Genomic DNA, 72,089 nt, shown 5'->3' with positions numbered 1-72,089 from the left:
CTGGATGAACTAAAGATTCAAGAAAACGTGGCCAGATTGAAAGGAGGGAAAGCTGAAGCACAACAAGAAGTTCAAGCAGCGGGTATGGCCAGGATTTTGCCATGACATATGATGATGATTGGGAGCACAGCTGAAGAATAAGTAGGTTTTATTCATGCTTGCAAATAGAACTATTGCTTCATATTGCAGATTGTCACTTTGCATCCTGTTTGTGTTGAGTGCCTGCTAAACTATAGGTAGATATTGTGTCTTGCTAGGGGCAAGAATTAAGCGTTGCACTCTTACCTTCACTTATCACTGCACCAATTATTTTTTTCAGAGGGAATGAAATATTTACTTATGGCTGGCTGGAGCTCCTTGCTCGAGGACGCAGGATGGTTTGAAGTGACAGAAGGAGAGGATGTTCCACCTGATTCTGAGATAGGTAGTGTTTCATGTAAAAAGTGATAAACCTTGAATTTAATGTCTGACTTGAATCAATGTTCCTGGGTTTATTATTTGCAGAAAAAGGAATTATTCCAGGTAGAGCAGTGCCTTCAGAGTGTCGTGCAGAAGTCAATTCAGATTATGACGGGGCAGCTGTACGATGGGGGCTTACATTTCACGTGGAAAGTGCAGCTGATTGCTGCCAAGCGTGTCTAGATCAAGCCAAGTCCGCAAAGCCAAATCAGTTGAAATGCAATATATGGGTCTATTGCGCACACAAGGCTGGGTGTTATTCCCCTGACATTTATGAACATAAGCATCAAGAATGCTGGTTAAAACAGGTACTACAAGCTTCTCTCTTCTAGGGCTCTATGATGGTCGCTAGCTTCTAAGTTTTCTTGTCTTGCCATGGTTTGTGTCATGTTTCATTCTTTTCTCTTTTAGTGCTCTTCGATGGTTACTGGGTTATGGATACTGCCATGCCATGATTTGTTTTGTGTCTTTGTGGAGCAGTCCAATAAGCCTCGGTTGAATTTCAAGGGAAAATACTCCCCCGAGTACCGGAGGAGTCACCCAACAGCCCCTGTTGTGGTTCCTTGGGTGTCTGGAGTTACCAGCCCTTCATGATGGAGGTCTAATGTTATGGCACTGAAATTTTGACACCTGAGGATCGAAGTGGCATGCTTGTCAGCTTGATGTTGTGTTTCCAGCTTTTCATATACAGCAAGGCTGATTTTGTCAACAATGTGGCTGGGAATATCTATTATCCAGACTGCTGTTTATCGAACAACCAAGGTGATGCATGATCGACAACATTGTTCAGTTGTGCATGTGATAATGAACCCCTCGTTTCAACAAGGTGGGAGAGCTTGCTCCACTTTTCTGATACAGGATCGCATATGGTGGCCCTCTAATATTTTTTGCAAATTGGGGGTTTTCCACAGTTTAACCCCATTCATTGTATGACTGAAATTCTTGTTCTCTTGAATGCAGTAATATATTATTTTACAGGCGATGAAGTAAAGGTCTTTTTGTCCAAGCCTCGTGTCCATATGTCTGGTCTTCTTGGCTTCCTTATTTCATTTTTATGCTTTATGATTTGCTCTGCTGATTATTGCTAATTAGTACACGCAGTTTTTTGGGTGGGGGTGGGGGTGGGGGGTGCAAAGATCAATTTCTACTGTTTGGCACTGATGATGTTAGTGGGAGTGTTTTATTGAATTCTATGATGATGGAGCAGATGATTATAATGTCTTGTGCGATGGTGGTAAAGGTGAATCAGGGATCTTCCTGCTTTCACCTTGGATACTGCCCGGGGACTTGAGATATGGGACATCCATTTGCAGGGATCTGAGAGTATTTCAGTAAATACTATGGGGTGGATGGATGGTTGTATTGTCTTGTGGATGAGTAACATGAGTCTATAATTCTCACTACTTCAGAGGGGAATCTATGCTGCATCTTGTAGCTTCTGGCTTCAGTGGTGGGCACTGGGTCATTTATTTCATTCTGTGGATGAGATTCGTGAAAAAGACCTTAAAGATATGCATAAAAAGATGCACCCCGCAATATCTTATGGGGTGTCATCAAATTAGTAATATCCTAGTGGCGAGCTGTCAGACAACGTGGAAGGGGAGGGTTCAGACTGCGCATGGCAAGGGAATTGGGAGGGACGTGCCACATACATGGATGATGGCTCCCTGCTATTTGTTCAGCAGAGAGCCTTTCTCGTCGGACCCACCAACAAGACAGGCGGCAACCCCCCTCGAAAATCTGCAAGCTCCATTTACTTTTCATCACAGAAGGTGGAGAGACGCTCGACTCCTGACAGATCAAGAGAACTAGCGAATGGCAGCCGTTGGATTGTTAAGTCATCAGCTCTTGCCTGCGCTGGTTGTGCGCAGTGTGAATGGAGGAGGAAGGCAAAGCTTCGTGGCTCATTTTCTCTTCTGCGGCAGTCTGAACCTGACCGCAGCTACGTAAGTCAATGGTGATCCAGGCATCGGGCGGCAACACTGGCCTTGTCGCAATGCAGAGCATGGACAACTAGGCAGTGAAGGCAGCCTGTGAACAGTTGTGGCGATATGGAGTGATAGCCATACTCTATCGTGGTTAGAGTGTGCAGCTCTCTTTAATCGTCAACGCTTGCAGCAGAGGTTGCCATCAAAGCTCAAGGCTTTTCTCTACGTTTCTTGCCTTTTCGTTTGCAGTTATCTTCTTCGTGCTTTCACCTCTTAAGCTAGCAGCTCGAATGGCCTGCGATAGCATCAGATCAGAGGCTTCATCTCTCTTTTAAAGAGATTTAAATCGATTCGTAAGTATTTGTAAGATCTATGAACCTTTTTTTTAAAAGCCAAAAAAACTAGAGTGCTTCATCAGCATGTATAACCGGAAGTGGATAACAGACTGGTATACAGGTACATGCCTTCAGGGCGATTGCAATTAGAGAGAGCAAGCACTGAACAAGAGTATAGATCCGTAAAGAAGATTTTCGAAATGAAAGGTGAGAGAGAGAGAGAGAGAGAGAGAGAGAGAGAGAGAGCGCACATATTATTTGTTTTGCACAAATCTTCTTATGCCAAGTGAGTGTAAGTGATTGAAACGATTTGATGAAAATAGTATGCCAAATTATAAACGGAACATTGTATGTAGCATGCAATGATTTCTTTATAATGAAATGGACAAATCTTCTGTGGAGAAGAGGAGGACTATATTGGTAAAGATGCTTTTCAGAGTTGCGCGTGTGAGAAACTGGTTGACAGAAAAATAGCGCGAAACGAAGTGTTTAGCCGATTGAAGGTGGTTGGGGACCATGTTAGTGTAATTTAATTCTATAGTCTCGAGTAGGCCGAGCATGACCTTGGTCTCCCAGGAACTCAGAGCCTTTGAGTTGGGAATGTCGGACGTAAACTTCTTGTTTGTTCAACTCTTTCCTTTAAATATGAAGGATGGTTGGATTTATGGAAATGTTTATGTCCCGCAGAGGCAATTAGTGGATGAACGAGCAGACGTTTTAAGCGCGTTAGCTTCGAAGCTTCGTAGGTTGGGCAGAAAGGGCCTTTCTCTCCTGAACGGAGGGGATTGGAATCTTAGACGGCGCCCGATGAAGAGATGGCTGGGGAGTGAAGACCTTGATTTTAAGATTGTCCAAACGAGAGACTCTGGACTCTCGTATCACTCTTCCCGTGGTAAAGGGCGATCAGACATTGACTTCTTTTTGGCCAATGATCTGGCCCTTCAGTTCCTCGGCCATGCCAGTGTCCAGAGATCGGTGGATGTTTCGGATCACTGGCCTGTTAAGGTGAAGTTGGTGTGTGATGCGGTGTGTGCGGAGCCTTGCCCCACCACCCCCCCCCCCCTCCATTGATGCGACTAGAATTGAGCCAGCGGCTCAACTCTTTTTACACCACAACTTCTGGGATTCCCTACCAGAAGCAACGGATGAGAGGGAAATCACGCAGGCGGCGGTGAACCGTCAGTCGAAGAGCTTTGAGGAGGTAGCTGAAAGAGTCTCTCGAGATGTTGGTGCGTTCTCCGTAAGGCCCCCCAAGAGGCCTAATAGAGGCTTTAGGCTAGACCCGAGAGCCCGGAGATCCATCAACCGAAGACGGGAAGCTTGGAAGTCTCTGCGGGATGCAGAGAGTGATTCCTCTAGTGAAGATAGGGCGTGGAGGAAGTTTGTTGAGTGTTGAAAAGAGGCGCGAGCTGAAACGAAGAGAAGCGAGAGGGAGGCTCTCAAACGATTCATGCTCAAGAGCGTCGAATTGGCAAGACGCAAGGAGTGGTATGCTTGGTGGAAGCATATGAAAGCCGTTCTAGGGGGGAGCAGAAAAGGAGGGCCCGCTCAACCCCTAAGAGACCAGAACGGGGAGCTGCAAGCGGACGAAGAGAAGATCCGAGACATTTGGAAGGATCATGCTTCTCGCGTCTTCGCCGATCCCTCCGGGCACAGCAAGGACCCAGAACACTGGCAGAACCATGCTGTGCGAGTTTGGCATAGAATAGAGGGCATCAATGACTCTATTAGGTGGACTGAAGTTCGAGAGGTATGTCGCAAGATCAAGCGACATAAAGCAGCTGGGATAGATGGCATTCCCCGTGAATTTTTCAAGATCCTTATGCAAGACAAGGGAACTAGATCGGATCGATTTAAACCAAATACAGACATGGGAAGAGCAGTCTTCAAACTGCTATGTACTTGGTTTGATTCAGGGAAGTTGCCGGAGGCATCATCTACCTCGGTAGTGGTGTATATCCCGAAGAAGGGCGATCTTTCTAATCCGGACAACTACAGAGGGATTTCTCTTATTCCAATCTCTCTGAAGCTCTTGACCTCACTCGTGATCAATAGGATCTCAGTGAAACTTGAGGAAAGCAACTTCTTCTTGCGTGGTCAAGCCGGATTTCGGACTCAGGAGGAGTGTGTGGCACAAGTGATTGCCTTGAAAGAGATTGTGCTCAGACGAAAGGTTGTTAAGAAACCGACGTTTGCGGCATATATTGACTTTGAAAAGGCGTACGATACAGTGCCACACGAGGCGCTCTTTTTAAAGATGGAAGCCATAGGGATTGGAGGTCGTTGCTTGAATTTCTTTCAAGCCTTGTACCAATCTTCCAAGGTCAGAGTGCGGGTGGGAGCGAAGGTGAGTGAGGAGGTCCAAATCGCCCGTGGCGTGCGTCAAGGGTGTCCCGCGTCGCCTACTCTCTTTAATATATTCATTAATGACATCTTGGATGAGAGTGCGATTGACCTTGGGGTGGCTATTCCAGGCCTACTCCTGAAGATCCAGGGCCTGCTTTTTGCAGATGATTTAGTTTTATTTGCGGAGTCTAAGGAGGAGTTGCAGGCTAGTTTAGATAGATTGCATAGTTGGGCGGAGAAGTGGGGGATGAAGTTCGGCATAAAGAAATGCCAGGCGACCGTGCTCAACGGGGACCTTGAGGAACTTATTGCCTTCAAACCCCACATCGGACCTGAGGAGATTCAGGTAGCTTCGGAGTATAGGTACTTGGGCATCTTAATAGACAGCGAAGTCTCGATCGATACTATCCTTAAGGATAGGATTGAAAGTGCACGTAAGTCTTTGTATGCCCATAAACATCTTCTATGCTCTAAGAAAATTCCGATGTGGTCAAGGTTGGCCTTTCTCAAGGCGTGCGTCTTCCCAGTGGCGACTTATGGAGCGGAGATTATGGGCTCACATGACATGAGGAAGTTGAACCCATTAGAGACGCTTATAGCAACTGGAATGAGGTGGGTAGTCGGTAAGACCGCGAAGTCGAGTTCTGTGGTAGCAGCAACTCTTCACCGGGAGTTAGGCTCCCCCCCGTACCAGCTTACTGTGCAGGACAGAGGGTACGAGCTTTTACCAAATACGCAGGTCTAAAGACTTGGATTGCAGATTTGGTTAACAATATACCAGAATGGAACCAATTCAAGAAGTGGACTTGGTGTAAAAGGACAAAGTTTTGGGGGGAGAGGTATATCAATGACGCTTCTGTTGAAACCGCAAGACAGGAGAGCTGGAAGCGTTGGGAACACTCACATCAATGTGTCTCCCTTGATCCTTCTATCGAGAGGAAGTATGAGGACACGCGTGGATACCTCTTTAGGCAGAGCATTGGGAAGAACCCCGGTGGGATGGAGGAGAAAGTCTTGTTACTAGCAAGAGTGGATGGCTTAATGCTTAAGGATAAGATTGAACGGGCACATTCTGTAAGGTTTCCAGTTTCTGAAACCTTAAAGGTTGTATAAAGCTTAATCAAACTAATATGATTATTGAAAAAGCAATGTAGAATTGTCCGACCATGGCAAATATTGGTATTTTTGGAATCTTAAGCACAACAAACCCTGGGTTAGAAATTTTCAGAATTCAATTCCGATAAAAATTGGCATAGTTATGAACCCTGGAAGTTTACACTGTGAATTGAGTAAAATAGAAAAATTGAAGGGTTACGATAATCAATTAAGCATAGACTTTATTAAAAGTCTCCCAGATATTTACAAGATATTTACCAATTAAGCAAAAATAGGTCAAATTATAGCAAAATTGACATTTTAAAAGCTGGCAGGTAATGGGAGGGTCATCACTGACCTGCCAGGGACTCATTTAGCAGTAGGGGTCGTTTTTTGACTTGCTGGGGGCTGCTTGAACTTCAAGCAACTGCCTTTTTCAGTCGGTGAGAGCTTATGAGTGCCAGAAAACTATAAATAGGACCCCTAGCTTCACATTTTACAGACTCGGAGCCTTGCTACTCTCTCTCTCATCTAGAGAGAACACTACGCAGAAATCATTAGAGTTTAATCTCTAATTGATTAATCCTAACGGTAATTAACTTAATCCTTCTTAATTAGCAAGGTTAGATTAAGATAAATTGTTAATAAATCAAAGATTAGACCTATGCATGCTCCTTAAACCTCTTTAAATTAATTAATCTCTTTTGATTATTGTAATTAAGCTTAGTAATATTAAGCTAATTAATTATCCTATCATATTATGGCTGAAATTAGCCAAATTAACCATGAATTAATGATAAATATATTAATTAAGCTTAGATTAAGATGAGGTAATTATCAGAGTTGCATTAGACAGTCATTAAGCTAGGAAAATTATCCTATAATTTTCTGAGTAATTTTTTTAATTAATTATGCAGAATTACTCTGTTTTTTGAGCTATTTAAATAGGGGAAATTAGTAAATTGATATCAATTGCTATAATATATTTATCAGTGGTTAATTGGGTGTTAAGGAATCCGTGATAACTAGGAAAAGCTCAGATAATGAATTTAGCTAATTAATTATGCAGAATTACTCTGTTTTTTGAGCTATTTAAATAGGGGAAATTAGTAAATTGATTTCAATTGCTATAATATAATTATCAGTGGTTAATTGGGTGTTAAGGAACCCGTGATAACTAGAAAAAGCTTAGATAATGAATCTAGCTAATTAATTATGCAGAATTACTCTGTTTTTTGAGACTTTTAAATAGGGGAAATTAGTAAATTGATTTCAATTGCTATAATATATTTATCAGTGGTTAATTGGGTGTTAAGGAATCCGGGATAATTAGGAAAAGCTCAGATAATGAATCTAGCTAATTAATTATGCAGAATTACTCTGTTTTTTGAGCTATTTAAATAGGGGAAATTAGTAAATTGATTTTAATTGCTATAATATATTTATCAGTGGTTAATTGGGTTTTAAGGAACCCGTGATAATTAGGAAAAGCTCAGATAATGAATCTAGATAATTAATTAGGTAAAATTACTCTATTTTTTGACCAATTTAAATAGGGGAAATTAGTAAATTGAATTCAATTGTTGAGATACATTTATGAGTGGTTAATTAGGTGTTAAGGAACCTGTGATAATTAGGAGAATCTCAGAAAATTAGTTTAACTAAATATCTTAGTGGAATTACGTTGTTTTTAGGGGTAAATTAAATAGGGAAATTAGTAAATCATGTGCTATAATTACATGATATTTTTTAAAGTTTTATTATAAGGTAAAGAGGCCGTGATAATTATGCCAAGGTTAGAAAAGTAGTATAAATATTTATCTGAGTCAAAATATACTAATTTTGGTGGAAATTTCAAGGGGGAAATTAGTAAATCATGCTATATGATTATATGCTATTTATCAGAGCTGTATTATAGGGTCAAGAGGCCGTGATAATTATGCCAAGGTTAGAAATGTAGTATAGATATTTATTTAAGTCAAATTATACTGTTTCTAGCTAGAAAGTAAAAGCGGAAATTAGTAAATCATGTGCTATAATTACATGCTATTTTTTAGAGCTGTATTATAGGGTCAAGAGGCCGTGATAAATATGCCAAGGTTAGAAAAGTAGTATAGATATTTATCCAAGCCAAATTATACTGTTTTTAACTAAAAAGTAAAGGGGGAAATTAGCAAATCATGTGCTATAATTACATGCTATTTATCAGAGCTATATTATAGGGTAAAGAGGCCGTGATAATTATGCCAAGGTTAGAAAAGTAGTATAAATATTTATCTAAGTCAAATTACACTATCTTTAGTTGAAAATTGAAGATGAAAATTATATAATTAAATTAGAAAATAATAATATAATTACCAGAGGTCAAAAATATTCTTATCTACTTGTGGTAATTATACCATAGTTAATTAGTGAGGTTAGTAAATTATAATTGACCAAAAGTCCTATTTTTAGCGAATGATTAATTAAAATAAATAGACTTTGTGGTCAAAAGTTTTAGGAAAATTATGGTAAGTGTAAACCTATGATATCAAGTTAAGGAAATGAAATCTTTAAGAGAAATTAAATACAATAAATATTAAGCCCAAAATAAGTAAATTATTAGCTTGAAAGTTAATAGAAAAATTAGGAAAAAGGTATAGAAAATTATAAGAAAGTTCGGAGAGCTTAGAAAACCCTTAGGGAAGCGGTGGAAGAAGTTATCATGCTTATATAGACAAATAAGAAATTACTAGGTCAAGAATTTATCAAATAAGACTATAAATTTAACTTTGGATGGGTTACGGTTAAATACAAAGGTTAAGTTTAAATTTTGAACTATTTACCTAATAATTAGACGTCCTTTTTATAAAGATAAGAAGTTATGATACCAAAAAGGACCCGAGCAAATCCTACATCTGATGATGAGGACGTAGCTCCAAAACGAACTAGAGCATCGCATGACGACGAAGCCGGGCCTAGTAGTAGGCCTACGGAGGAGAGTCTTTAGGCGCCAGCACAACAACAGATGGCCAATCAATCCCAGGTGGGTTTCCCATTATTCAATTAAGTCTTTAATTAGTTTAAGTTCTTTTATAAGTTAGCATTGCATACGTAAGAAGGATAAATTGGCTGAAAACGCAAGGTAACTTCCAGCGTGCATTTGTTTAGAATGTAGGAAAGAATTGTTTGGGTTAAAACTAGTTGAATTAGAAAAGATATGTTTGATCATCCTTAAGACAGCTTGTCTCAAGACACCTCCGACTCCTTGATATAAATTGATGATAATGATTGGATTTCTAGCCACGGTTAAGTCGGTTACCCCCATGAACGATGAGTTTCTACTCCGTGTCATGTCTTGATGTTTCTACATAAGTTAGGATACCGTTTTTATCCTAGGGGAGCCGCCCGGTTGTATGGGCAACTGGTTTGGTGTATGGGCACCCGGAACCTTGGGTGGGGGTTTATCCACTCCGGATTTGAATAAGGAATGGGTGCCGTTTTTTTCACCCTTAGGTGGTCTTGAGACAAGACGAGTACTGGTCATGGTTATTATGGATAATGTTTGATTGACAGTACCCTGTCTTAAGTTTAAAGATGTCTGTTTTCTAAAGGAATGCTTTCAATACTGTCTTCAAGAAATTACTGTGATGAAACGTTAAAAGAAACCATTATTTTAAATGTTTAAAACAATGTGATAGTAAGATAAACGAATCATGAGTGAGTGCGGGGTGGTAAGTGGGGATTGACTAAGGTTGTCAATCATGGACGGGTGGACCTGATTAGTCAGGTAACTATCCATTCCCGTGCAGTAAAACGTTTTAGAAACTTCTCACTTGGAAGAGGAATCCACCAACGGCTGTGCCCTCACATATGTTAGGGGGAAAAAAGCGTTGGCTAAGGAAACCATAATCTGAGTAATGAAGTTATAGGGACTAAATAAGATTCTTTTTTTGTAGGTTGTTTGAATACATTGTCCCGTTTCCGCTGTGAGACAGGACTGGGTCTGCTTCTAAGGCTATAGACCCAAGCCATTGTCAATGGTAAAGGTCTATTCCTTGGATTTTTCTTGTTTAGAGACTCCGATTTTTATCAGACCTAGAGACCTGTCAAGGATCCCATCCCGATCTTGGTATAAGCGGGTTGGGGATCTTACACAGTCGAGGACTTGCCTGTTACCATATACATGTGGTAGTGATGTGTGTGAACACACTAGGACCGCCGGGGCATTTTTTCCCTCTTTAGGAGGTTTTTCCCCCCGTGCATTGTATATACGCCCATCACTCTAGGGCTATCTATCTTTCCATTGCACACTAAGTAACACACTCTCTATTGTGTGCCTTGAGCTTCCTTCGTCTTCTCCAAGCTGTGTGTGTTTCTCTGCAACCCTAATTCCAACATTGCCCGTTGTGCGGAATGGAAGAAGGTTCAAGGTCACTTACGCACCTGTTGGTACAGTGCCCTGAACTGGACAATCTCAGAAGCTCAATACGACCATGTTTGGAACATGCTAGACGGCTGTTAAACAATCCTAGCGGTGAAGATACCGAAGTGTTACTCCTGGGAGGGGAGATTAGCGGAAAGCGATTGCCAGGTTGGGTTGTCCCCCGTGGGGCCCATAATGGCCGTCGTGGACCGCAGCTGAGGAGTGCCTATGCGGATAACGTTGCAGCATTCCTCTGCGGGGCCGTACCGCGATACTACAATGCTCTGGCCCATGAGGGTGTTTGAAGCTTGTAGGGCTTGTAGTTATTGCGTACGGTGCGGTCTCGCCTAACATGGTCCTGGGGCTTTCCGAGCGGGCCTTGGTGACCATGGTTGGCCGGATCGGGATGCCTCCTTTGAGCCGACGCCCACTTTGGGTATGGCAGTCCTACCGGACATCCGCTGGACGGGGGCCTTTTTCTACCAGGCGAAAATCCTGGAGTACCTGGGCAAGATTCAGTACGGTCTGTGAGTTACAAGGGTTTGTCCCTCTCTCTCAGCCTTGGTCCTTAAATGCATCACTGAATTCGTTTGGTGATTTCCCGACGTTACCCTCGGGTGGCGTGACTAACAAGGGAACATGGACTGACTAACATGGCATGAAAAGAATTTTTACTCCCCCGAGGGGGAAACTTGCTTCCATTCCCCGTTGACATGCCACGATACGGCATGGAGGCGCTTTTCCCCTTGTCGGCAAATCCGCAAGGTAATTTGTCTTTGACTCGTTTGCGTGCACGCGAAGCAAAGGCAGTTCCTTGCTGGCTTGCCGGCTCTAGCCCAAAAAAGTAAAAAGTAAAAAAAACATACAATGGTGTTTTGTGGAGCAACTAGTCAGCATGGCGATGTCGATGGTGATTTGTCGACTGAGTGTATCCCAGGTGATGTAATGAGGATGCCATGGGGTAGGTGGTTGAACTGGCCATGGAATGAACTCGCTCCATTTATGCATGTAGTGTTTGAGCATCCGCTCTTGCAAATGTGGGTAAAGACAGTATTGGAACTTGTACATTGCAGTCTCAAATTCTGGCTGCTGTTCAATCAGATCAGCTGGAATTGGCCTACCCATTCTAAACTGAAAAGAAAAGGCATTTAAATCAAAACAATTGATAAGTTGTCATGTCTGCCATAGTTTGACTGGAAACAAAAAGACATTGTTGTAGGCAATGATCAAAGTTATGAGACAAAGACAATGAACAAAACAATGAAATGAAGACGGCAGAAGTTCACAGCTATACCTTCTTGTTTTTTTTCAAAAAATAATATTTTCTCAACCTTGGTGGATGTCCAGAACAAACGTTATAACCTAATGCAGTTGTTGTCTTGTGTTGTTTAATATAGACATATTCTAAGTTTCTAGCTTTATGAATATTGGTATTGGCTGCTAAAGTGGTAATTTCAAAATTGTCATCGAAAGGAATGTGTGTCTGCATGTCCGCTCGCATTCTCTTCGAAGGATTGCGCTTGTACTGACCAATGCGTTTATGGATGTTATTCGTAACTCTGATATATCTCCTATCGTTCTTCGTGCAGCGTATACTGTAGACTATGTATTCTTCCCACGACGCTGCTTTTTCTGGGGTGGAAGGCCGATGCTTGTCTCTGGTTGTTGATGAGTGTCTAAATCTGCAGTACATCCAGATTCTTTAGGTCAATAAAAAAATGACATTGCTATGGAGAAGTGAATGGAAGCTAGTGATACTTGTTATCCATACTTGCCTTGGTTTGTTGCAACTGGCTCGTATGGGGAGGCTGGTTGTCCATAATTTATTGCCTTGTGTTCGTTGTAGTGCCATGCTACCTTCTGGATTGTGATAGGTGGATTAGTTGCGTCGTGCGTGTGGTTTGCCAAAGTCATGAAATTTGTGAAGATAGCGGCACATTTTTCTTGAGTAGCTTTTGAAAGTTCAGCCAAGTCAATGTTGTAACCAAACCGCAGCTGCTCCATCGCGTAAAATGTAATTCCTTCAGTTTTTGTGTCGAGGAGTTGTTGTGCTTCAACATTACGCAACATACTCTCATCATCTTCGTACTGGATATCAAGCTCTTCAAGTATTTGCTTCATGAGACCTACAGGATGTAGGAGCAAGCTTGTTAGCATGACAGATAGAAGGCATTATATTTTCCTTTTCTAATAGTACCTGTTGTCATCTTTTCTGTGTTTGGTGTGGCCATCGTTTGGTCTAGAGCTTTATATCTTGCGTCGCACTTATTCATGAAGTTGCGACGTTCTTGAAAAGTATGGAACTCCTCAATATACGCATGGGGTTTCTCACCTGCTGAGTTTGCCAATCTCATTTTGCTTAATCGTGAGGTAAAATCTCTTAGGTTGTATCGTTGGTTGCGTTTCCTTTGCGTTGTTCGTGTATTGCTTGAAGAGCTGCACAGTAAAACGAGTGATTGATTTGCATGTGTATACACAGGCAGATGCAAGATCAAAGAAGCGTGCAAAATGTACCGTGTTGTGATCCATTGTTTGATTCAGTTTTCTGCACGTAAAAAAATTTATTTTGATGACCTCTTGCAGTATTTCTGAAGCATAAGATCCGACAAATGTTTAAACACAAATGAATGAAGTGAAAAAGGGAAGAGTAGTAAATTTACAAAAGGTGGATCAGAGTGAGCAGGTGATAGGGAAGGTGTCTTAGCAATGCAACATATTGAACATGAGAAGTCCACAGAAGAGAAGACAAGCAGTTAAACAAAACTTCCTGCTTTATATAGAAGGCAATTACAAGGCGATTTCATCTGTTTAATAGAAACATGAATTGATACTGAAGAGGGCGTAGGAAACATTCCCGACTAGAAGTTCAAAAATCTAGATGGTGTGAACATCTCTAGCGTAGGTAGCTCTAGTAAATGTAGCCGGGTTCGCTCAGTGACGCGTGATAGAATCACGTATAGAAGGCCAGGGACGAAAAATTCTTTACAATGAGCAAGACGTTGGAGTTGATTGTTGCGCCTTGGGACTTGTGTCCAGTCATAGCGTAGGCGAGAGCTAGTGGGAATGTGGATTTATGGTACCAATGCCCATTGAATGTCCGTCTGCTATGGGCATAGTGATCCATTGGCTGCTCCAATTGTTAAGTCTATGTTCTTTGTTATCAGCGCCTTTGCTCCTTCTGCTATTCTGTCAATTGCATGGAAGTCGGGATCTTCAAGCCATGCTTGGAGCTCAGGGACGTTGTGTGCGTTTGTCTTGAGGCCGATTTGGATGATGTGACTATGCCGATGGAAGCGTTCGAAGAGAAGGTTATTATAATATTGAGTGTCACTCTTGTGTGTGCAAATGATTGTCATATTCCTATCCATGTGTTGATCTATTTGATCCTGCGTTATGATGCGGTCACCGAGCACATCGTGGATCTCTTTCTTTGTGGGGAGCCTGACTCTTATTGTATTGAGGAACTCTATGAAAGAGATATCTTTTGCATGGCGCACTGAGCAAGACATAATGTACGTAGTAGCAGTGGACCAATAAGTGGAGCTTGTGATGTGGCATGAGTAGCAATGATCACTGTGATGCCTGCATACCGGCGGCAACTGTGCCAAATCACCGAACAAGAAGAGCTTTTTATCTTTGAATGAGTCTAGTAGTGTGCCGTTGGTGACATTCACAATTTGTCGTACTATGAGATCAAAAGTTTGCTTTGTCAACATAGAAATCTCGTCTATGATAATCGTGTCTGCTTCTTTGATACTGACGTATCTGTCATCAGTTTCGGAGATTGACAGGGGATACTGCTGTGTGTGCACTGGTATCTTGAATTGGTAATGGACAGTTGTTGCGATGCTGCTTAACCTCGTGGACGTTGCACCAGTCGAAGCAGCGAGTGTGATAGTTTTCCCTTGCATTATAAGTTGGCTTGTGATATATCTTATGAGGAAGCTTTTGCCACTGCCAGGAGTGCCTGTGATCACATGCAGACCACCCTTTGTTGCTGTGATCTTCTTGTAGATCTCTGCTTGTTCAGATGTCAGTGACGTGTTCTGGACGTTTTGAAGCTCGTTTAGAAGGGCAGAGATACGAGAAGTCGTGTCCTGTTGCTCGTAGTCTGTTTGCACATCTGGAGATTGAAATGAGGTAGCCTTTGTTGAGGATGTCTTCTGTAGTATCTGTTGTGAAATTGGTGTGTTTGATTTGTTGTGAGCATATTTCGTTGTGTATACTCTGTGATGTACATCTCAAGGGCCTCATCTGTCAGTATCAAATTTCTAAGTTTGCACTCAAGATAGTATGACCTGGACGTGTTCTCCGGTGAGAGCAGCTGGGATTCGTTTCTGAAGGTGATCCTCTTTAGCAGCACGTTGTAAAAGAAAGCCTCCGGATGATGCCCTGGGTGGAATTCTGTGAAACGGACCAGTCGGTGTTGCCGCTCCAGCGATTGGCCGTAGGTGTTCGCCTCTGAAATACTTTTTTTCCCTTTTTTTCCCTTCGTCACTGTGTAATTCTTGTGGAAGTCGTAGAACGTAAGATTCTCCAGACTTTGTGGTCGTGCGCAGTACTTTGTGATTCTCCAGACTTTGTGGTCGTGCGCAGTACAGATCGATGGAGTGCAGCACGACATCATTGTTGTGAGAAATGATTCGTTGTCGTAGTGCTGGGGGTGACGAGTCGACGTATTGGACGGTGTCACTCTTTGAAATGATTGGGATTTGCAAACAATTTAATGCCACTTCTGTTGCTGAGATAGGCTTCGACAGTAAAGAGACTGAGATCAGCTTCAATTTCACAGTGTCAAGGCCACCTAGGCCAAAGCGCTCTGCATCTTCTGAGCGGATGTTGAGATGGCCCATTGGTTCAGTTTTGAGTGCATACTTCAGGAGTTAATAGGACAATGATGAATTGGTGACCCGCTGTATATTCATATGTGCACCCCATAGCAGAAGCAGTGTAGGGTGGTACGGTACGACATTTCTGTCTTCATGCCGGGGCCTGAAGTATTGCCATCTGTGATTTTGTTCATTGAAGACTGGGTTTGGATTTGGCTGCGCATGAAATGGAAAACCGTGTTTACATACTCTATCTCTTTGACCGTGGTAACAACTTGTATGACACTTGTGAAGTTGTTTCCTGAGCACGAGTTGTCGGAGGCGGCTCACTTCTGGCAAAACCACAGTGCTGGTTTCTGGCGGGATGTATGCAGGTATCTCAGCAGATAGTTGCTCTTTGTCTTCTTCATGCATCCACAGTATGACATGAGCATGCAATGATCCTCTATTTTGGACCTCATATCTAACCAAGTGGTGTTGCACACGGCCCAACACACCTTTCGCAAGTATATATTTGGACATAAGCATTTGGAATTTAGTGTGGAAGGTGAGGGCGCATTCGACTGGGCAGTCTGTCCAAGTGAAGGAGGCGTTCAAATGACGTGCAATTAGCTCGATCGTGTCAATCTCAGGCCATCTTGTGTCTGTGACCTCATCGGCAGCAGTGAAAGTCAAGAAGAAATCACGCATTCCCCATTCGTCCACCATTGCTATCAAGTCCTTTAGGTTCTTGCGGTGCCACAAGCAGGAGCCTGGCATGCTGGAAGGGGTGCTGTACCGAAGCACATGTCTCACAGTGTCCTCGTCAGTTGCTGTACGATTGGCCTTCTTGTAGTTGTCAATGTCCCTTTGCAATAGGCTCGTGTGTGTATTGTTAGCCAACATAAGAGCCTGCTTTACTTGGTACATTATGAGCAGGTATGGCTTGTACAGGGTGTAAACAGAGAGCAAAGTCGATGCACGTATCTTTACATATATACTGAAGTTGATTTTACCATCATATTGGCCTTTCCCGAAAGGAAACAGGAATGGAAACGCTACCGTCTCTATTGTGATGTCGTTCACGGAGCTTGATGCGGCAGGCATGCCGTTGGGCTTGAAAGTATTGACGGCCACGGAGCTGCAGAGAAGCAAATTCGTAAGTATCCCTAGCGGTGAATGCTCTTCTCGTGGCTGGTTCAACGATGTTTTCGATGATACCAAACATCAAACTCGTGTCACGCAGTGCAAACGGTGCGTTGTCTTGTTGGTGCTGAATGATCTTGCTCACACTATCTTGACTTAGTATGCAGAGGCCAAGCTTCTTATTCGGTTATTCAGCCATCGACATGTACTTCTGTAGTACGAAGTTGTTCTCAAGATTGAATGCAAGTATGTCTGCCACTTGTGATGTAGCTAGGTCTTGCTCTGTGAAGGTTGTTCTATGCTCTTTACTCCATGATAGCAGAGGGTTATCTAATATTGAACGTCTGTCTAGTGTATCATGTGCAATTGTTGTCACTGTTGAGATGGAGTTGATAGATATGTCAATGACGCTCAATAGCTGTATGTGAAGCTGATTTCTGTTCAGTATTCTTCTTGTGTAGTCTGGAAGTAACGGCACACAATATCTGCGACGTGCACTTGAGTTCTCACTAGCGGAGCACTGCACCCATTGTGTTTCTATTTGTGTAGCCTCTAAGCTGGATACCAGTAGACTGCTAGCAAACATTGCAACCGATGTCTCATCTGGAGCTTGAGTACAATGAAAAGAGGCACTTCTTTGGATGAAAACTACACCACAAACAAAGCATATGCTTAAAGGTCTGAATGTCGTTGCTATTCTGAACTCCATCGGTGTACTAAATTGACAATATCAATCCATGATTGTGAGCATGGTAGAAATCTAGCCTTCTTCTTGATTGAAGTGCGATGTCTCGCTTTCGATCTGCTGAGGTGTATCCTATGATTTCGGTGATGGTCCATTGAAGGCTTCAGTCGTACTCAATCTTAATGGTTCAATGCGATCAGAACCTTGTGATATTTAGTTACTAGTCATGGCTAAGCAACCGATAGTTCAAGCGTTTGAAACAACTATGTACCTGGTGCTGGATTGCGCTGTTGTGGGGTTTCCGACTGAGAAGAGGCAAGCGGAAGCTGATTTCTTGAATGTCCCTTGCAAAGAATAAGTACGCAGCGTTAGAAAAGTAATAGCACAATGTTTAAGGTTCTGAGAGTAATCTCATTATTTGTATGTGTTCTTTATCTCTTATGTTATAGAAAAAAAAGAAAACGTGCTGGTGTCCCCGCACGGGGGAGTTTGCACAGTCCTCCCCAATTTTTATAATACGAGGGAACGTGCCATTCCCACGGCAGCATGCAATTTTCGGTGTGTTCCTTTTTACTGTGTCCTCAGCGTTCAAGATTAAAATGTGGCACTTTGTACTCACCGCACGTTGGAATATGTCGCCGTTGCAAATGTAGAGGAGTTGCGTCCAAGTTTCTCTTAATCTGTCTGCAATGAAACACGGTAGAGTTAGGCCATAAGTAGTTGCGCCTGCAGAAATGAGCTGAGTAAGGTAGTTGAAGGTGGACATACACACATAGCTGCTATAATTGCTAGTGAGACCCCTTTATCCTCAGCATGGACACCCCCTACCTGTGCATAATAACTCTCCCCTCCTAGACGTTGCACAAGGTCTCAAAATATCAAATTAGTTATCCATGCAAGATGCACTAGCAAGTAATGAAGATCTACAGGACAATTGGCAGCATTGTGAAACGAGGAATCACCAACCAAACAATTAGAGTTGATAAGAGGGATTTGCTAGTAGTGATGTGCGCTGTGACTAGCCTTGGTCTGCTAACGCCATCTGTGTACTCCATGGCCCTCAAGGTCCTCCAACTACTCTTACCAACAACATGCAGTAGATCGTATTTCCCCAACGCTACTACCACACCCTGCATCATCGCCACAAACCCTGGAGCATTGAGATTTAGGGCACCACAGCTCTGTCTAGTGGGTATAGTGGGCCAAGGTGGGCTCGGCAAAGAGACGCTCTTGGCTCACATTTTAGAAGAGATGCAACAATCGCAATGTGCATTCAATCATGTGGCACATGTTGAAGGGGATCGGGGAGCACCACAGAGAGAGAGTGAGAGAGAGAGAAGGAGACACACACACGATGTGGGTGGGGAGACTGTGAAGTGGCAGCTCCCCCTATACAGTATACTCACTATAAGTATAGGGTAACAGTGGGCGGGCACCCATGACCTGGGTGACCGGTCAAGGCACATAGGCCTTAACCCCAACAACCTCCCACTTAAAGGCCAATGTGCCTTTAAGCAAGATCTACTAGTGTACAACTAATAGAAGGCGAGAGATTCTCTCAACCTATGCCCACTGACTCTCGATGAGCTAGTGCATCCGGCTCTACTGATAGACAAACATCCCGCTGCGAAAGCCACACAGAGCTAGCTCCAAGCTCTGCAAAGAGGCTACAAGAGCTCATGCACTCCTGCAAGTATCGGTCCAATACCTGCAAACCTCCCCTATGCTCTATGCCGAGATCAGTCATCGAACAACTAATCAACCCTGCTGCAAATGCTCCCACTGTAGCTGCTATGTCGGGCCTCGAGATCAGCATCTTGTACATGAGGACACTGAACGTTGATGCAACCCTGGCAACCTCTGCCACCTCCAACTCAGAACTCAACTCATGGCAATCCTGTCCCCTATCATAGAGACCATGGCACTCTGACTCCGAGCTCTGGAGTGACTCCTTGTGCCCACCACATATCACATGTGTACCAAGAGTATCCATCTGTCCTGAATCTGCATCAAGCTCTGGCATAAGCATATCAAGAAATGACTCCACAATAGTCGACATCTCAGCATCCATGCGAGTCATCTCTGTCATCACCTCTGATGACTCATCCTGCTGTGACTCACTAGAGCTGTCCCACTCTACCTGTGCATCCGTAGACGCAACCTGCACAACAAAGTCACTGCTCTGCACTCCATGCAAAGCATCCTGCAACCCACAAGCAAAAGAGACTCGCCTGCTCTCTCGCTCTCTACTTGGCTGCATGATCACAGAGACAACACTATCTCTCACGTGATCCACATGCAATGGGTAACCTGTACCACTCCTGGCACCTCTCACAATCACTAGCGAACCCAAATGCATCACAAAATCTCGCTCTCGTAGCGAAATCTGACATCCACAATCTCTAAGCTGACTAATCGAGATCAAATCCCGTCTCAGATCTGGCACATAACGCACATGATGCAGGGTAAATCTCATACCACTGGGCAAGGACAAACATACGTCTCCTGCACCCTCAATGTCATACAAAAAACCATCAGCCATGTGCACACAACCAAGTCTCCCACTAGAAAACGTGCTAAACCACTCACGATGCGACGTGACATGGAAAGTAGCATCTGAATCTAGTAACCAATGTGAAGACAATGTGCAATCCGATATGCAATCCGTAGACATAAGATTGTCTGAAGACAAGCTAGATGTAAATGTGACATCGCCGTCACAAGCATACTTAGTAACCACCGTACTGATCTCACTAGCATCTGTCATGCCCAAATTTGCATCACGCATCTGTCGCCTTCGTTGTCTCAAACGCCTGAAACATCGACGCCTAATGTGCCCTCTATGTCCACAATGCCAACATGTCAAGTCTCTATGCCGTCGAGACTTGCGTGTGGGATCAATCTCTCCCATGGACATAGAAGTGGGACTAGACTTCCCTGTAGACATGGATTTCGCGTACATAGCATGTAAACTCTGCCATAAAGCATGAGTTGTAGTCTCCCTCGAGAACTGCCAATCAACAGACTCAACCAGATGCAAACGAATCGTAGACATTGCTAACTCATCAAGATCCTGCCAATCATCATCACGCATAGACTTGGGCTTCGCCGATAAACCACGCAAGGGTTTATCCTGCCCCAAATCCGTCAATGCAACAAGCATATGCTCCTTCCAAGCAACAAAATCTGCACCATCAAACTGTGTCAGACAATAACGCTGGAAGTCAAATGAAAAATCAGCCATAATGCTGGCAAAAGAGCAACCAACAATGAGTAGCAAATGTCAACCAAATCAGCCCTAAACTGGCTCGAATCGCATCAACAAAAGTATGCAAATATGGCTGTAAATCAGCCCCAAAACAGCCCCAAAATTCAGCTCTTAAACAACTGCATAAACAAGTCACAAACGTGTCCCAGATCATCTTACAATTGAGCCATACATGGACACCTGCAAAGAGGAAACAATGGCTGAAAATTCAGCGCCCAAATAAGCCCTGAAACCTGCCTGTAAACTTGTAAACTTGTAGCTGAATCCTGCTGAAAAACCTCAAGCCATTAGTGCTCGAATCCGGCTACCTAGCTCGTAGCCACACAAGCATACATCACAATACTCACTCCTGTGAGTGTGCCAAGATAACTGTACGCCTGTCAAACCGTGAGCGAATCACCAAGCCCACACTGTGCGGTATCGATGCATACACACACACAAATCTCCCACCTGCAGAGAACACCGCACTCAAATGCTGAGTGCAACCCGCAATCTCTACCTAGATCGCATAAATGATGCGCATAAAACTCCCGGGAAAATTTTGCCAGAGTTTCGTCAATAAAATGGCCACAAAACCAGTAACCAAACTGACTGCACGCTCAAAACCATGAGCAACCAAAGCACATCAAACCGCACTCCAAATGCATGCACCAATCTCCACACTTTGCATACATCATTGCAAACACCTGCAAATCTAGTACACAAATATCTGCTCTACCTGTGACTGCCAAAAAACATGCTCGAGGCATACATTGCCGAGCTCAAAATGCAATCACATTAGTCTCCCTGAGCATCAAACCACATAAGGCATACATCGTATCCTCCCACCTGTGAGGAAACTTGCAGCAAATATCACTCTCACATTTGAGAGCAAACCATGTGTGGAATCTTCGACACACAATAAACAACTGCTGTTGCAGAAAATTCAGCGTTCAGAATTTTAAAATTCTGATATGACAAGTGCGTCCGGAGCGTGCCAAAACCCCAAGGTAGACTCCTGGATCACATGTATCCGAGTCCGGGTGTGAAAGCTATGCCAAAAACCTCCGTTTTGACCAAAAAATGCAGCATAAACTGCCAAAAGAGGGCTGAAAATGCAGCTCCTCAACCGTAGCTCGAATGAGGTTTCTGATGGCTCGAATGGCTTCGAAAGGGGGGTAAAACGGTAGGACACCTGGAGGAAACGCTCTGGAAAGCTGAATTTGTTGATGCCGAAGTCGAAACCCTGTTTGCACTCTTGAAAGTGCGCGCGCGCGGACGCAATTTCGGGAATGAAACTGGCTCTCCGCTGTCGTCGTGACTGTGCACACACGCGCTCCCTCCGCACCTACGCTCTGATACCAATTGAAGGGGATCGGGGAGCACCACAGACAGAGAGTGAGAGAGAGAGAGGGAGACACACACACGATGTGGGTGGGGAGACTGTGAAGTGGCAGCTCCCCCTATACAGTATACTCACTATAAGTATAGGGTAACAGTGGGCGGGCGTCCATGACCTGGGCGACCGGTCAAGGCACATAGGCCTTAACCCCAACACATGTGGAATTTGTGAATGAAAGCCCTGATAGTATGGGGATCAAAGAGACGCAATCATCCCTGTTGTGGCAATTAGGAGGTCAAGCCACATACTTCCAAAGTGTGCTGGCGGGGAAAGGAAAATTGAAAGAAAGGCTGGAAACTCTACAAACATCAGGAGCATCTGTATGCATCGCCATCGACAATGTCTGGAGAGCACAAGATTTGGAAGATCTGCTTCCTACAATATTTTCAACTCTTCTGCCATCACTCCATATTTGCATCATAAGCACATCATGAGCGACGAGTACAATGGACATGCTGAGTTCTCACTGATGGGAAATCCTCAGGTTCTAACATTGAAGCACCATATCTACAGAGCCACGTGCACTAAAAAAAGAGGCGATTCCCCTCTGACTGCATCGTATCAATAGAGGTATTTTCCATGTACGTGGCAACGAGATCAGCAAACATCTTGCATTTGATATATGATGATTGCCTCAGACAAACAAATTACCCATAGCTACTGAGAAAATCGATTTTGCAAATACATAGCAGCACACTGGGAGTTCATGTTAAGACCGATCAGAGTCACCCACGAGCATAAGTGAAGTGGTGTGACTTAACTTTCCACATTTGAGCAACAGAGACCAACATTAAATCTCAGAAAAGCAACACACATACATACTTTGGAACTTGCATACATATACGTTATTGTATGCACAACGACTCACAAGCATCCAGCCATATCCAAACTTGTCAAAAACGACGACGTCTCGTGATGAATCAGATGTATCCAATGCAAAATTGCTCAAGAGATTTTACAACAGATGTGCTGCCGGCATCGCTTCCCCCAACCCTTCTCCTGCGAGCTCCCACGGTTCCTCGTGGTCTAGCTCCTGCTGGCGCAGACATGGCTGATGACGAAGGAGAAAGAAAAAGACACGATCATGACGCTCCCACCTTCCATCCCGTTTTGTGGAACGTAGTGCTTCAGCCAGCGCGCGTAGAACTGCCGCAGACTGTGGAGCTTGTCTCTGGAGAAGATCAACCTGTCGTCAATCCTGCGCACTGTCAACCTCCGAACTGCTCCGCTGTTTACTTTTATTACGTGTAGCTTATGACGGCGCAGGAGCGTTTGACTTAAACTCATACACATAGCCCCAAAAGTGTAGGAAAAAACCAGGCTAAAGGTTTTTTCTCCTCCTTGTGATCCTTGCATCTGAAGTGATGCTTCTCCATCTTGTCAGACCCATCTGCCTTTCTTGTTAGCATGTGATGGGTATTCTAAGCAATCTTTTTAGGACTCAGACATGGTGCACACTTTGTACTATCATAGAGCATAGAATTTTAAGTCATCCATAGCAAAATCGTTGGGCCTACTCTATCAGTGTCTCTTAATGGGATAAGTCACCGAAGGCGAAGTAACCCAAAACTTCTTCAAGTAGATGTCTAGGTTCTAGCAGGCTCGGCATGAAAGATGCTTCGTGCAGCCAACACAAAGTTGGAAGGAAAGTATATATATAGAGAGAGAGAACCTGAGGCCTTTTGAACCGATTGAAAACAAGGAATAAAGTGTTGAGTAAACAAACGCATGGTGAGGCCGCCGTCGAGGAGGACAGCCATCAGACAAAGCAAGTAGCGAAGAACCTGAGACCACTCTATAAAACTATGGATGAGAGAGAGAGAGAGAGAGAGAGAGAGAGAGAGAGAGAGAGAGAGAGAGAGAGAGAGAGAGAGAGAGAGAGAGAGAGAGAACCTGAGCCTGGATGCGAAGTCTGAAGCGACCTGCGTGTCGTCAATCCTGCGTGTCGTCAATCATGGTGGCAAATTTCTATTCAATACCCTGCGCACTGTGGCTGTTTTTATTACGTTAGCTTTTGACGTAGCTCTTTTGATTACGTTAGCTTTTGACGGCGCAGCTTTTTTTTTAGCGCTGGAAATAGCTGCCACGTGGGTGAATGGGAGGGGAGAGATCTGAAAATATCCACTATGCTAACGAAGTAAAAAATTTCCGACAGATAGAGCTTCTCGGGACTCGTCCATAGCTAACACTTCAGATTCTGCGCTTCTTGATACACGAGCAACACCAATACCTCAAGCTGTTCCTGTACCAAATATACTACTTGTAGCACTCTTACAGGATTTTGGGCGTGACAAAGATCTTAAGACCCTAATCAAATCTATGCAACTACGTGCATTTCTAGGCACGGGTGATGATGTGTCTACTCAACTAAAAGAAGAGGATGCCAGATATTTTTCCAAGATCCATTTCAAATTAAGCTACTACCAAGTTGGGATAAAAAACGAAGATACCCCTAAAATAGCTTTTAATACAAGTTTTGGGCATTATGAGTTCACAGTTATGTCTTTTGATCTCGGTAACGCCCTACCACCTTTACTGTCTCAAAGAGTGACCTTTTAGAAAAGAGTTAAATGATTTTGTCGTGGACTTATTTCACACACAAGAAGATCAAGAACAACATGAGGAGTTTGTAAGAGCCTCTTCTTAGCCCTTACTCTTGACCAACACATCTAAACTTACTTTTTTTAATGATAAAAACAATTATTTGGATAAATTTGGGCCAAATCCAAGTACCGAAGTTTACTCATGAGGCACTTTAGGTTTTACATCATGGGAACATGAGCATAACCAATGAATGAAAAATTAGCTTTTCACCTCAAGAAAATAAACATAAAGAAAAAGATAAGGAAACACAATAAGAAAAAAAAAAGATAAGGAAAAAGAAAAAGAGAAAAGAAAAAAGAAGAATAATGATAAAGTGAATAAGTAACTTGTTGAAGAAGTTTTAAAAAGGAGGATAAGTTATTAAAAGAAGTAAAAATAAATTATTGATAAGAAAAATAAGCTATCAAGATAAGTAAAGACACTTATTTAAAATGTGCATAAAAAAAGGGTTTCTCCTTATTTTTCACTTCTCTCCTCCCTTTTTAAGATGCAAACTAAAGAGTATTGTAAAGAACGCTTCGAGAAGCCATAGCCAAGCCTCTTGTAACACACATCTCCTACATACACCTCCTCTCCAAGAGAATCCATGGCCAAAGCCATAATCAAGCTTGCTGTAACTTGTTCTTCTTTTTCTCATTACACTCTCTTATCTCCTAGCCCTCAAGCTTTCCATAGTTTGAATCTTCCTTGTCTCATTCCAATTTCTCATTCCAAGTATTGCAATTGGTGGTCTTGAAGGTGAAGAGGGAGAGAGCCGGTTACGTCAACAAGCTTCTTCCATAATCCTCTCAAAGAGAGAAGAGGACTCTACCATACATACACTAGGATAAGGTTTCTTGTCATCTTCATGCTATTGCACATCTTAAACAATCGGATTACTTTTCTTTCTAAGTTAATTCATGCTTAATCTCTAATGTTTCCATAAACAATCTTCTCTCTTAACTAACAATGTTACTAAGCACTAATTACAATGCTGTTCTCCTTGAGAATTCTCTTAGCTCAAAGAGATAGGAGCGTGTGCGCATGTACATGCACACACACATACACACAGATCTACAGCCTCACCTACAACTTACTTTCTTTTCCCTCGGCCTCACCTTATGTACATAAGATGCTTGCCATGAAGGCTTGCAAAGTTGTGCAAAAAAGGGGGGGGGGGGGGGGAGAGAGAGAGAGAGAGAGCTCTGAGTCCCTAGTTGAATTGGGACAAGAGAACATCTAGAGAGAATCTCCTTTTTTTTACTTGTTGGAGAATATATAGTCAATGCTTATTAATAAATTTTTCTAATGGTTCCAAAAGAAAGAAATTCATTACTTAGATAGTGCAAATAGTGCAAGGAAACTCTAAAGAGAACAAAAAGTTGGAAACGCAATAAGAAAGAAATATAGAAATGTATCACAATGCAAACTAAAATACCTTCTTATATAGGCATAGAAAGTCTTTTGACCTTTCACTTTGATGGGGCTTTTCATCTTATAACTTACCTTTCACTTCGCTTGATATGTTTTGAAAGAATTTTTATTTTTTCAAGATTGGAGAGTCCTAATGCTTCTTTTGAAAAATAAGGTTAGTTCCCGGAATTCCAATACTTAATTGACTTTGATTTATGGCATTTATCTCTATTAAGTGATTTAGGTAAAAGAAGAAGAGTAAGTTGAAAGTTAAGAAAAAAAATTGTGGGGAAGGGGGGGGTGATAAGTATAGATATTAGTCACCATTCATCATCCATTTTATAAGTATGATATCCAAATACCTATGGATAAAGAGAGTGATTTCTACTCTCTTTATGCCATATTAACTTGGTACTTTAAAGAACTTGAAATAACGTCGTAATTAGTGCTTAGTAACGTTGTTAGTTAAGAAAAAATTAAGATAGAATCTTGCTTATGGAAACTTGAGATCTTCAGCATGAATTAACTTAGAATGAAAAGTAACCCAATTGTTTAAAGTGTGTAATAGCATGAAGATTACAAGAAACATTACCTTGGTGTATGTATGGTAGAAACTTCTCCTTGCTTTGAGAGGATTATGGAAAAATCTTGTTGACATAGTCGGCTCTCTCCCTCTTAGTATTCACTTGAAGACCACCAAGTGCACTACTTGGAATGAGAGAATGAAATGAGACAACGAAGATTAAAGCTATGGAGTACTTGAGGGTTAGGAGAGAGAAAAGTGTAATGAGAAGAAGAAGATCAAGTTATGGAAATCTTGATTATGGCTTTGGCCATGGCTTCTCTTGGAGAGGAAGTGTGTGTAGGAGATGTGTGTTGCAAGAGGTTTGGCTATGGCTTATTCAAGCTTTCTCTACAACTTACTCTCTAGTTTGTATCCTAAAAATGGAGGAGAGAAGTGTAAAATGAGAAGAGAAACACTCTTTTTATGCACATTTTAGATAAGTGGTTTCACTTATCTTGATAGATTATCTTCCTTATCTTATCCTGATAACTTGTTTTGATAACTTATCCTCCTTTTCAAAACTTGTTCAAAAAGTTACTTATTCACCTTGTCGTTATACTTCTTTTTCTTCTCTTTTTCTTTTTCGTTATCTTTTCCTTTATGTAAATTTTCTTGAGATGAAAAGCATTGGTTATGCCCATGTTCCCATGGTGTAAAACCTAAAGTGTCTCATGAGTAAACTTTGGTGCTTGGATATAACCCCAATTTACCCGAACATTTTTTAAAATTTTGTTTTCAAAAGTAGATACCTTAAATGCGTTGGTCAAGAGTAAATGCTAGGAGGAGGTCCTTAAAAACTCCTCAACAAAAAGAAAGAGCTATCTTCAGCTTGAAACAATAAAAAAAGGCGATAAATCTTTAACCGCAAGTTACACCTTTAACTCTTAGGTTATGCTAATTCATTCTTTGCTAGTTTACTTATCTATATAAGGTGCAATCTATCATTGTTTCTCAGAGTAATCTTACCTCCATCTTTTTCTTTTCCTTCCATCCTTTTGTCAAGAACTTCTTGAGATTATCTCTTTTAATCCTTTAGTGTGTCTCTTTGCTCATTACCTTGCTTTATGGAACGGTGGCAAGAGCTAATTTCTATGGTTGTTCTTCATCTTCAACAAGCAAGTGAATTTGTAAGGAGAGATTTTGTGGAGCGATATGAGTGCTTGATCTTCTCTCACTTGGAAACTTCAGTAGCACAAACCAAATAGTGGACGTTTTGTGGCATAACAAGGGTGACACTTTGGGGTCAGAATCACTTTGGCAACAATGTTTTCTTGGCTATGGTTATTGATGCTATAGGTTTGGGCCCTTGATATTACTGCATTTTTAGGTCAATGCATCATGGGTTCTTTGAGTGAGTCTTTTTGCTTATATAGTTTCTTGCTCACCACAAGATTTGTCTTTATCTCCATTTTGGCTTGTCTCTTAGAGGTCCTTTTGGCATATCACCTCATGCCAATGCCAATGAGGCAGGTATTATGATAACATGCCAAAACATTTCAATAAATGAGTTACCTAATATGTATTCTACTTGTGATACTTGCTTTCGTGATCATGTGATGAATGGGTTTATTGACCTGTAGAATTTCTTTTACTCTTTGTTGTATCTCTTTACAAGTTCATCAAGAACAACAAATGGTTAATGGAACTCTTTGAACTGTTTGGTAAAAAAAAACTTTGGAAAGGCTAGGAATCTAAATGGGCTATTTAATAATTGTCTTCATCAGCCGAACCTTTGCTCTACTTCTTGGAATATTAATCTAAAAGGAACTTAAGGTAGATTAACTTTGTAAGCCTTTCCCATATAGGATAAAGAAAAATAAAACTTGAAAACACGTGGTAGAGGAGATAGGATGCCCGAATCCTAAGACGAGGATAGGGATATGTATAGGGAACTATATATGATTGCTTGAAAGATAACTAGGTAGCTTTAATAATACTAAAGAACAAAAGAGTTAAAATATTCTAAAAAGAAAAAAAATGGGAACGACCTAATAAATGCATACTTGCAAGGATATGCAACAGTTTTCATGTTGCTTTCAAATGCTTGAAATGTACTCTTGGTTAGATATCTTTGAAACACTGTTTCTCTAGTATCATAGTACTACCTTGGACAGATGTATTTATCAATGGTTTGGTTGGAAGGTAGATTCTAGAGGGTTAATTTGTTGGCCTATCTTTAGCTCTGATATCACTTGTGAGGCCATGTCAGGGACCGAGGGTTGCACCATCTCCAAATAGATACACCACAATTCTTGCTATCTCTCCCGCTTGAGACTGACACCAAGACAAGACTCCTCCTGCTCTTTGATGCCAACACAAGGGGGTTATAACATTCACTTTTTCTAATATGGAATCCTTAACCCTGAAATATCTTTCCTTAGATTCAGTTCAATTTTCCAATCAAAGTCATCAGACTAAACTTGAACTCAACCTTCTAGAGTCAACTGGTGGGAGTTCTCTAATTCACCCTTGGTTCAAGGTCATTGATGTTTTTTTTTTTTTCTTATTATCAATCACAATCGTTAGTGCATTCCCTTAAGATGAGTGTCTTTACTAACTATACAAAGCCCTCGTTCCCAAGTTTGATCCCTGCTTCGTAGATTGAAATCCCTTTCTCCATTATTGACTTAACTTAATGGACAACATAAAATTTGGGATCAACTTTTTGGCCAACAAGTTAACCCTCCAAAATCCACCCTCCCACCAAACCATTTGATAAATGCACCTTTCTAAGGTAGTACTATGATAAGTCTACTAGAAAACAGTATTCTAATCATGTCAAACCAAGAATACATTTCAAGATTTTGAAAAGTAGCATGAAAACTATTGCATACCCTTTTAAGTGTGAATTTATCAGGTGGTTCCCACCTTTTCTATTTTTAGAATATTTTACTTCCTTTTTCCTTTAGTATTATTAAATTTATGTAGTTATCTTTTAATCAGTCACATATACTTCTCCAGGCATATCCCTATAACATTCACTTTTTCTAATATGGAATCCTTAACCCTGAAATATCTTTACACTTTTTCTAATATGGAATCCTTAACCATCCCTTGTTGTATCCCATGGGTAAACACCTGCGTTGGCCTTTTTCCAAACATGTAAGACAAATTTAACATTTAAAACTTCTATGCTACGCTAGGGCTATCCATAGCAAATGTTCTTTGTAAACTTTTAATTCTAGTTGAGAATTAGATTAAGTTCAATGAATTATAATCCCTTAGTTCCTATTTCCTTTTAGTGTCTACTCAAACAAGACCTTAAAACACAATGCTTCTCTTGGAAGTTTAAGGTTTTTGTCTCGATGTAAGTTTCCAAGAGTTAGTATATGGAGTGAGCTTGTCAAAGCGAGCTTTTTTTCTTTGGGAAGGGAAGCCACCGGTGCACCACCATTTCGCCCTCATTGGTCACCAAAGCCACCCACTCTTCTCCTCCATCGCTTCCTTGGACCCACCACTATTGTCACCCTCCTTGGTCACCAAAGCCACTCACTCTTATCTTCCACCCTCTCCTCCTTCATCACCTCCACCTATCCCCTCTCACCCTCCCTATCCTCTATCCACTCTTTTGCTCGCTCTCCCTCTTCCTACCTCCACATCTCTTACTCACTATCTTCTTCCCTCCTCTCTCTCTCTCTCTCTCTCACACACACACACACACACATTGTACCTACCCTTGAGTTACCTACTCCCTCAATCTCACCACCATCTCCTCTGCCCATTATATACATCTGTTTTTGTCTCCCTCCCTTGGCCTCCATGTATCTTTTTAACTTACTTCTTTCTTCTCTCTCACCCATTCCCTCCCTTCCTCCCTTGGGTAATCCTCTCTCTCTCTCTCTCTCTCTCTCTCTCTCTCTCTCTCTCTCTCTCTCTCTCTCTATGGTCCCCTCAAAACCCATATTTCCCCCCACTCCCACGCGCTCTCTCTTCACAAAATTTTCCCATTAGCAATATCACTAGTAAGGACATCATAGTGAGAATGAGGTATCATTCTAGTGTTTTGTAAAGATAATCAAGAACAACTTATTTTGAAGTGAAAGAGACCAAGTTCGATAGTGATGGACAACAACTTAGCCAAAAAGATCCTAAGTAAAGATAGAGTCCTCATCTGCATCCATATAAACAAGACAACATTCATCAGCCTTGATAATTATTACAGGTGTCAACAATCCTATTAGTTGTTATTCATGTCCTGCTTAAAACCTTTTGAACTTACATCTATCATCCAACTAATGCTAAATATCAAATAAAATCCATTCTCTGTTTATTAGTAAGCCACATATGAAAGTGACATATGTGTGTATGTGCATGGGCGCGTGTCTGCCCTAACCTAAGCACCATACTCAATGAGTCGGCAGTAGTTCCATTTAGTATGGGCCTATTGCCTTATCAAGTTGATGAAAATAGAATAGTCAAGGCTGAAGCCAAAGAGCTGTATCATATCAAAAAATCCATGAGTCTCATTGGAGCTATAAGTGACAACATTATTAGAGAGGATTATACTCCAGACGGAATTTTAAGGCTTTGTTAGCCAGTAGAGAATAATATGGATGTCATTCTTAGGCAGTCGTAGAAGTTTCCATGATTTAACCAATTTCTATGGATAGTCCTCAAACGAACTGTCCATCCAAGAGTAGTTCTTTTATAGGTAAAATGTTCTTGAAATCATAAGAATCAAAATAATTGCACAAGGGTAAGTAATTTTGGATTAACCTGCAACCTAAACAAGCAGAGTCAAAGGCTACAATAGCTGTGAGTAGGAATTTGATGAGGATCCCTTCTTGTTAATATATCATTTCTCTCTCTCTCTCTCTCTCTCTCTCACCTCCCTATAGAGAAAAATCTCCAAAGCCAGCGTCCTGGTTTCCCAGCTTTCTAGGAGAACCTTGTGTTTAGAACGTGTGCGTTGCTATTTTTAGACATATAGACAAAAGAACATAACAGCTCAAAAGACATTTGGCTTTAGACAAAGGAAAATGATTGGCACAAAAACAACTCAGTCTTCGATTCATTTTTATACATCATAGTGAGAATGAGGTATCATTCTAGTGATTAGTGCATAAGATAGTAAAAAACTACTTATCATGAAGTGGTGAAAGTGACCAGATTCAATAGTGATCGACAATAGCTTAGTCAAAATTATCCTAAGTAAAGATAGAGTCCTCAGTTACATCCATATAAACAAGACAACAGATTTGTTAGCCTTGAATACAGATTTGTTAGCCTTGAATACGTATTACAGGTGTCAAAAGACCTATCAATTGTTATCCGTGTCCTACTTAAAACCTTTTTAACTTATACCTACCATGCATGTGTTAAATATCAGCAAATATCCATTCTCAAAACAGTAAGCCAAAAATAAAAGTAACATGTGTGTGTGTGTGTGTGTGCGTGCGCGCCCTAGCCCAGCCACCATACTCAATGAGTTTGTAGTAGGGCCATTCAATATGGGCCTACTACCTCATAAAATTGATGAGAATAGAATAGTCAATTTTGAAGCCAAAGAGTTGTATCATATCAAAAAGTCCATGAGTCTCATCAGAGTTATAAGTGACAATGTATCAGAGAGGATTATACTCCAGTCAAAGTTTAAGGCTTTGTTAGTCAATAGAGAATAGTATGGATGTGGTTATTATTCTTAGTCAGTCATAGAAGTTTTCCATGTTTTAACTAGCTTCTATGGATAGTCCTCAAACGAGCCGTCCATCCAAGAGTAGTTCCTTCAAAGGTAAAATGTTCTTGAAATCATAAGAATCAAAATAATTATACAAGGGTAAGTAAATTTGGATTAACCTACAACCTGAAACGAGTAGATTAAAAGACTACAATAGTTGTGAGCAGGTAATCCAATCTTTAGACAAGAAAAAACCACCTAACAACTGTCAACCTAACAAGGAATTATAGACAGTGGGTCCATCAAAGTATATAGAAAAAAATCTCCAAAGCTAGCGTCATGGTTTCCCTGCTTTCTAAGAGAACCTTGTGTTTAGGATGTGTGTTTTGTTGTTTTTATACTTATACTTATACACAAATAAACATAATAGTTCAAAAGATAGTTGGCTTTAGACAAAGGAAAATGATAACCACAAAAACATCTCAAGCTTTGATTTATTTTTTTACATCATAGTGAAAATGAGGTATCATTCTAGTGTTTTGTACATAAGATAGTCAAGAACAATGTATTCTCAAGTGAAAGAGACCAGGTTTGATAGTAATGGATAGCAGCTTAGCCAAAAAGATCATAAGTAAAGATAGAGTCCTCAGTTACATCCATATAAACAAGATAGAAGATTCATTAGCTTTGAATACATATTACAGAGGTGTCAACAAACCTATCAGTTGTTATCCATGTCCTACTTAAAACCTTTGTACTTATTCCTACCATCCATGTAGTGCTAAATATCGACAATATCGATTCTCAGAATAGTAAGCCGCATATGAAAGTGACATATGTGTGTGTGTGTGCGCACGCGCGCGCTCACCCTAACCCAAGCACCATACTCAATGAGTCAGCAATAGTCCCATTGAGTATGTGCCTACTATCTCATCAGGTCGATGAGAATGAAATAGTCAAGTTTGAAGCCAAATAGTTGTATCATATCAAAAAATCCATGAGTCTCATCAGAGCTATAAGTGACAATGTTAATAGAGAGGATTATACTCTAGTTGGAGTTTTAAGGCTTTATTAGCCAATAGAGAATAGTATGAATGCCATTCATAGTCATTCATGGAAGTTTTCTATGCTTTAACCAGTTTCTATGGATTGTCTTCAAATAAATCGTCCATCCAAGAGTAGCTCGTTTATAGGTAAAATGTTCTTGAAATCATAAGAATCAAAATAATTATACAAGGGTAAGTAATTTTGGATTAACCTGCAACCTAAAACCAAAAGAGTCAAAGACTACAATACCCATGAGCAAGAATCCAATCTATAGACAAGGAAAAACCATTTAACACCTATCAACCTAAAGACCATTTGACAAACTCCGTGTTCCCCTTTGTATGAATGTAGAGGCCTATATTGGAAGGGCATTTGGAATGGCCGATGAGGTTGAGGTTGAAGGGGGCTTTTATGAGTTCCCCTTTGTCTAGGAATTGTGCACCTTTCAAAATTTTGAGTTTGTAGTCTTCAACAATAGAGGCAGGGAGATAGCCAGGTAAACCCAGGTTTCACTAAGAATAGGTGCTAGAAAAGTTGTGTTAGGTAGGACCCAAAGCTGATGGTCCACCCCAAAAGATTCAATTTCAATTTGCCTAACATGTAGGAAAGGGAAAACCTTGGATATTTTTGGTACCATTTCTAAGAGGTTAGAGTCACCGAGGGAGCAAAGATTACTCTAAACTTCTTTGACGGCCTCAAGAGTTGCACTATCTCTACAAAAGATACCACGTGTCGGAGGGATAGTTGGAGTAGCCGGGGTACTGATAAAAGAAGGATTGAGGCCGCATAGTTTTTTTAGAAAGTTTAGATAGTTTAGCCCCAAAAGAGCAAAAGCAAGCTCTTGCTGATATTGTACAGAGAGTATAGGTAGCTGGGCTACGTACTGGGAAATCAAATTAACACCATCTTTGGAATCCTTGTTTAAGGTAGCCAAAATCTTGACCCAATCATTAAAAGATAACATGTGCAAGATAGACATCTTTTTGTCTGTGGTAAGAGCCGAATCATATATTAGTTGAGAAGCATCCAATCTGCCAATACATCTGAGGACAAGAGATGTTGCCACAGAGAGGGGTTCAGAAGATAATTCCAAGCCTTGCGAGAGAGAAAGGGTGTGCAATATATAAAATTGTTAGTAAGGCTATGACTACTTATGGTGGTAAGTAACACAACATTTGGCCTTTCTTACCAAGAAAGGTCGAGTTCTAACTACTAAGCCATTTTGGAGGAAGGTCTTTTAGGTAAAACTTAATCTGCTCTAGAATCCTTGTATGATTCTCTGGGTTGTATTTTACTCTCATGCGAGTTGTCTTTCTAAAGTGTTTGTGATCCTGAAAGGAAATATATAAACATAAATATAATTAGTCTTGGGGATTGGGCCTGCAATCCTTAAACCGGCAAAGTCAAAGACTATAATAGTCGGGAGCAGGTAACCACAAAATTAGTCTATGAGGGACTGCCTACACCAGCAAACCAATCAAGGGACTATAGACTGTGGGTCCAACTAAGAACTAAGATTCAAAACTAGTTTCTAAAGCCAACGTCTCGGTTTATCCAAAGAAAATGGAAAAACCTTATGTATAGGGCGTATGTGCAACTATTTTTACTTAAATAATAAGACACGATTGAACTTTAACATTCAAAAGACAGCAGGCTTCATAGAAAGAGTAATGATAAGTACAAAAACAACTCAGTCTTAGAATTATCATTGTACAATGCTTATATAAGAATGAAACCTCATTTTAATATACAGATATCAGAACTCATTTCAGTATATAGATATCAGAAGTACTTCCACACCAGTAGGTGTAAGTGTTCATGTGTAGACAATTGCTTTAAGCCAAAAAACTTCCAAGATAAGATATAGTCCTTACCTGCATCCATCCAAACAAGACAATAGATACATTAGCCTTGGATGTATTTTACAGGTATCAATGGACTATACCAATTTTGTTATCCATGTCCATTTTACAACTTTTTAAACTTAAAAGCACTTTCTAGAGTACTCATGTGTTCCAGATTTTATGTAAAAACGTTTTATTATCCCAAAGATTATTTTTCTTGATATCCTTATCATCATAATAGCATACATATTATTATGATCAGAAGGCCACTACCCCTTCTAATCCAAGTGTCTTATCCCCTATAACAGCTCATCAGTCTTTTGAGTTTTACTTTGCCAGATTAGTGAAGTTCCACTTCCTCTTGATTTTTAAGTACATGAAGCCATAAAGTAACAAAAAACATTAGATATCTAAAAAATTCCATTAATAGTTTAAGAGTATCAAACTTGTTTCTATTATCAGGACAGACTTTGAATAGTATATGCTCATTAGGGTGTATGGAATCCAACCTCCCTAAGCTTGTATGCCAAATGGGAAAAATACACTGATTACAATCCTCTTAGTTTCAAGAAAATCTTGTGCCTTACTGATTAGGTTACCAAGTGGCAACCCCCTAATATAAACACGGTATTCAGCTAGAACAACGGTCGAACCATGAAGCATAAAGAACAGACGCCCTTTTGGGCTATTTTCATAAACTATACCCTAACTTGTGATTGTTAAATGGTTTATTGTAACACCCCATCAACACAACGTACTTATGCTACGTGATGACTCGCCAACCTCCTTGAGTGGCTCGGTCTTTGAGGAGAGTACCTATAGGACCAACTCCTACGTGCATTGGTCTCTCTGCACCTCTTGCTCTAACTCCATAGTCGCTTGCTTCTCTTCGGACGCTATGCGTTGAGCCTCGCATGCTTGCTCACGCTCAAGCTCCAAAACTGACCTTTTTTCTTTGCAGTCTTGATCCATGGCAGCACGTTGAGTCTCTTGTTGTAGCATCATTTTCATCATCATGTTGACCAAAGCCTCCATAGGGTTTGGTACAATCCGTGGCATAGATGGGGATGGGGGAGGATTGGGGAACAATCCTCCTATTGTAGAAACTTCCTCTTCTCCAACTTCACTCTCATCACCTTCATGCAAAGTATCCATTCCGCTTTGGGTGATGACCATGCACTGAGTTCTTGGGGTTCTTGGGTTCTTGAATACGTGGGTACTCGGGGTTCTTAGGGTTTTTGAGTACTTGGGGTTCTTGATTACTCGAGGTTGGCTTGCAATGTGCATTTAAGAAGGCTTTGCTCTTACCCAAGATAAACTCCTTCTTGCGGGTGCACCTCTTGGCGCCCTTGTGCTCACACGAAGGTTGCTTTTTCCCACCTCACATCGATTGGCCTGCCGCTAAGTGCAAGGTCCACTCTCAATGTGTGGAAAAGAGGAACAAGGGGAGGCTGGACAAGCCCTTATGTCTTGGGTTACCTGCCACTCTTCAAAAACACAGATTAGGGATTGACAAGTCCAAATTTTCTTGGATTACGTGCAATCACAAGAAGCAAAAAACAAATATTGTGCTTCTTGTGCTTCTTTACTTGAATGATGATACCGAACACTGTGAAAGAGCTCTGATACAAATGTAATGTGCATCGAAAGTGAATGATGGTGTATGTCTCAGAATGAGTGATTAGTGGGTGCTCAAGGTTCCTTTTACTGACAGGAAGGGAGAGCCTTCCTTGACTTAATGAGAGGATGTGCAATGACCAAAACAAGAGAGTGGAATGAAAACTGTGAGTGTGCAAGAGAGCGCTAGAGAGAGAGAGAAGACCAAATGTACCCTCCAAGGGCCTCCCTCTCTATTGCTAGAGAGGTATTTGCTTTAGATTGCACAAAGTTTGGTACAATGCTTCTAAATGTTGTGGTACTTGATGATGATGATGTCAATAGTGATGATGACATCGATGACGATGATGTTGATGATGACGATGACGTCAAGGGCTAAAAACTGAAAATGCTAGGTGTCCTGCTAGGGATTTGCAACTGTGGTGGTTCTACGGGGTTGATCGGAAATCACCAAAGCAAGCAAGGCTGAGAATGCACAAATCTTGGTTGTGTAAGGTTGAATCTACAAAAATTTCGATTTTTATGGTCTAGAAACTGAAAACGCTAGGCTGATCTGGGTCCTAGGTCGCGGACGACGAGGTTCTGTTATTAGGTAGGTGCAGTATAGTGAGGCTAAGGGATGATCTAAAAAAGCTGGTTTTCCTTGGCTGAAAATGCAGGTCTTCTTCTACAAAAGACTGGTCCTTTTTGTCTGCAAAAATGCTAGCCTTGCTGGTCTACTGAGGAAATGCTTTCCTCTACGGCCTCTTCTGCTTCTTCTACTGGCACTACACCTCTCTATATAGGCCCCAGATGCTGGGTCAAGCAGCTATCAAGATGCCTCCACGATTTGGTTAAAAATACTAAAGTCACTTATTAATAAAATAAGTGTCAATAAGAGGTGGTTTCCACGTGTCATCAAAAACTGGATCCATGCGATGGAACATGCTCATGCTTGGTACTAGATCATGCTGCTAATGCTATGGGTTGTGCAATCATAAGGTATGTAGCTACTCTAAGTGCTTGGACATGCACGGCCTGCATACAAGTTCACAAGGGTTCCAGAACACTTCCTAGGCTACCTAAACCCTAGAAGTAGGAATAGCTTGTCTATATGCACATAGGGTTAGATGTGCATGTGACACTGAATCATTGGAAAAATGAAAAGTGAATGGGTCAAAGAATTGGTTATCGCCAGATGATCAAAAAATAGAAGAGTCAAATTTAGGTTTAAAATCAAATTCTAAGATGGTAAAGATCAATAAATATCTGAAATTGGAAATAAAAAAAATCCAAGCAATTATTCCACAAGTATCAAGATGTTTTTGTGTGGGAGCATAAGGATCTAAAAGGTGTTGACCCAAAGGTCTGTCAGCACCAGATACCACTAAAACCAGATGCATGACAAGTACAACTTTAGAGGTACACGATGAATGTGAATTATGCAAAGATGGTGAAAAAAAATCGACAATCTATTAAAGACAAGGTTCATCACTGAACTAGCAAACATCGACTAATTTTTTCCTATAGTAGTTATGCAAAAGAAGGGGAAAATCAGGGTGTGTGTGGACTATAGGAAATTGAAGGCTCAACCATTCAAAGACCCATTTCCTTTTAAATTTGCTAGGGCCAAAAACGACTCAAAAAGGGCTGTGTAAGGCATTGGTTACCTTACTAATTAGCAGCTCGCCATTGATGATCAAATTAGCTCTAAATTTAGCTGTTTTGGTTGTTTAAAATCATATCTATGCAATTTAAAGCATATCTAGGTATATATCTCCATATTACATGGCGAGTATTCATTTACTTCTTAAAGTCTTGATAGTTTTTTACATTTCATCCTATGAGTTCAACTAACTTTGTTAAAAAAAAGCATATTCTATACCTGCATGGACCATATTTTGCAAAACAAGGGCCCCTTGCAACATGGAATACTCAGGAATGAAAAAATCTCACTATCAAGAGAGGACTTTATTTTTCAAATGGACGAGAAAGAGTGGGGGACAAATAAGGATCAATGCACTAAAGGAATTATTCAATTGGCTCTATAGGAGGCAATTACAACGGATGTGATAAAAAAACCATGCTGCTCAACCACAAATGGAGATTAATGCTTCACTTTGAAACTTTGTACCGAGTCTTTCTAAAAAGATCTAAATTCAATATATATATTTTAAAGTAAAATATTGACAATTTTACATCAATTTTTTTTTCCTTTTGGTATCACTAGGCATGTCACCCTAAAAACTTTCTTCTTCTATAGCCCCCAAGAAGGTTGATATTTGTCTCTTCAGCTGCTACTGCATAACTAGAGTAGCAAAGAAAGTATCCCACTCTTGATGCATCAAATCTTGCATCATACCCAAATATTCTAAGTGCTACAACTCTCTCAAGTAGCATGATCTTGTTTGCATTGATTTGAAGGGGAGTGTATCCCAGAAACCGTGAAATATCTTTAGGGCAAATATTGGCAACTTAGGATCTTCAAAATACTACACATGAAAAGCATAGAAGGTTGCATTATCCAACATAGATATGTAGTGCATGAGAGAGGATGCATCCCTTCTAGAAGTGTCCTCTATTGCTTTCCCTCTCGAGCCTTAAGCTCTCCCAAGAAAATTGTCTTTGTAAAGGAGTTCAATCTGCAAAACAAGAAGTAATGATTAATCAAAACAAACTTGAAAAAAGGAAGATAGGAAGGGAGATCAAGGTGAAACTGAATCTACCTTTTGCAACTCATCCTTGGCAATGAATTTTTCTTGAAGGAGATTGCATGATCCAGTCATCTCTCTTTTGTCAACGTCCTTTTCAACTTCCTTTAACTTAAAGTCTCTACCTGGATACCAAGCTCAACAAGCTTCTTCTCAAAATCCTCATCTTTGAGAGTAGGTTTCTCCTCTTCCACTCTTTTCATGCATAGAGCAAGTGCATCAGGAGCAGGAAGAAATAAGTTCTCGGATGTCTATAGATCAAGTGCCAAAAGCTCCTCTTTTGACTCTTCTTCCATATCAATGAAGTCTTTGGCCACCTCAGAAGCTTCAAATATGGTTGCAATACAGTAGTCCTCCCTGATATTAAGCAGACATTGAATATGATGGAGAGGGATATATTCTTTTCCATTGATATAGAAGTAGGGAAGACTTGGAGCAGTAAGGGAGGCCTCAGATAAATCTACTGTGGGCTCATCAATGATAGCATTAGCTCTAAATTGAGCAACATCAAAATTTGAACTCTTCGGCTCCTCAACTACAACAACATCAATTTCCTTCTCCTCTAGAACTTTACTTTTCTCAAGCTGCAGGACTATGAAAACATTTGTACTGTTTCCCTCTTTGTCTGTATCTTTCTCTTCATCACCTTTGCCTTGCATATCAACTTTAAGGAACAAAAAGAAAAGAAAGGCAACTTCTTTTGGAACAAGGTTGCAAGGCTTTGAATGGACATGACAAGAAATGGTCAGTGGGAAAACAAAAGAAATCTGGAAAATCCTCCTAATCTCCTTGTTACTTTTCCTTTCTCAATTGAGTTGGTAGTAAATTTAGTTAGACGACACTAAGTCTTTCCATCCAACATCAAACACTTACCCTCAACTGCCTCTTAAAACTCTTTAACTTCCTCAGACAAAAAGTCTTTCAATTTGTCTAGCATAACTGCAAGATCAAACAAAGGATTGAATATGTCATATGCCTTTGAGTACACTTCCATGTCACCACCATCCATGATAGCAACCAAGAGCTTCTCACTTGGGCTCTCCTCTAAAATCTCTTAACGACCTTCAACAATAAGACTCATCAGGCTGCTCAAGATTTCTTAAATGACTTTATGAATGATAGCTGCATTTGCTCACAGAGTCACACTGATGAGCAAAGATTTTGTGTTTGTGTCAAGACTGAGGTACAAGTTTGATAAGGCTCTTGAGCGAATTCCTAGTGATGATCTAGGGCCTATCAAATTTTAAATATCCCCCCTGCTAGGCAGCAAAAGAAGTCAGGGGTTTTCATTGAAGATGTTACACATTAGTATGACACAAAAAAGGCCAAGGATATCAAAGCAGGCAAGGAGGTTGAGAGGGAGCAAGACATGATGTCAAAATATTATATCTTTATAGAGCATGCATAAATTTTAAGAGCATCCAAATCTCTCGTTTATGAAAAATTTACATGCCAAATGGTTGTGGATGTCTCCATGTATGGGGATGATGAGGTGTACTGTGACATATTCCCTCAAGATACAAGTATGCTTGTAAACCCCAACATTGAGGTTGGTGATGCTGTGCTCTTTATCTATCGCAGGTATGTGTTGTCCCTTTGCTAATTATTAGTGCATATGTGTCTACAAGGGCCTCATTGGGGGATGTATTTTCTTTGACTTCAGGTGTCTTATGAGGGATCTTCCAGAGGCTATAGCTATACAAATATCCATACTTGATCCTCTAGTGACGTAGTGCCTATTCAACAAGCAAGGAAGCCTTTCAAGTTTCTTTGAAGAGTTTGACATACTGACCTGCAATTACATAATATACCCCTATGTTGCAGGGTAAGTCTTAACTCCTAATAATATTTTATATTCTATGGTATTCCTAGCTAATTGTTATTTTCCTGTAGAGGAAATTGGAGTCTTATTATCTTCAATCTTTTTGAGAAAGATGTTATATTTATGAATTCATTGTCAAGTATCCATGGGAGAAGTAAACTGTAAGTTTGAAGTATGATCTATGCTTGATGGCCCCTTGTTTTCTATTAGAAGCTTTTTGATTGATGTCTTCTTGCAGTGTTGCCAAACTTATCATTGGTCACCTGAGTACCACAAATAAAGATTACAATATAGAATCTTTCAAGTACTACAATCAAAAAGTGCTTTTACAAACATACTCAACATCTTTTGGATAGAAAGTGATTGCTAATGCATGGAGATATCTTGAGTCAAGGTGCAAGATGACTACACTCACTGTAAGTGTGCATCTCATGTGCCATTAATTTATTTTGACTTCTTATGTATGTACTCATGTTCTTTATTTTATTTTTCTATTTGCTATCTGTAGTTGCATGATCATATATCCAGAGTCTTGGGTCACGTGGGTGAGAGAGAAGGCTATTTCTATGGTTTTGGAAAGATCAATAAACCCAAATGATCCAGAATCTCCTATGGCACCAACTTCAAATGAACCAGAGTCTCCTTTAAAATGCAATGATCACAACATTGCAGTGGTTTTTTCAGGTCCTTGCAAGTGGCTCAAATACAACTCTTTTTGGGGGAAGACATGTGATGCAAGAGGTTGAATTTTCCATCCTTGTGCTCACAACAATTCCATCCAATTTGAATCTATACTCAGGAGATGTTTCATCAAGAAACTCAAGAGATTATCTAACATCATGTAGTCTCCAATTTGTTGTTATTATAAGGCTTCTATGCTCAATGTGTGGATGGACTATGACCTTTAGTTCAAACTCTGGACAATTTTCCTCAGAATCAAGAGGAACCCAACTACCTAACTTGCTTCTCCATCTCCTATAGTCATAGCCCAAAACTAATGACTGACGACATAGTTGATATGAGATAGACATAGAATTTGGGCTTACTCTACAACTAATATGATCGCCAATATGGAAATTTTCTTTGGTATTCCATCCGTCTCCAAGTACATTATCCAGTTCAGTCATAGAAAATCTTCTATTAAGCCACATCATCTTTGTCCTCCACAAGTCCATTGTTTTGAAACATGCCACAAAGACATGTATAGGCAAAAACCATTGAACTTTAATCCTTCTTGATATCCTACCCGAAGATATAGCTTTAAGGATGTCTTCTTTGATCTTGGATTTGAAGCTTGATATAGTACATGCATCAGAGGCTTCCCAATCAAGTGAACTTATGGTGGGAATGGGTAATTGATGTAGTTCTCCATATGCACCTTCTCGTGATGGAACCTTGTATTCTACAAAAGAGACAAACAAATCCATTGTTTTGTAAAAAGAAGGTGGCTTGTCAGCATACATAACATATGCAATCCCTTTTTGCATTGCTTTGAATGTCCCACTTAGGCTCTCCATAGGCTGCCACTCTACAACTGTTGAAGGAAAGATATCTGAAATGGAATCAAAAAATGAGAAAGAACAGTGGGAGAATGATAAATTCATTGTATCAAATAGATGAGATTTTTTATTACTTACAATAAGAATGCATTGTGGGATATCCATCCAAGTCTAACACCATATCCTTGGCCATGTACACATGTCGAACCTTAGCTAGCCATCCATTGTGGGTCACTTTGAAAGCAAGAAAACAACCTTTCCAATGGTTTTTTACTTTATCGCGTTTGGTTCTCTTCACTTTGTGTACACCTTTGTATGAAGGAAGCATTGTTACCTAGTCATTCACATGAAAAGACATGGGTTTCCAAAGACCATCCTCTCTAACGTTATGAAAGTCATAAGAAGTTATGTTATGTGAAGTGAAACCTGTGTAAGATGCCATGGAAACTTAGAGATTAGAGAAGAAAAAAGAAAATACAATGATGAAAAGACTTAAATCTCTCACAAAATAGAGGAAAAGTGAAAAAGGTATACGTTTGAAAAAAGTAGGTGATTTGTCATTAATGGCCTTGTTTTTAGAGCCTTCAAACAGAGATTTTGTATCTTTTGACAATGATTTTGTGAAATATAAAATAAAATAAAATATCAAACTTCATTACTTTGGGTCGCAAATTTAAAGAGCTTACTCATCGAAAGAACCTAAATATAGCAGTTTTGGCCTTGTGATTGAGACATTTAGCCGCTCTTCGCTAAAATAGGACCATCAAAACCCAAGATAGAGGAAACAAGAGTGCCATACTTTTGTATATGTGTCAAATGACTATTGGAATATTCCTTAATCCTTAGATTAACAAACATCCCTTTTCTAACGGTTTTTGGCCCTAACGTCACAGGTATGATGTTAGATGAGATAGTATGGCATGAAATGTAAAATTCCATGGATGGGTAAAATAGGAACAACTAGCTAAAGATAACACCAAAAGATAGGGTGAAAACAATATTCATCATTGAATGGGGATATTTCATGTTTCTAGTGATGCCAGTTGGCTCATATAACGCTCCAACAACCTTTCTACGATGTATGATAAAGATCTTTAGTGAGTTCTTGCGTAAGTTTTTGACAATATTCATGGAATTTTCTCATATGGAGACATGAATATCCTATTTTTCAAGATGGTATTTGAGAGATGCAGAGAGAAGAGGATTTGTGTGGATTTCTTTAAGCATGCATGGTCTAGAAGGAACATTTATTGGGACATATTGTGTCTAGAATTTGCATAGGAATGGCTAAAGACAAGGTCAAACGTTTCCAGTAAGCCATAGCACCAATGAATGTGTCTAAATTGAGTTGATTTCTAGGGTACATTAACTTTTATCTAAAGTTTATCATATGTTCACAACAAAGGCCATTCTACTATATGAATTAACCTAGAAGGGAGTTAAGTTTGTTTGGAGCCCAAAATGTGAGGGTAATTTCTAGTCTTTGAATGGGTGGAAGAAAAATCATAAAATTTTCCACCTCCTTTTTTGGGGGAAAAGTGACAATCCTTTAATCACTATTACTCCTCTCTTATACACCCACCATTTTTGCACACATGGTATGCACTTATTTGTCAAAATATTAGTCACCTCCATAATCTCATGGAAAATAAAGAGGCCCTTCTAGATCCCATCCTATTCCTAATAAGTGGGAGTTCCTTGACCAGAACCTTTGAAGCCTTTAGTAAAATCCATTGAATAGTTTTGGAATCTCACTATTCTAGCCTTTTTGGCATCTTCCTCTCCACATACTCAGTGATCAGAGCCACCAATTTCCTCAGCTGTTGCCACTCATCCACTTCTTTGGCGTTTCCCTTGGCCTTCCATACAACACTCTGTTTCTCCCACTTCTGAGCCTCTTCACTTTGCTTTGTTTTACTAGATAGCTCATCATGATGACAGCTCAGCACTCCATGTGATCACATGCACAAAAATTGGCTCTACCACCTTACCCTGTTGTATTTTTCACAATTATAGTAGAATCAAAGAAGTTACAAATGGTAAAATCAGCTCTACCCCGACCTGTTGAGATGTCGAGCTCTACATCTTGAGCTGGCATCCACTACGGGTCTTGGCCGCTTACGACATTTACTCACTGGCGTGTTAGGTGACCGACACGGAGGATCTCTGCCAGTGATTCTACAGCTGGACTACACTTATAGTGCCAGCCTAGTACGCTTCTAGCGAGTTCACACTTAGTGACCGCATGTACATATGTGCTACTTTTCAGTTTTAGCACTTAGTTATTTTGTACTCTCTTTTTTGTGAAGAAGAAGAAGAAGCTTTCCATCTCTGTGTGCTTTGTGCTTGTCTTGTGTAGCTCTCTTGCATCTTCATTCTTTACATGGTATTAGAGCCTGGTGCAGGCAAGAGAGGCTAAGAGAGCAAGAGCATCACAATACCTTCGTTCGCAATCCATGACCAGATCGTACAAGTTTTTCGTACAAGTTTCTAAACAGGTCTCCAAAGTGCAGTACACAGAGATTTACTGTACAAGCGTCACTGATGTATCTGACCCTTGCCACATCGTAGACAATCATTGCAGATTACCCCATGTACAAAAACACTAGAAAGATACCTCATTCTCATATTTACGTACAAAAATGAATTAAAGTGTGAGTTGTTTTTGTGCTACTCCTTGTCCCTTGCCTAAAGCCAGTTGTTTTTTGAATTGTTGGGTTATTTTGTCTTTAATATTAGTTAAAAAACAGTAGCACACACGTCCTAAACACAAGACTCTCCCAGTCTTCTTGGGAACCAGGACACTGGCTTTAGGGAATTTATTGGGCTATAGAGTTGTGTTGGACCCACTATCTATAATGCCTGTTTAGGTTGACTAGTGTTAGGTGGTCCATCTTAGCCTATATTTTAGGATTCCTACTCATAACTATTTTGGTCTTTTGACTTTGTCGGTTCTAGGGTTGCAGGTTGATCCATATTACTTACCTTGATTCTAAAGAATTTTTTAGGTTCACACTTAGCATAAGATGATTGCTTGCATGAGAGTCATCCATGATCCACTGAAACATGCAAGGATAATGAAACAAATTACACAATACCTAAAAGATCATCCCCCTAGAAAAGTCTATTCGCGTAGAACAATACCTTTTCTTGCCAGAAAGGCAAAAAGCATTTTAATCTCACATCCAAAATAGTCTCTTTCTAACTCTTCAAATGTTTGTTACATGCCATATCCCACCCCCAAGGTCTGGAGTTAGCTTTGAAACCTCTTTCTATGGCTACCTCCCTTGTCCTTCCATGTATAAAGCAACTTGGATGCAATACAACTTATCTATGATCTGCCCTTGCTTCTGACAAGAAGTCATCTTACATATGCTCTCTTTTAATAACTGGGTCAAATTTTGGCTACTTTAGACAAAGATAGTACAAATGGTGTAGCTATGATCTCTCAATATATTGCCCAACTAATTGTATTAGCTTTACAATACAATTAAGAGCTTGCTTTCTTCTTCTAGCGTTGAACTTGCTAATTTTCTTAACAAATTATGTGGCCTCAATCCCACTTTTGTTAGTACCCCTACTACCCCTATTATCCCACAATATGGTGGCCTCTTTTACAAAGACAGTGCTACTCTAGAAGCTGTCAAAGAATTTTAGAATAACCTATGCACCCTCAGTGGCTCTACCCTATTAGAGATGGTTCCCAAAGTTTCCAAAGTCTTTCCTTTCCTTCTAGATAGACAAATTGAAGTTGAGTCCTTTGGTGCAGACCATTAGCTTTGGATCCTTTCCAGCAAAGCTTTGTTGGCACCTATCCTAAGCAAAACTTGGGTATATCTTGCCAACCTACTTTCTTCTACAATGGAAGACTACAGACTCAAAGTACTTAAACCCGGACAATTCCTAGACAAAAGGGAGCTCATTAAGTCCCCTTTAAACCTCAATTTTATTGATCACTCTAAATGTTTGTCTAATGCTGGCCTATATTTTCGCACGAAAGGACAAGAGCAATCCATACTTTTACCCTAAATCTATTTGGAATGTTATTTGACCTTACTTAAAATGTGCTTGCAAATTTCTTGACCCAAAAGCCTCATGTGATTCCAGCATTATGTGGTTTGACCATGCTATTTGATACATTCTCAATCATTTGGAAAAAATCTTTCTAGAAAAACCCATAGACTTCCATTTATCCCTTATTTGCTTCTTCCTGGGTGGGCAAGCTAAACCCTTGGTAATTGCTCAGATCGCTTTCAACACTTTTTGTGGCTTGATGCTTGACATTCTCAAAGAACTCAAATCAAAAGAACTTGGTACGTATCTCACTAATTATGCCAACTACAAGGGTGTTAAAATTTCTACTGGAGTACTCAAACTTTGCATTGAGAATGATGATTTTTCCTCGCTTAAAAGACCTAACTCAGTAAGCACCCCTTATAGATCTTTTACATCTTGCCTAACACCTCGTGCTTCTTCTAGCTTCAATACTGAAAAGTCTCGTAGCTTCACTAGAGGTAGAGGAAGAAACACACCAATCCGGCACCTCCTTGACATGTAACTTATTTACCATGCAGGTAATTTTTGTCCCTTGTGGGAGGAAGCATATTTCCAACAAAACTTCGGTTGAAAATCATATCTAATGATACACTGTTTATACCAGAATGAACTCTTGGATTGGTTTTCACCCAATCTATCTTTTGTGAGTAATTTGATATACTTTTTGGTAACCATAACCTGTTAGATAAGGTCTTAATAGGTTGGACATATCATCAGCCTATTAAGAGTCTAATACACAGCAATGACTTTGCACACCACAATGCTATTTTTGAATGTTCTTGTGAAAGTTTGATGCTTTTTGTAACGACTTTGGTAATTTATGTAGGCATGTCTACACTTGTGATCTTAAAATTATTAATGATTCTACAGTTCAAGGCTAACGACTTTAATAATTTAGGTAGGCATGTCTGCACTTGTGAAAGTTTTATGCTTTTTGTAACGACTTTGGTAATTTAGGCAGGCATGTCTGCACTTGTGATCTTAAATTTATTAATGATTTTGCAATTCAAGGCTAACAAATATGTTGTCTTGTTTACATGGATGCCGGTGAGGAGTCTATATTTTCTTAGGACCTTTTTTTCTTAGCTACTATCCGTCACTGATGTACCTGACCCTTGTCACATTTTAGACAATCATTGCAGATTACCCCATGTACAAAAACACTAGAATGATACCTCATTCTCATATTTATGTAAAAAAATGAATCAAATACTAAGTTCTTTTTGTGCTACTCGTCCCTTGTCTAAATCCAGTTGTCTTTGAACTTATATGTTCTTTTGTATATAAGTATTAGTTTAAAAACATCAACACATACGTCATAAACACTAGGCTCTCCTAGTCTTCTATGGGACCGAGATGCTGGCTTTAGGGATTTTGTTGGGCTATAGAGCTGTGTTGGACCCACTGTCTATAATGCATGTTTACGTTGATTGGTGTTAGGTGGTCAATCTTAGACTATAGTTTAGGATTCCTACTCATGGCTATCATGGTCTTTTGACTTTGTCGGTTCTAGGGTCCCAGGTTAATCCATCTTTACTTACCTTGATTCTAAATAATTTTTTAGGTACACACTTAGGATAAGATGATTGCTCGCATAGAGAGTCATCCATGATCCACTAAAACACGCAAGGATAATGGAACAAATCACACACACACACACACACACACACACACAAGTACTTATTTACCTGACATTTATTTTTATTACCTAACAACTATGTTCTATCTTTTAAATCAAACCCTAGGTTTTACTCACATATTATTGGGCCTTATAAAAACACTACCATATTGCTCTCATTTTTTCTATGGGTATCCACCCATGCTATAACTAGGGTTGATAGCATCTAGACAGCTAGCTTTATAAGATTGGTTATGGTGCCTATTTTTCTCTTAGGCTACCCTTGGATAAAACCCACCGTGGGGTGGTACCCCTAAGGAGGAATACTAATAAAGCCTAAAACGTGGGCATTAAAAAGGTCTTGTTTAACAAGGTTAGCCAAACGCTCTTCCCCTTTGCCTCACTCATTCTCTCTTCCCTACTGTGTTAATTGCACGTAGTCAACTCTATATAACATAATCAAGCCCCATCAGAGGTGGCTGCATTTGTTTCCCTAGTAAAAATGGCACCTCGCCTACTCAAAGCTTGGAATGATGGAGTATAATGCTCTCTACACGCCATGATTATTTGTGACAAACCTTCTTCTATTTAAACTAGTGAGTGTGCATTTTGCCTCTCACTTAGCCTTGTGTGTGTTGATTTGTGTAATTCAAAGAGAGGACTGTGTGCATTACTATTTGCTGTGGAGGTATGGAGCTCACAATGCAGCCCACACAGGTCGATAACAGACTCAAAATCTCTCTTTATAGTATGGTAATCTCTCTTTGAGAGGGTGGGTCTAAGGTGATGTAAGCAACTCTAATTGTATACATTTATGTAACATTTGTGATAATGGCATGGCTTGGTAAGGCCCACTGTGTGGGTGGCTAAACAAAAAATTCTATTAGTGAATGGCATTAAAGGCTATCTATTAACACTTGGTATGGTTGATTGTTACTCGCTAATTTAACAAGCGTTTAGGTTGATTCCTTGCCTTAAAAGGAGCTGAGATGAAGGAACAATTTGGTAGGGTTGTTCTGTTCCTAACCCGCTTTTTTGACATTGTTATGTACTTTGAACTAAGCCATGCATAAATGAAACTTACTATGGCTTGTTAAGTGGCCCTATGTAAAAGAAACGTACTACATATTCCATGTTTGATTAGGTAATCTTCTTACCCTAATGGAGGAACCACATGGTGGGTCAATGCTTCATTTCTCGTGATTGATATGATATGCATGTACTTTAGAAGGGAGCTCTTTGTATGGCTTGAACTTTGACAATACTGTACACAACTTTGGTACTTAGTATTTAGTAGGACCTCCTACTTTTTGATACTAAAAAAACACTAATGATGCATTTTTTTGTCTGAATTCCGAACTCTGTATCTGACACGAGGATAAATTTACATACTTCTGCGTGGTATAAAGGTTTTTTTCTTGTGCCATTTTGGGATTATTGTATATACCGAAAAATTAGCTTACTGTCTCAACAGCTGGAAGATACGCTAACAATACTTGGTATTTTTTTGGACAAGCTATAATTAGGTGTTTTTTGTCTTTGGCTCGTTTCTGACAGTTGGTATTGAGCTTGTGTTTTTGGAGGGATTGACACCTCATTCAATAGGTTGATACAATATACTTGATGAAAAGCTTGGTATAATTTTTGGACATACTAAACTTGAGAAGAATAATTCAAGTTAGACCAAGGGGACTTATATATTTCTTAGGTAGATAAACATGGTTGAGTCAGTTAACTTTTTTCTGTCGACTAGAAGTTTGGGTTGATAGGAGGCATTTAAAAGATCTCTTTTTTTGTTTATTTCATATCTTCATAAATAATTAAAAAAACTAAAGGAATTAGTGCTTGACAAATGTGGCAAGATTTGATATTAAAATGAATTACTTGGATTGAAAAGGTTGGTAACCTCCTAGTAATATGTTTTGTTTAAGGTTCAAATAATAGAAAGGAAGACCTGATTGGGAGGAAAGTAGATTATACTTTTGGACAGTTGATGAATATGGTACCCAAACTTAAGAGGCAGTGGAAGTCATTAGTGAATCTAGAGAAAGAGCCAAAGCATGGACAAGTTGGATTGTTGAGTGTGGGAGAGTTACCCGCCAGCATTTGTCCTGTGGTGAATGCTTCGCACAAAGGTGTGGGCATGGGAGAAGCCAACATTGATGGAGGTGTTCAAGTTTGTGTGATCACGCAGTCACGTGTCAAGAGATTGGGTCTCATTACATGCGGGAGCTCTGGATTTTGGATTTGACTAGCAAACCATGCCAAAGTGAAGTGTTTGGGGCTGATTAAGAATTTGGAAGTTGAAGTCTTTAAACTTATGAAAACTTTCTTACAAACTAATTTGGAACATCCAGAAAAACTTTGGACATTGGTTTTACGTTTAAAAGTGGTAAGTTGGACATGGATAAGAATTGATATAGTTCATTGACACCTGTTAAACACATCCAAGGTTAATATATGTGTTGTCTTGTTTGGATGGATGCAGGTGAGGACTCTATCCTTTCTTGGAATTTTTTGGCTTAAAGAAAATGTATGTCCATGATTACACTTGCTCCTACTGCTTGGGAAGTACTTCTAATATCAGTTTATACTGGAATGAGGCTTCATTATCATAAGCTTTTTATAAAGATAATTATAAGACTGAGTTTTTTTGTACTTATCATTGTCTTTTTTGCCAGTTGTCTTTTGAATGTTAAAGTTTAATTATGTCTTATTCTTTAAGTAAAAACAACTACACACACACACATGGTGGCTTCTACATAGTAGAGTTACTAGTAGTACTAGTAATTACCAATCAATAACTATACAGTCGACGAATAGTAAGTCAGAACCAAGTATGGGTGCCTACAAATAGGACCCCTTCTTTCATTTTTGGGATCCGACTGGTAGGTCTTTCACTGAGCCTAATTGTATCACATGAGTCATTGGAGCTTCAACACATAGTGTAATATTAATTTTACTCTTGAATTCATTAATATGAACATTCATTTTCTAGTTGTCTCAATTTCCATTATCTGACTTTTCCATCTCGACATCTGAAATCTAAATATGTTTAGTCCATGTGATCTGCTATTTGACATCTGGCTCTGAAGTTCTAAACCTAGAATATCTGTTCAGTAACCATCTTATTCCATTTTGGAAATCACGGTGGTGAGCTAAATCTCTTGACAAGAACCAATCTTCTACTTTAGATTCAGAGTCATTCAATTGTTTGCAATGCCGCCACGTTGTTCAACACGAGGGAGGAGAACGACTACAGTGTTTTCTTAAGACCAAGACCACGTAATCATGGTAGCTAAGGAATTGGAGCAAGGCTCGTATGGAGAAATGCACTCTCAGAATCGAAAAACTGATGATAATCTATAGAGAAAAGGGAGTGAGGGACATCTAAGCTTCTCAACATTCAATACATTTGAGAAGATGAAATTCGGAGAGAGCTGAGAGACATTCTCATTTACATGGGTCTCAACATTCAGATCAGAGGAAAAATCAAAGGATGACACGCGTGTCAGCAATGCTAGTAGACATAGTAGAAGAACCGAGGATCACACACAAAAGCTGGTCCAAGGAATCAAACTGATACGGCCATAGAAATGGATGATAAATACAATGACACATGGGAGGAAAACTCAGATCATTATAGCAAGCACAAACATCAAGAAAGGAAATTGATCACAAGGAGAAGTCCAAAAGAATCAGATCATCACATATCTAAATATGATGAATGATCCAACGATCTAAAAATCACATTTTTGATCTTCAAGGGCAACAAAAAAGATGACCAGATGTTTATATACACGCCTTTGAACAATATGATGATCTACAAAAGGATATCAATGAAGATGAATGGGCATAATACTTTCCACAAACCTTGAAGGATGCAGTAAGGAAGTGGTACTACAATTACCAAGCATGTAATTCAAACTTGCAGTAAGCTGAAGAAGACATTCCTGCTAAAGTATAGTGAAAACTGCAAGGATGAAGACATAATTTTCAAATTGGATAAGATCAAATAGGGTAAGCTATATATTGACAAGGCAACTGAATGAACCACAATGAGAAAAATGCATGCATGCATGGTTTTTGAGTGCCTTAAAAAGCAAGCAACTAAGAGAGCAAGAGATACCAATACCAACTTGGAAGTTCAATGATCTAGTGTAGAGAGATTTGAATTTAGAACAACACGCTAAGAAAGAGAAGGACCTCAAAGGAATGGAGAGTTCCAGTGATAGTGAGTTATCAAGTGAAGGGTCTAGACAACTCCAATTCTTTGGATAATGAGTCAAAAGACTAGTTCATAGTAGAAAGAAGGACCATGAACCAAAAATATCGATACACTATCCAAGGAGATATCCCTGAGATATCCAACAACAAACCCTCATTAGGGAAGGTAACGATATGGTGCTACACGAATTGCTCGATGAAATGCCTGTCAAAACATCATAAGTTTGATGAGTGTTGCCAATGCACTTATTGTAAAGCATTTGGACACTTCTGTAATAATTGTAAAATCCGAGTGCACCATTTTAAGGAGGGAAAAGATGTGTCCATGATGGCTCTAGAAAATCCAAAACCAGCTAAGCAAGACAAAATGCCAAAGAACATGGACAACGGGGCTAGTATCAACGATATGGTAGAAAGAGGACATTATTAGAAATTTGTTGGTACAGGTCATGTAAAGAATGAGGATGCAAGAGAGCTACACAAGACAAGCACAAAGCACACAGAGATGGAAAGATTCTTCTTCTTCTTCACAGAAAAGAGACTACAAAATAACTAAGTGCTAAAACTGAAAAGTAGCACATATGTACATGCGGTCACTAAGTGTGAACTCGCTAGAAGCGTACTAGGCTGGCACTATAAGTGTAGTCCAGCTGTAGAATCACTGGCAGAGATCCTCCGTGTCGGTCACCTAACGCGCCAGTGAGTAAATGTCGTAAGCGGCCAAGACCCGTAGTGGATGCCAGCTCAAGATGTAGAGCTCGACATCTCAACACTCCCCCTCGAGCTCTGCATGTCGTAGAGTCCAAGCATAGTCTGAAAACGTCGAAGCTTCTTAGCTCTGAGGGCCTTGGGAAAGATATCCGCTATCTGCTCCTCTGTGCTGATGTAGACCAAGTCGATGTCGCCCGTCAACACTCGCTCTCGAACGTAGTGGTAATGGACCTCTATGTGCTTGGTCCTGGCATGGAACACTGGGTTCCTAGCCAACTGCATGCTGTTGAGGTTGTCACAATGGATGACAATCTGCTGGTCCACCTGCACTCCCAAGTCCTCAAGTAATGTGCGTAGCCAAGCTACCTCACACGCCGCAACTGCTGCACCTCTGTACTCGGCCTCTGTGCTCGATAAAGCAACCGTAGGTTTCTTTTTGCTGCTCCAAGTAACAGAAGCACTCCCAAAAGAGAACATGAAGCCACTCGTAGATCTCCTATCAGCAATGCTACCTGCCCAATCTGAATCTATATACCCATACAATGCTAATGGCGCATCTGCTGCATAGAACAATGCGTAGTCAAGAGTCCCTTGCACATACTGAAGTGTGCGTCGTACTCCATCCAAATGTGGCTTCCTCGGAAGCTGCATGAACTGACTCTCCAAGCCTACTATGTAGCTCAAGTCTGGCCTCGTGATAGTCAAGTAGATTAGACTACCCACAATCTTCCTGTACATATTGACATCCTCAACAACATCACCTTTCTCTGCACTCAGCTTTGCATTCACATCCAAGGGAATAGAAATTGGCTTACAATCAGCCATACCATACTTTGACAACATGTCCAAAGCATATTGTCTCTGTGACAACCATACACCCTCTGGAGTCCTGATCACCTCAATGCCAAGAAAGTAGCGCAACTCGCCCAAATCTTTCATTTCAGACTCCTGTTTGAGAAGACCCTTCACATGGTCAATCTCCATAGCATTGTCACCCACAATAATAAGGTCATCTACATATATGGTAATGACCACAATCCCCACATCACTCTCACGTACATAGAGTGAATGATCAGCATGAGCTCTCCTAAAACCAATACTGACAAGATACTTGGCAATCCTGTCATACCATGCTCTAGAGCCCTGCTTAAAACCATACAAAGCTTTGAGAAGCCTGCATACATAATCTGGGTAACCTGGATCGACATAACCAGGTGGTTGATCCATATACACTTACTCTTGCAACTCACCATTCAAGAAGGCATTCTTTACATCCATTTGATGCATAATCCATCCTCTAGATGCAGCCACTGCTATGACAACTTTCATAGTCGTCATCTTTGCCACTGGAGCAAAGGTCTCCTCATAGTCTATGCCATACGTCTGTTCATAACTCTTTGCGACCAACCTTGCCTTGTGACGCTCAATGTTACCATCAGCCTTATGCTTGGTTTTATACACCCATTTACAGCCAATAGCTTTCTTGCCGCTTGGCAATGGAACCAACTCCCATGTGTCGTTTGCTTCCAATGCAGCCATCTCTTCATTCATTGCATCATCCCAATGCACATTTCCAACTGCATCCTCAAAACATGTGAGCTCCACATCCTGTATCACCTTAGCCATGTAGGCTTGGTGATGCGCTAGATACCCATCATAAGTCAATTTCTGAACTGGATTTCTGACTCTGTTAGATCTGCGCGGTCCTGGGTCACTCCTTTGTCTTCTTGTACTTTCCTTACACCAGGTGTCCTGACAGCCGGAATTCCAAATTCCTCATTAAGACTTTGTTCAGAACCATCTGAATCCATGTCTACATGTGAAAAACCTGATGATGCATCAGCCATAAAGTGAGGTTCATCAACCTTTTCCTTTCCTTTTCGTGATACATTCCCTGTACTTGCTGGTGGAGTAACCTACGTACGTAGTCTACCATTCCATGGCTTCTCAATAGAGCCACGAGAAGAGGACTCTTGTGGTCCACTCAAAACCTGTGACTGTGGCCTCACATTTTGTAAAACCACATCATCTTTTACATCAGCCCTAATAGTGCCATGTGCATTACTGTACCAGCTGCTCATCTCATCATAGACTACCTCTCTGCTCACTCGTAATTCTCGTGTAGTAGGATTGTAGCACCTGTACCCCTTTTCTTCAAAGGAATATCCCACAAGAATACATTTCTCTGCTTTAGGATCCAACTTCCTACGCAACTCATCTGGTACATGCACGTAAGCTATGCAGCCAAACACTTTCAAGTGTGCCAAATCAGGATTTTTACCTGTAAACTTTTCCTCGGGTGTTACATCATGCACCGCACCTGTAGGTGTCCTGTTCATAATGTACACAACTGTATTTATAGCTTCAGCCCAGAAATGATGAGGCATGTTCTTCTCATTCATCAATGCACGTGCAACTTCTGCAATGTGCCTATTTTTCCTTTCTGTGACCCCATTCTACTGTGGAGTATATCTGCATGTAAACTACCTGTGTATACCGTGCTTTCGCAGAAAATCTGAAAAATCATTGGAGAAGTACTCTCCCCCTCCATCTGACCTCAATGTCTTGATTTGCATATCTGTCTCCTTCTCAATCATGACTTTGAAGTCTTGAAAGTGACCAAACACTTCACTTTTGTTACGCATGAAGTAGACCCATACTTTCCTTGTATGGTCATCAATGAAAGAGACATAATACCTGCAACCATGTATACTTGCAGTATCGGTTGGACCCCAAGCATCTGTGTGCACCACCTCAAGTGGCTTTTTACATACATTGCGCTCATGTGGAAATGAGCCCTTTGACTGTTTTCCAAACTGGCATGCTGCACACACTTTATGCATACCATCCACCTTGAATTTGGGCAAACCTTTTACAATTTGTTTTGATTGCATGCTGCGCAATCTCTGCTCGTTGACATGGCCAATGCGTTTGTGCCAAATGTCAACATCAGCCACAACACCTGTGCCCTGTGCAAATAATGCAGCTTTTACCTCAGGCATGTCTACATTCAGCGTAAACATTCTGCCCACACATTTGCCCTCTGTGATCATCTTACAACCATTCTGGAAATCTTCTACATAACAGCCATTCGGATTGAAGCGAACTTGCGGCGGCCATAGGATTAGGTGCAAGAGAAGCAAGTCCCATGACACTGGCAATGAGCAAAAGAGAGAAAGGGTGCAAGGCCAAACCAAGGCCGGCCAAAGTGAAGACCAAGTGGGCATTGCAAAATGTAAGGGCAAGAGGCCAAGCAGAGGAGGTGCAAAGTTGAGCCTAAAGAGGGGTAAAAAATGAAAGTGAAAAAAATTAAAAAAATGAAAAGGCTAGGGGGCAATAGCGATATCGCTAATGCCCCTCCCCAAGTGCAAAGAGAGGAGAAGAGAGCAAATGGAGCAAGGCGGTGCCCCCTCCCAAAAGATACCAAAAATGGGTGCCATATGGACCAATTAAAGGGCAATTTCCCAAATTGAAGACCCCCCCCCTATAAAAGTAAAAAATGGATCAAATTAAGGGTTTTTTTTTTCCCTTGGCTTGTGGAGCCCGTTGGAAGCCTGCAAAGTAGAGCTTTTGGACATAGGAGTGTGCCTGTCAAAGCCCTTTGTATCTCTCTTGTGTAAATGGCCATGGTGATGGCAGTGTGAGTCTGTACAGGTGTTTTGTGGAGTGCAATCGAGTCGTTGTTGCCTCATCTCGTTGTTGTTTTGCCTTCCTCCCTTCTCTTTCTCGTGCTTTCATGGTTCTCCTCAGTGCCGGCTGTGTGGAAGTGTGTGCCCCCCCCAGACCGACGGTGAGTTGTGTGAGAGAGTGAGATTGAGTTGTTGTGAGTGTGTGTAAGGGTGGAGACAGATCGTGGCAATAGGTGTGCATTGTGTGGTGGTTTTGTGGAGTGTGTGAGGAGTTTTAATCGAGCAAGCGATGGTCTGTTGGCGTGAGTTGTGTGTTTGAAGGTGTTTTTTGAGAGGATAGGGTGTTGTGGATACCGTGAGCTATAGAGAGGCCCTTATGTTTGTGCCGGGTGTGTTCCCCCATTCCCCCTCTCCAACGTCAATAAGGACCTATTTTATGAATGATAATCTGCCAATATACTTTAGGAGTAAATTTAGGGTGTGTGCTGTACATCCAAGCCTTGTAATTTTTGAGTATTTTTCCATAATGGCTAAACCCTCTCCTATGTAGTTGGAAGCATTATCTGTAACAATAGCTATCACATTCTTCGGTCCACCAGTTGAGTGATAGCTCGCTCATATACCTTTGTCAAGTAGAGAGATGCCTTCTCTTTCATTGAGGTATCAATGGCCTCCACAAACATTGCACCTTTGGGACAAATTACCATGACATTAATCAATGGTTTTTTCTAACAATTGGTCCATCCATGAAGCACTATGGTACAGCCAAACGCTGGAACAAAGTCAAGCACCGTTCACTTAAGAATCACTTATGTACTGCTCTTGACTTTGTCCACATACTCTGTTCGTACTTTATTATAATCAGGGTAGATGAATCCTTTTCTTGCAGTTGACATTAGTGTATCTTTTAAAATAGGATTTCTTATGACATTAAATGGGATTCCACAAGCCATGAAGGCTTGTGTCCACTTTAGATGCAATTCGAGCATGTCTTGTTGAGTGAATGCCGCATGTAGAGTCCCAGGCGTAGCGGCTCTTGCTAGATGTCCCAGGACTTGCATCCATCCCTGCCATGGCACTACTTGGAAAAGTGTAAGGACTTTGAGGTGTTTGGGTTGTTCCCATTGAAGGTCCTTGGCTAGATTGCACGTCCTCTTGATCTACATTCACTTCTTCTATGTTGACAAATGACCCACCGGTCATACCCTTCTGTCTCTTAAGAAGAAGTCCTGCCTGTTTGCATCTCTTTCCATACCTTGCAAAATGGACCCATATGTCTTTAGGTGGTGCTCCACATTCTTTTACATTGGGGCTAGTGCCGAATAAATGCTCCTTGATGCGAGTTGCATTGCCGTGCCACTTATGCCCACAATGTTTGCATTCCACAAACGAAACTATTTTGCCTTTCTCTATTTCCTCCACATATGTCCACTCTTTTCCTCACACCATGCTTTCTGACTTCAACAAAATACATCCTACAATCAATAGATACACTATGATTATAAATTTTTACCATAATCGCGCAATGAGAAAGATAAAAGGTTATAGATATGATTTGCTAAATTAAAATGATGAATGAATAGTGTTAAGATAATATTTTAGGGGAAGTCACCAATGGATATGACATTCCTAGCTACTAGGAGGTAAAGAGCGTTTGCTAAAGACAAACTAGATGAGCGATGGAGTTATCTCACATTCCACTATCTATGTCTCTTGGAGGTAGGAGCTACTGCTCAAACACAACCAATCAACACTAAAATAAATGAGGTCTCTAATTTATATATCAACATAGAGGTAAGAGCATGAGCTTGATAACATCCATGTGACTCCTAAGTACTATGCATGACTAATATTCACTAGGAGGTAAGAGATTTTTCTCGATCATAACCTAGTGAATTCTATAGGTGATCCACCATATTCACATGAAGGTAAGAGCATAAGCTGAATAACAACCAAGTGAATCCTGCTTCATACCTTAAACCTCACTTGGAAGTAAGAGAATCATCTCATAACAACCAAGAGGAACTAAGTGGACCTATTCTACGTTTATATGGAGGTAAGAACATTTGTTGATGACAACTAAAAGACCCTACATGTATGTGTAAGTATTACAATTTAAATAACCTTTGGTAACCTTTTAATTGTTGTATTCTGAAACAAATAGAGCTAAGAGTATAGCCTCTAATGTTTAGAATTATACATTCGCACTAAGACACCATAGCTAAAAAAATAGCCTCTAATGCTTACGATTATTTATTTATATATTCTAAAACAAATAGAGCTAAGAGTATAGCCTCTAATGTTTAGAATTATACATTCGCACTAAGACACTATAGCTAAAAAGATAGTCTCTAGTGCTTAGCATTATTTATTTATAGTAAAACAATAGAGCTAAAGAACAACTTCTATTGCTTAGAATTATAGATGATTTAAATCTATCCATTTGTTTTATTTTTAATGTTTTAACATTAAAATTAATCTATCTTATTAAAAAATCAAAGGATTTTTTAAGTTGACAACTCAACCTTTCTATGTCGGGGGTAACGTGACATTTGGTGAAGGGAATTGTGCCTAGAACACACAAATCTAGGCTTTTTATACTATGTCAGAATCGACCGATGCTGTTTCAATCAATACATATCCATCGATATTTTTTCGATCAATACCATATTGATCGATAGTAATTTGATTGATATGTAAGCAATAAAATGTTATTTTGAATAAAGCTGACGTGGCAAAAAATAATACGAAAGAATAAATCTTTGAAACATATTAATCGACCATTATTCATAAATAAAATGAATGTTGAATAATGAATCATGCAACCCTGAGTCCAACAGAAAGAACACTGTACGTAAAGCATGAGGGTGATGTACTTCTCAGTGTGGTTCTTTATGTAGATGATTTGCTGATCACTGGATCATATGAGAGACATATTGCTAAATTTAAGGCTAATTTGAATTTTCAAGATGAAAGATTTGGGACTGTTGCATCATTACTTGGGTATACAGTTTAAGCAGTGGGATGGTGGTATTGCCTTGTGTCAAAAAAAGTTACATAGAGACGTTGCTATGTAAGTTTGGACTTGAGGATTGCAAACCTATTGCCACTCCCCTAGAAATAGGTTTGAAATTGATTCTTCATGATGTTGGTGATCCTGTAGTTTTCACTCTAAGTTACAGAACTGCTGTTGGATGCATCATTTTTTGTATGCAACACGAGGCCAGATATTCAATTTGTAGTCTCATAGGTCAGCAGATTTATGCATAGCCCAGGGTCTAAGTTGAGGCAGGCTGTTAAGAGGATTTTCCACTACTTGAGTGGCACTTTATATCTTGGCTTGTTTTATCACAAGGGGGGTCATTGCCGCCAGATTTACATGATTTTTCGGACTCAGATTTGGCTAGTTGTTTGACACACGAGTGTCCATAAGTGGTTTTTGTTTCATGCTTGGTAGATCATGCATATCATGGTTGAGCAAGAAGCAACCTATTGTGGCCACTTCCAGTTGTGAGACTGAGTACAGGGTAGTCTTCACAGCTATGATTGAGTGTGTATGGCTCAGACACCTTACTGATTTTGGTGTTGGACAAGACACTGCCAACACTATCTACACTGACAGTTAGAGCACATTGGTAGTTGCAAGGAACCCATTTTTTCATGCTCGCACAAAGCACATTGAGGTGCATTACCACTATGTCACAGGGAGAGGCTCTTAGTCGGAGAGATCAGCTTGGCTTATGTGCCAACACAGGACAACCTTGCAGATATTTTCACAAAGGAATTGTCTCGTGAGAAGTTCAAAGCTTTGGGCTTACTCCTGTTTGTAGACTGATCATGTCCTCAGGGCATGACACTTCCCTTTACTCTATGTTCTAGCTCTCGTTCTCTGCATCACTCGCGGGGGGATTGTTACCATATACATGTGGTGGTAGTGATGTGTGTGAACACACTTAGGCCTCTTGGGGCATAAGTTTCCCTCTTTAGGAGATTTCCCCCCGTGCATTGTATATACACCCATCATTCTAGGGCTATCTATCTTATTCATTGCACACTAAGTAATACACTCTTGGTTGTGTGCTTTGAGCTTCCTTCGTCTTCTCCAAGCTGTGTGTATTTTCTTGCAACCCTAATTCCAACATTGGCATCAAAGACTAGGAGGAGTCATGTCTTTGTATTGGTCTCAAGTGGGAGGGATGTCAGGAATTGCGGTGTATCCATCTCGAGATGGTGAAGCCGTCGGTGATCTCTAGCATGGCCCTCACAAGTGGTATCAGAGTGTAGTTTCTATCCTTGGCTAGCGAGAGATTTTAGTAGAGCTTCTGTAGGAAGAGAGTGAGGTTCGGAAAAAAAATGGAATGGAGCTCTCAAGAAGGAGAAGTTCTCAAAAAATATGCAGGATCAAACAAAAAGAGAAAATGGCAAGGAACTCTTGAGAAGAAGGAGTTCTTGGAATTGTGCAAGAGGAAATAGAAGTAGAAACTCTAGAAGAGAATAGGAAACCAGGCTAGAACATTTTTTCCACCGCATCTTTTCTGCAAAAGGGATTGTTTCTTTTCAAAATGAAAATGGTGAACAAGTTTAGTGCAAGGTAAAGAACAAACCATTGAGCTTTTGTAGAATTTTTTTGTAACAAAACTAGAGTTAATAAGACCGTTCTGGAAATTAATATTTTAAGGAACAAAGAAACACAAAAAAGAGACTTAGCAAGGTAAGTTCAAATCTAATTTCCTCACTAAGAGATTGTGACTTCAGACTTGGCCCATGGGTAAGGAGTTGAGAGCATCATTGTCTAGTAGATCCACTATTTTTGTAGACAAGGAAACATTTTCAACTCAAAGGGCATTCTAGTTCTCATTCAATTTTGTACGCAAGATGGAATTATATATATATAATGCAATCAAGGGAAATGTAACATTTGCATACAATTAAATGGAGCAAGATACAAATACAAGACATCAAAATGGACAAAGCTCCTCTAAGAGTAGTTAGGGTTAATCAATTGGTCAAGAGACTCAAGAAAGGTCTTTTCAAGTATGTCATAAATTAAATAAGACCAAGAAGGAATCACTCAGATCAAAATCTAAAAGATATTAAGATATATTTCCGAAAAGAAATGACAAAAACTCCTTTTGTCGAAAACTCCTCCTATCAAATTTTCCATAATCAAGGTTCCCTCTTAATTTTTTCGTAAATAAAAAATTACTAGCCACTAATTATGATGCTATTTCAAGTTCTTTAAAGCACCAAGCTAATATAGCCTAGACAGAGTAGAAAGCACTCTCTTTATCCATAGATTCCTAGAGATCATAATTATCTAAATAGTATGCATGATGAATGGTTACTAATATCTACCCCTCCTAAACTCCCGCAAAAATTTCTTCTCGACTTTCAAGTTACTCATTTTCTTTTACCTCAAATTGATAGAGAAAAAATGCCATAAATCAAAGGCAATTAAATATTGGAAATTTTGAAACTAACCTTATTTTTCAAAGCAGGCATTAGAATTTCTTCAAACTAAAATGCTCTCATGAAAGGCTCACAATGTTTTCTTTCATTATGCATTCAAGTTAAATGAAGAAATAGACTCTTTTTTCCCACTCTATAAAGTATATACATGTAAGATTTTTAGTGATGTATTTAAGTTAACATCTAATTCTCTCAAAAGGAAGTTGAGATTTGAAGGATAAATTTATCAAAGTAGTTTTTTTTGAAAGAGGATTTTCCTTCCAAGTAAGGTTATCCCCCTCTTGTCCATTGGAAAATCCAATCCTCTACTAGCTACCTAATTAATCCTTTCTAAGGTATCAAATGTATACCTAAATCCCATCTTAAAGAAGAATTTGTTATTCATTTATAATCCATTGCATAAGCATTTTTCACTACATCACAATGTCCACTCTTAGGAATTTTGCATTTTACTTTTATACTACCATTCATTACATGGTTCTATTCTTGCATAATCAATCATCTACTCTTGTACAATCTAGCAAAGAAAGTTTTATGATTATTTACCTTAAATTTAAGTATTGTAGGAGGGAATGTTTTTTTTTCCGAGAGAGTAGGAATTTGAAAGTACAAATGTATTAAAAATTGAAACACCACTTCTTTCAAAGAAAACATGGGTGCGACTATGGATGGGAGTTTCACATTTGCACTCGTGTGATGTGACGACTGCCAGTTTCTGTCCCGCATCAGTCACTATGTCCTACACCTTGCAGCAGCTCTGCACCTCTCAATGGATCTGTACCTCTCTCGCAGACCACCTTTTTCAAGACTTTTTGAGCAAAGGCTTTGCACCTCTCTCACGGACAACACAATCTTCATTATGATGTGCAGCTAGCAAGGTCTCCGGCTGTGCACCATCGTGACTATGTGGATGCATGCAAGGAAATTTGCTACCAATTAGGCCTTACCAGACAAGGGGAAGAATCCTAGGACCATGGATGCAAGGTCCCCCCTCACAAGTACAAAATCTCCTTGGAGCACAACACCCCAAACACAAGAGCAAGCAAGGGGGACTTCTCTGTGGAGAAATCAGCTAAGTCTGGAGTGCTTTTTTTCGAGGATGAGACTTGATCATGTACAAAGTCTAGAGGTTGGTGTTCATCCTTTGCATGTGTACATGGTTGTTTTGTGCCACTAGTTTTGTTTTTCTTTCATGAAAGGTAGCAATTGTCATTCAAAGATTTTGAGGTTTTGAGCCCAATCTTTTTTTTTCTTAAGTTGCATGCATACAAGTGTGTCTATGGTATCTTGAGAGCTCTTTTTTTTTTTTTGCATTGCATGAATGTAAGTATATGTGCTATGAGCTAAACAAAAATTTAAAGCTCATTAGGGTAGTGAAGGTTAACATATAAACTAAGGTACTTTACAACTTTACATTACCAAATTTGGTACTTTACAGTTTTGGTACTGCACAATTTTAACTTTTTGCATTGGCAAGGTCGTCCATGTTCTAAGAGTAGTTTAGAATCTCTGTGTTGAGTTTTGCATTAAGGAAACATGTTTCCACATTGTAGGAAAAAACATAATGGAGGAATACCCTCTTCTGACCAAGTTTTGCTATATAGCCAAAGAGCTGCATAAGGAGTATGATCTGAGCATGGAGGGTGTGCTTCCAAAGGATCTTACAGAAGAAGACCTCCCTGATGACCAATGGTGGATGAATATTTTCAAGAAAAACTACTAGAAGAATGCAAAGGTTTACTTGAATCATGTGCATCCAAGATTGGTTGAAGATTGCAGGCTCTTGTTCCATATGGTATACCAAGCCCCTCCATCTTGTGGGGAGATCACTGCAAAGTTTGCATGCTTCTTTGCTTTTGAAAATTTCCATGCGGCAACAAAGGACCATGCAAGCCATAAGGTTTCATGGACAAGGTTTGGAGAGAATGTACTCTGTGCCAGCTGCTCAGGAGGGTTGGAGCGGAAGGTCAAAACTTGGGAAGGGAAAATGGTGCCTCCCACGCAGGACACTCGTCATCTATTAAGAAACCTCGTCTCACGTAAAGTGGTAGTTATCTCTGTAAAGAAGTAGACCCCCCACAACATCACATAGAGAAACTTGACTATGTTACAGACCTAGAAAGTATTGTTGAGAGAGTGCCTCACACATGTGTAACTACATCCGATAAGTTGAAAGAGTTGAAATCATCTCTACAACAGAACAAGGAAACTTTGTTGAGAGCGGAGGGTTCCAATGCTATTTCAAAGTGGATAAAAGATGACATAGAGTACTATAAATTGCAACTTGTAAAACTAAAGCAGGAAAACCCTTGCAATGATGAGGAAATCAAAGAGGTGGAGGCTGATTTGGGAGCCAGTCTCGACGCATGCTTCAACGAATTGGAAACAACATTAAGGACATGAAGAAGCTTGAGAAGGAATTTAATCTGCAAAAAATAATTCTTGACATCCATGACTTGAGAAAATGGTTTTGGTATTTTTGGCAGCTTTCTAATAACTTATATTCGCTACTGCCTTAGTAGTTCTAATACATTTGGTGGTTTATGGCAGTTTCTGGTACTTGAGTTAAATTTTTCAAGATTGGTAGATTCTAGAAATTCTAGCAGTTTTGAAATCCTTTGGTAGTTTGTCGTACTCGTGAAAGCTCTTCGTATTTTTTTGTATCTGTAAATCCTGCTTTGGTAGTTTTGTGAGTGTCTGATCCTCTTGATTTTGTATGGTAGTTGCATATTTTAGGTAGATTGGTAGCTTTAGGTAGATTTTTTGAATTTTGTCTATGCTATTTTGGTAATTTCTATTCATACTGGTATCTTTTGGGTCTTTCTTGCTCTAGTTTCTTGTTTTGGTATCTTCTATCATGTTGTTATCAGATTTGGTAGTCTGGTAATTTTGATATTTTGAGAGTTTTGGTAGTTTTAAATGTGATGCTAGTACCACTAACCTCTTTTGTAGTTTTTGGTTACGCTTTGGTAGTTTATGGCGTGGATCTAACAAGGTTGTTTTGGTAGTTTTGGTTATGTTTGATTAGTTTATTTTTGTCTTGGGTGTATTTATAATGCTTATGCTACTAATTGGTAGCTCATGATTTTGAATTGGTTCAATTTTTACTAGTTCATGGTTGTCTTTTGTCATTCATGACTTGGTAGTTTTGGTAGTTTTGTGATAGATGCCTTGACGACTACCTGCTAGATTTTGGTACTAACTAAAAGCTTTTGGTAGTATTCCGTTTCCCCCTTTGGTGGTTTATGGTTGCTTTCTATCAATGGTGTTTTGGTGGTATTGGTAGTTTTACGTAGTTATGGTAGCTTTTTGACAACGTTGTTTTGGTGGCTGTTAGGGTTTTGTTTTGCCTGCTTATGTTTCAACTACTAGTTGGTAGCTCATGGTTCTGATTTGGTTCTATTTTTGATAGTTCATGGTTGTCTTCTGTCTCTGATGACTTGGTAGTTTTAGTTGAGGACTACTTTTGGTACTAACTGGGAGCTTTTGGTACTAATTGGGTAGCTTTTGGTACTAATTTGGTTCCCCCTTTGGTGATTTTTGGAAACATGCTAAGTATGATATGCTTGGGGCAACATGGAAGGAAGTGGAAGGCCACAAGCTCTTTGTGAAGCACATAATTACTGATGTTGGGCTTGGGAAGAGATTCATGTTATATCCTAGGCCCCTGGTTGTTGACTCGATCGGTATGATCCACGTGTTTGGTGTGTGTGTTTCATGTGGTGAGCTGTTAGAGTCCACAAGAGTTGTTGGAACCTTTATGCTTGAGTGCGGACATCAGTATCACCCCCTTTGCTTCAATGCTTTGCTACAAAGTAGGGATCATTGTGCCAAACATGGTTGTACTATGGTGATCCCCGAGGTGGCAAAGTCCTAGGTCACTGGGCATCATGTTGTGAAGAGTAAGTATGTGTGTGTTTTGCAAATCATATGCTTGCTTACACTGAATGTGAGGTTGTTTGTAAGTACATGATGTCTTTTGCTATTTTTGCAGAGGAGGAGAATGCTGTAGTGACTAGGCATAGTGGAAGAAATGGAAAGGTGGTCAAGGATGGACAAGGCTCCACAAAGTCTACTGCAAGTTGTATATGGGAGGAGGATGAGGCTACTAAAGAAACAATTCAAGTGGATTAATCATGCAGACATTGTTACCTTTGACATGAGAGATAGAATAGAACTTTGTGCCTACATCATCTCCCTTGTCAATCATTTGTGACTCATCTTCATACCTTGCCCTTGATAGAATATCTGCCACTATTTGTCTTTACCTGCAGTGTGCTTAAACTCGGGATTTAAGGACTTAATGTAGGCAATCCACCACAACATAGCAATGTCTGGCATTGATCAACTTGTAATCATCCCGAGAAGTGGTAGACAATCTCTTTCTACAACCAAACATGCACCAATTAGGTACTCTTCCCCATTTTTCAAGGCTGTAACCATACCCCGTAACTCTCTCTTATTTGTGGATAGTTTCTTTGGCTAGCACTTAGTACCTTTGCTCCAAATCCCACCACATACCTATGTCCTTCTTTTTCATCTTGCCTTATTGCCCATCCAATTCTTGCAGGACTAGTGTCTACTTGCACAATTACTGGTCTTTGACACTCATAGTCTACCTTTCTCAAAGTTGGTGCCAATTGGAGCAAGTCCTTTAGCTTTTTCATGGATTTTACATGTGCTTCTGCCCTTTTAAACTTTTGATTTTTCTAAGCATTTGATAAAGAGGATCAGCTACATGTGCATAACGTGGAATTCAAATAACATAAAAGACAAATGCTCCCAGAAACCTTCTAACCTTAGTGATGCTAGTGCATGTTTCTTTCATTATTTGGATGGCATCTACCTTTGTTGGACAAGGTTTCCTACCATCTGGCCCGCACATGTGTCCCACAATGAGCACTTCATTAACACCAAACATAGACTTTTCCCCTGACAAAGTAAGATTCACTTCTTCCAACCTAGAAATTTTTTTGTCACAATCATTTATGTGATTTACCACAAACTTGCGACATCCCCTGATATCCAAAGCTTCATCTTTCTCACTTTCTTCACATCCTTTGATAGGCAAATCATCAATGAAAGGCATTGCGATTTGAGGAATAAAGTCACATAATACCTTATTCATCCCATTCATCATATGTGCAATCGGGTTGGTTGCTCCCCGTGGCAAGGTACACATCCTTACCAAACCCAAAGGTGTCCTCATGGTTGTTGAGTCCCTGCTTTCAATCACAAGCTGAAATTGATCACACCCTGAGTAGAAATCCTCCATTAAGTAGATTTTCCTCCTTGAAAATGCCTTTGTAAACTCATCAACCATCGGACTTGTACCTACATTTTTAATTGTCACTTTGTTCACTAGTTGCATATCTTGAATGAAGCATAGAGCACCATTCTTCTTTGGAACTATGAACCACCTGTTTGAGTATGGAGCACAAGAAGGCTCCAAAGTCCCCATTTTGATTTTTTCATTTAATAGCTCTACTAACTTGGGCAAATGAGCCTTTGGAACCAGAATAGCCACAAATTCGAAGGCACATGAGGTATTGTAAAAATTACCATAGGAGCTACAATAGAAGGATCAATACATCCTATCTCATGTGGCTCAAATGCAAAAGCCTTACCATGCTTTGAAAGCATTTATTTAAATCACTTTGTCTCCTCCTATGTTAGAAACTCCTCGCAACCAATATGCAACTCTTGAAAAGACTCGTTTGTGAAGGTGTGCCTAATCTTTTCAGGATTCCTCAAACTTGGTTGCAAAGAAGCCTACTCAATCTTTTCCCTGTTGTTGGGTGGCAAGGGTGAAGCTAATGGTTTCACCTTCTTTGCTACACTCTTGTATTTAGTTTCACATGGACTTCTTGGCCAACTGTTGGTTTTCTTTAAAGGCTTCTATGACCTGATACATTGCCATAGAGCATACTTCCACAACTTTAGTTTCAAGACGCAAAATAGACTCCATTATAGCATCAAGCTCACCCATAGTATCTGCAAAATAAACTTGCTCACACAAACTCAAAACATTTCACTCTCTTTCATGCCTATTTGTACATTATGTACATATTTCCTCTCACATCTCTTCAAATCTTCAAGTTTTGTAAAACTAATCCATTCCTTGTTGCCAAGGAGCCCGTTCAGAAAGTTTCACCTATTTTTTGATCAAGCAAGACCCTTTTTCTTTCTGTACCACTATAATCCTGCTTTACAATGGTACTTGGCCAAAACCCAACATTTTCCTATGATCATGAAACTCTTTGCTCACCTTTAGAAGAGGATGATCTCTGAGGTTGTCACGATTTCTTTCATGGTTTACACAAACTGTGAGAAATTGAACAACACGTTTACCATCTTTGTTTTGTATCCTGGCATAAGCTGAACCATCATCCATTACCTTTGTCTCCATTCAAACTCCCACAATGTAGGGCCGTCCAAGGTTAAGATGATATGTAATGAGTGTTGTGTATAAAAAAGGTTTGTTCAACCTTTACATCACTTGTTGTCATCTTTACACTTGGACATGCTGCATACAATTCACCTGACAAATTGTTTGCCACTCTGACCATCCAACCATGTTCTGTGTCCATTGGCCATTTACATTTGTTGAGAAGACTTTTTGACATTATATTTATTTGATAACCATGGTCAATTAAGGCAAGAAATGGTTCTTCAAGATCACCTACCTTGATCAATGTCTCTGAAGTAGCTCGTGCCCAATGGATTCTAAATAGTGGCTCCTAGGAATACTTTGAGATTCTTCCCCATCAGCAGCAAATTTCACTTGCCTTACATTCCAAGAAAACTGGTAGCATCCCACCATAGATTCATCACCTTCTTTAGCACACACCTGTACTCCTTGTGTCTTCACAGTATCGTCTTCATCTTGTGGGCGAATAGACTCTCCAAGTGTTTGCTTCTTTCTCTTGATGATGCCGATAATTTCTTCATGGAATTCATGCTGGCTATTCCAAGCACCTCACCCAAATTAAACTCAACCCTGCTATTCAAAATCCTCTCCTCTAGAACTTTCTTCAAGTCTGTAGCAAGCTCAATGTCAGATTGTAGTTTGTAAGCTGGTTCTTTTGGCTTACCTTCTGTTGGCTGCTTTTTCTTTCCTGTTGTAGATTCCTCCATGGTCACTTCTGGTGAAGGTGCCTCCTGTGTTGGTGGTGCTTGCAAAGGTGTTTCATCATTCCTCCCTCCACTTCTTGTAGCTCTTTTTGAAGGCCCTTCATCACCATTTTCACACCTATGCTTGTCGTCTACAATGGCTTCATGGATTTGGAAGTTTGTAATGTAGGCATAAACAGACATTGAATCCACTAGATCACTCCACCCTGTTTCTAGTCATATGCAATCACCTATTTCATGTAGAATCTCTTTTGTAAGCTTTCCATTTTTAGCTAATTCCATGACATTTGGCCAAAGTCGACCATAATGATCACTCACCTCTTCATCACTAAGATGCTCAATTTTTACTCCATAAGAAGCTGCCTCAACTAAAGAGGTGGCATAGTTAGTTGCCATATCTTCAACTAAGGTTTGCATTCCCCCCTTCCCAAAGTTAGTTCTCAAGGGTAGACCTGTCTCTGTTAAGTGGATTTTACCATCCTTAAAAAAGAAAATATTTTTTGTCAAATCATCACTAAAACTATCACATTACCTTCTTACATGATATGTACTTTCATACCAAATACATCTATTAACAAAACCTTCTTTGGGCTGTTGTATTTTCCTAGGAAGTGGCCCTGATGGTTGGTCTTTTTCTTCAAGATTTACAAGCTTCACATTCAAGTCACGCATTCCCTTCACAAGCTCATCTAGCATGGACTCATTAAACTTAGGAGCTATAAAAGTAGGCTTTGCAATTTTGTCAAAAGTTAAGGTGGAAGAAATTGTAGTGTTTACCACCATCTTGTCCCTTCTTCTTTGTTGTTTGGCAAGGAGTGAGACAACACCTTCAACTTCATTCCAATCGTTCTTTAGTCCTTGCTCAACATTTGTATCTTCAAGAAGACGCTCCAAATTTTCTTGAAACTCTTTACTTGCAGCTTATAAGAAAATATCTGTCTTCTCTGCATCTAGTGTGGCACTTTTTATCCTGGCGAGTTGTGCATAGTGCCGCTCAAATTTCCTAAGTAGCTCTATTATTGATAGTCCTTGATTTGGCTTGACAACCCATTCTAAGAATGTCCTTTTGGTCACTCTCTCAGAGTCCTCCCTCCTTTAAAGTTACTTTGAGTTCTTCCCAGTTTCTCCCATGCCCCTCTTTAATTTCCCTAACATGTTCCCTAATTCTGAAGAAACAACTAGCTCAAAGATTTGAATCATCTCACCCTCTAACACGCGATGCACCTCCATCTCCTTCACATACTCCTGTAAGTACTTGGTTACATCTTTGCCATTGAACTGACCCATTCTATTGACGATTGTTTGTATGGCTTTGGTCGATGATCTCCCTTCTTTCAATGGCATGTTGCTGTTGCATGACCATTGCAAATGCTTGAAACATTTGCATTGTTGCTGGGTCAAAATGCATACCCTGTTGCTCAACATGATCACCCATGGTTACCCAAAAACTCTCACCCTGACAGATTTGCGTTGAGTTCACCATAAATATGTCGATAAATTTGCGGTCTTGCCAAGAAAGCACCAGCCTTGTGACTGTGAGAGTTTGTGAAAGAACTCCAAAAACTATATGAAGGAGTTATACCATAGATGCCATTAAGTCTAGGGTTTGGAAGGAAGAGAAATCAAAGAAGCCCCACTCTTTCTCTCTTGCGCTCACATACACAAAGAAAGGACACAAAAGAGAATATCAAAACAACACAAAGATGAAAACATCAAGGCTATTGTCATATTGTATTATGAGTAGTATGAAAGGGTTAATAGATGAGTTAATGTCGTTCAATCTTTGCCAACCAAACAGGCTACGAATTGTTCTTTAAAATTGTAATTTTGTGCTTACCATAATATATATGTTTTGTCTAGTGATTGGGATTAATTGTGTGTACAAATCCTCTTGGTTCATAACAGGATAACTACACTTATGTCAAAAGAAAAGGTATAGTCTATAAGGGGTAGTATAATGGGATCCGATGAAATAAGTATGTCATTGAGCTTTTCTAAGCCAAAGAGAAATACTATACATTATTGAAAATGTATTTTACGGCTAATCCATATGTTAATTGCAATAGATTGCATAGAATGGGAACGATAGAAATTCACATCATGTGGATGATTCATCTAGGATAACTCTAGTATGTGCAAAATGTAAATATGAGAGAAGTAAAGAGAAGAGAAGTTTTCCTCCCAAGCCCTATTCTTGCCCGTAGGAAATAAGAATACTACGGAGAGAAATGTATCTGTAGCGAGGAGAACCTAGAATTTGTAGGGAGAATGACTTTCTAAGAATGAGAAAAATAGATATGGTTAGGGAGATGAAATTAGATATATAAGTTGGATTAGAGATGAAATAGAAAACTCCCTCATGAATTTATCTCATGAATGGTTTACAAAGAAGAAGGGGTCCCCTTTTATAGGTGAAGGGAACCCCCATGGGTTACACAAGAAAGAGAAGAACCAGTGTGAATAGGAACTAGCAAATTTTGAAATGAGCTGTCTCTGCATGATGTGGGCAGACTAGGGACCACCATTTTGATCATATATCCTCAAGTGTGGCTTCAAATAAAGAAATAAAAATAGGGGTAAAAAATTCAGCTCATTAGCTACAACTCCAGTTTTGTATACTTTTTTCAATTCAGATTGGAACTTTGTGTAAAAAATCTATCAAAATAGGATACACTTCTGGCAACAAAAGTCT

The 72,089-nt window shown here is 40.0% G+C and overlaps 1 protein-coding gene and 2 pseudogenes across 1 annotated transcript in view; 1 reads left to right on the top strand and 2 right to left on the bottom strand.

Annotated features, from left to right (window-relative positions):
* The window catches only part of LOC147433118 (dimethylallyl, adenosine tRNA methylthiotransferase), a 4,445-nt gene extending 2,980 nt beyond the window's left edge, over positions 1-1,465 (top strand). Inside the window, exons 4-7 of the mRNA XM_086492806.1 lie at positions 1-82; positions 320-424; positions 505-767; positions 940-1,465. The exon at positions 1-82 is cut by the window's left edge and continues 26 nt beyond it. Of these exons, the coding sequence (XP_086348932.1) occupies positions 1-82; positions 320-424; positions 505-767; positions 940-1,053 (564 nt within the window). The 3' untranslated portion in view covers positions 1,054-1,465. The remainder of the gene's footprint in view (positions 83-319; positions 425-504; positions 768-939) is intronic.
* An 11,483-nt stretch (positions 1,466-12,948) lies between these two features.
* Positions 12,949-22,310, bottom strand: LOC147433117 (uncharacterized; annotated as a pseudogene).
* Positions 22,311-41,734: 19,424 nt separating this feature from the next.
* On the bottom strand, positions 41,735-42,995 carry LOC147433116 (uncharacterized; annotated as a pseudogene).
* Between the last annotated feature and the right edge of the window lie 29,094 nt (positions 42,996-72,089).

The sequence above is a fragment of the Adiantum capillus-veneris genome, chromosome 20 (genome assembly GCF_014529385.1).
Source record: "Adiantum capillus-veneris isolate H3 chromosome 20, ASM1452938v2, whole genome shotgun sequence".
Classification (NCBI taxonomy): Eukaryota; Viridiplantae; Streptophyta; class Polypodiopsida; order Polypodiales; family Pteridaceae; genus Adiantum; species Adiantum capillus-veneris.
Note: the sequence above shows the minus strand (reverse complement) of the source record. Positions and strands in the feature narration are given on the sequence as shown.